The sequence below is a fragment of the Oreochromis aureus genome, linkage group 3 (assembly GCF_013358895.1).
Source record: "Oreochromis aureus strain Israel breed Guangdong linkage group 3, ZZ_aureus, whole genome shotgun sequence".
In the NCBI taxonomy this organism is placed as follows: domain Eukaryota; kingdom Metazoa; phylum Chordata; class Actinopteri; order Cichliformes; family Cichlidae; genus Oreochromis; species Oreochromis aureus.
The window spans coordinates 51757100-51827058 of NC_052944.1; the positions used below are offsets into that span (position 1 = coordinate 51757100).

The 69959-nt window shown below is 38.2% G+C and overlaps 7 protein-coding genes across 9 annotated transcripts in view; 1 reads left to right on the forward strand and 6 right to left on the reverse strand.

The window, feature by feature from the left end:
* LOC120438938 overlaps nt 1-3660 on the reverse strand; it is a 6170-nt gene extending 2510 nt beyond the window's left edge. The window contains exons 1-9 of the mRNA XM_039609540.1: nt 3642-3660; nt 3482-3541; nt 2917-3171; nt 2318-2560; nt 1947-2093; nt 1439-1516; nt 1168-1245; nt 598-663; nt 241-335 (exon numbers count right to left, since the gene is read on the reverse strand). Coding sequence (XP_039465474.1) covers nt 241-335; nt 598-663; nt 1168-1245; nt 1439-1516; nt 1947-2093; nt 2318-2560; nt 2917-3171; nt 3482-3541; nt 3642-3645 — 1026 coding nt within the window. The 5' untranslated portion in view covers nt 3646-3660. The remainder of the gene's footprint in view (nt 1-240; nt 336-597; nt 664-1167; nt 1246-1438; nt 1517-1946; nt 2094-2317; nt 2561-2916; nt 3172-3481; nt 3542-3641) is intronic.
* Nucleotides 3661-12088: 8428 nt separating this feature from the next.
* Nucleotides 12089-15579, forward strand: LOC120435217. Its single transcript, XM_039604324.1, has 6 exons — nt 12089-12949; nt 13447-13492; nt 13839-13930; nt 14012-14122; nt 14240-14513; nt 14790-15579. The coding sequence occupies exons 1-6, from the start codon at nt 12291-12293 to the stop codon at nt 14994-14996; spliced, it is 1389 nt and encodes a 462-aa protein (XP_039460258.1). The 5' UTR covers nt 12089-12290; the 3' UTR covers nt 14997-15579.
* Nucleotides 15580-15741: 162 nt separating this feature from the next.
* On the reverse strand, nt 15742-19528 carry LOC120435220. 2 transcript variants are annotated; one of them, XM_039604332.1, is made up of 13 exons: nt 19167-19528; nt 18425-18650; nt 18237-18312; nt 17834-18114; nt 17716-17751; nt 17535-17608; nt 17355-17432; nt 16883-17088; nt 16702-16801; nt 16442-16604; nt 16233-16339; nt 16006-16150; nt 15742-15868 (listed from the first exon to the last, which is right to left on the reverse strand). In XM_039604332.1, the coding sequence occupies exons 1-11, from the start codon at nt 19196-19198 to the stop codon at nt 16301-16303; spliced, it is 1311 nt and encodes a 436-aa protein (XP_039460266.1). In that variant the 5' UTR covers nt 19199-19528; the 3' UTR covers nt 15742-15868; nt 16006-16150; nt 16233-16300. The 2 variants fall into 2 exon arrangements, with proteins under 2 accessions (XP_039460266.1, XP_039460270.1); XM_039604336.1 differs by lacking the exon at nt 19167-19528 and adding an exon at nt 18864-18897.
* A 6831-nt stretch (nt 19529-26359) lies between these two features.
* LOC120435390 (low affinity immunoglobulin gamma Fc region receptor III-like) lies at nt 26360-29219 on the reverse strand. The gene is made up of 8 exons (XM_039604921.1): nt 29157-29219; nt 29036-29080; nt 28441-28692; nt 28031-28291; nt 27781-27936; nt 27102-27170; nt 26920-26988; nt 26360-26661 (listed from the first exon to the last, which is right to left on the reverse strand). Exons 1-8 carry the CDS (start codon nt 29185-29187, stop codon nt 26588-26590), a joined length of 957 nt encoding a protein of 318 aa, XP_039460855.1. The 5' UTR covers nt 29188-29219; the 3' UTR covers nt 26360-26587.
* Nucleotides 29220-35250: 6031 nt separating this feature from the next.
* On the reverse strand, nt 35251-40711 carry LOC120439310 (high affinity immunoglobulin gamma Fc receptor I-like). The gene is made up of 9 exons (XM_039610161.1): nt 40697-40711; nt 40576-40620; nt 40005-40256; nt 39567-39824; nt 38255-38515; nt 38007-38162; nt 37666-37719; nt 36250-36297; nt 35251-36017 (listed from the first exon to the last, which is right to left on the reverse strand). The coding sequence occupies exons 2-9, from the start codon at nt 40607-40609 to the stop codon at nt 35962-35964; spliced, it is 1119 nt and encodes a 372-aa protein (XP_039466095.1). The 5' UTR covers nt 40610-40620; nt 40697-40711; the 3' UTR covers nt 35251-35961.
* Nucleotides 40712-41572: 861 nt separating this feature from the next.
* On the reverse strand, nt 41573-44247 carry LOC120433912. Its single transcript, XM_039600962.1, has 3 exons — nt 44194-44247; nt 42865-42940; nt 41573-42228 (listed from the first exon to the last, which is right to left on the reverse strand). The coding sequence occupies exons 1-3, from the start codon at nt 44245-44247 to the stop codon at nt 41576-41578; spliced, it is 783 nt and encodes a 260-aa protein (XP_039456896.1). The 3' UTR covers nt 41573-41575.
* Nucleotides 44248-51541: 7294 nt separating this feature from the next.
* LOC120433272 (low affinity immunoglobulin gamma Fc region receptor II-like) lies at nt 51542-54696 on the reverse strand. Of its 2 annotated transcripts, XM_039599303.1 has the most exons (8): nt 54587-54610; nt 54425-54484; nt 54007-54261; nt 53438-53680; nt 52971-53117; nt 52122-52187; nt 51812-51862; nt 51542-51721 (listed from the first exon to the last, which is right to left on the reverse strand). In XM_039599303.1, the coding sequence occupies exons 1-8, from the start codon at nt 54588-54590 to the stop codon at nt 51648-51650; spliced, it is 900 nt and encodes a 299-aa protein (XP_039455237.1). In that variant the 5' UTR covers nt 54591-54610; the 3' UTR covers nt 51542-51647. The 2 variants fall into 2 exon arrangements, with proteins under 2 accessions (XP_039455237.1, XP_039455230.1); XM_039599296.1 differs by having other exon boundaries at nt 54425-54696.
* Between the last annotated feature and the right edge of the window lie 15263 nt (nt 54697-69959).

A 69959-nucleotide genomic window follows, 5' to 3' on the forward strand; every position in this document is an offset into this window, starting at 1 on the left:
AATTAATTTATTGTTAAATGAACCCTCAGGTATAGAACCTTAATGCTGTCTTTAAAAACTGTTCACATTGATCCACATGATAGAGTTAAAAGCAATGACAGCACATTTCCCTGCATTAATGTGTTACACTGTGTGATGACAGGTAACCTCTGACATTGATATATATAGGGACGTTATACTATAACAGTTGTTTACAGTAAGTAGGAATGGCTGGTGAATGCCAAAGACAAGTAGTCTTACAATCCGGATAGAGGAATAAATATCTTCCTTCACTGGGAGGCCTGGGCCTTCACCTTCTCTGGAATTCACTGTGGAGCTCAACAAGTCTGATTCTTCTAAAAACAAGAAGATCACATGTTTTACTTTAATGGAGAAATGATACAATAATCTGAAAAGATTCCCATAGATTTTTTTTTAATTAAAGAAATGAAGAATAGATTAACAATTTCTGATTGGACTGGCATTTCAGTTTAACATCTTCAGTAAGAGGATGAAGTTAAAGTTACTGTCTTACAGTGGCTTTAAAGAGTAATATGATTTAAATGTACTGGCATCATTTTGAAAAGATCTAAAATGTAATAAAATCAAGATACTAACCTGGCTGGCAACTTTGTTGTACCCCACGAATAGTTAAAGCTGAGTACACAAGTTCATCCGAATCATCTGAACAAAAAAAAAAAAAGCTCTATATAACACAACCAGTTATAAATACTGATATTAGAGACTGAACTTTTATGATTTTTTCTGTCTGTGGATTTATGCTGTGGTTTGACCCAAGGCAGGTTCACATTAGCACAAACACCAGATGGGTGGAAAACAAAACCCCGAATATAACACGTAGAGGGGAGGTAAAAACATTCTGCATGTATGCAGCGTATCACAAACGTCATATGATGACGCTACTGCTGCCAAATTTGACTCTCGTGATTCTCAGAGGTCAACCTGTTATAAAAATAAAAGTATTTCAGTATCTCAAAAGAAGCAGTGCATGTTAAAAAAAAAAAGTGTTATTAATTTAGACATACACATTTTGTGTTTGTCACACTGAGATAAAAAAAATTTATGCCAAAGGCATATACAACAAAATACAAAGAACCGCATCTTTCTAGCAATTTAAAAACAAAAATCAGTTGACACAATTACACTACTTTGCTCCAAACTACTGACCTGCTGCATTGGCTTCAGCAGAGTGTGATGTGCTTGTTAGCATCCTTTGTAAAAGCGATGAACAGAAAACAAGAAATCCTGACATGAACAAAGACACAGAGAAAGAAGATGGATTAAAGCTTATCATTCCAACATGACTATGTATATAAGCAAAACAGGTGATTTTAAAAGTTAGAGTTCTAGCAGTAAATATCAGATTAGCAAACCAAAACTCTATTTTGCTTTGAAATTAAAGAAAAGGAAAAAAAACAGTAGCAAACTTAATATTCACCTGCTGGATTGGCTTCCGTTGAGACGGACGCTGCTGTTGGTCTCCTTTGTAAAGGTGACGAACAGAAAAGCAGAAATCCTGAAATGAACAAAGATACAAGAAAAAATATGAATTAAAGTTTAGCTTTTTATCATGATAAAAAGTCCGATAAAAAAGAAGACTAAAAGTCATTCATACAACTATTTTCTGTTTAGTGGTTGGTCGCTCATTCCTCATCAATACTGTAGTATATAATTTCCTCAACCTCCTGTGTGGACATAACATTTTGGGTTGTCTAGACCACAAAAAAAAGGTAAAAACTAAAAGACACCAATTTACAGAAAAAAATTGAGTTACAAGACCCTTTGATTAAAGCTGTTAGCCAATATAGCAGTGAATTAATAATAAGTTGGATTGTAGAAATCTAGAGTCAAATCCAGATTGATACTAGATTACTACATGTTTCATACTTTGTGTTTCTTTGAGAGTCTTTTGCCTACAGTTTATTAGAGGTAGCAGTCATTTTTACCTCTGCCTTTCCCCGTATGAAGAAATCGAACCAGCAGAGTCACCAGTATCATGATCAAAATGATGATGGCAGTCCAAAGCAGGGCGATGACATATTTGTAGTCAGAACAATGAGGGCGAGTGTCTTCTTGAGGCAATGCAGGTAACGCTACACACAGAATGTTTTTGTATTTATAAATTATACATATTGTAATAAATTAACAGAAAGAAATAAGCATTTTTAGAGAACATTTGTTCTAATGAATATAAAGCATTTGCTCAATCTTCTTATAATTCCTTATTTATTTATTTATTTATTTTGTAGTGAAAAAACAAACAAACTGAACGAGGTGTATCTGTTCTAATTGGAGCTGATATGTTATTATGACTCACCTTTCACAGCCAGCCAGCTTTCTGGTGACTCTCCAACATCAGGGATGCTGCACTTGTAAAGGCCTTCATTTAGCTTGGAAAAATTGTAAATCTTTATCTTTTCTACAGCTCTTTTTTCCAAGATGACATCATCTTTGTAGAAAAATGCAAAGTTGGTGGAAGTTGTCTTTTTTCTGCAGAGAAGAGTGACACTGCTGCCTTCAAGCACAGCAAGAGCCGGACTGTCCAGGATCACAGAACCACCTAAATATTTATAAAACATGATAAAAAAAATTTTCTTATGTGCACTCCTTGTGATAATCTGAAAAGATTATTGAAAATTTAAGTGCGATAAAGAGATACAATAAACTACTACTACTATACACAACATTACAAGGTACAAGAACATACAGATAATAGTATTAAAACAGTATTAAATAGTATTAAAACCCTTAAGAAGGTATGAATAAGAATATGAATAAGAAGGTATTCATAAGTACCAATGAAAGCAAGTGCAAATCTATATTTTTTTCACAAATAAATAAGTTATAAATATACAAATCAATGAATGAATGAAAAGCAAATTGATTTGCAATATAAATCAGATATGATACACATACCTGTGACTGTGATGTTAACAGTATTACTTCGCTCTCCTCCTTTAGCCTCACACCAGTACTCTCCACTGTCTCCTTGATAGACTTGAGCAAACACACAGGAGGACCCTGATGATGTCTTCTTTGTTACACATGCTGGATTAAATGTTTCATTGTTCCTAAACCCTCTCAGCTGAGTGGAGCCATCACAATGCAAAGACACAGATTCATATTCGAAGTGCTGCAGTCTGTTTGGAGTAACACGAGGGACAGCGACATCTGAAATTAAGAATATTATTAGTTACACAGCCGACTGTTAAAACTGAAACTGTGTAAATACCTTTTCTTTTTCTTTCTTTTTTTTAAACTAAAATGCCGTTTGGTATTATTTAGTAATCCAAAATTAACAAATCACTTTACCTTAAAATAATAATGAGATGTTTTAATGAAAAAAGTAAAAATGGAGGCTCCTGAATGATATTGTAGGTACACACAGAACATGTTTTGGCTAGCTCTTTACATTGTTTATACAAAAAGAATGAATGAGTTTTAAATAAATTAATAAATAAAAAAAAATAAACAAACTCACCCTGATACCAAGTACAGCTTTTCTGAACTTGTGTTCCGAGCAGAATAAATTCAACCATCACTGGATAAACAAAGAAAAAAAAAAAACCCTTGATGTTTTTCCTCAAAAATTATTTACTGGTCATATAAACTCATACAGAAACCTGAGACTAGACACTTACTCATCCTGAAGCACAGAGTTGTGACTGCCATGTTGTTCAGTTGACTGAGCATCAGGCTGAAATACAGCTGAAGTATTTGAGAGCTTCCTCTTCCTGTGCAGAGTTAGAGTCACACTGACTGTAACCTCAGTCTATAAACAACCACAGCTGGAGTTTATATCATCCTTTACATGTCATCACTTACTGTATTTACTCATCTCAAGAACAGGCTTTAAGTGAAGGTCATATTTTCTAAGATGATGAACTTACAGTTTTACTCTAAAGAATACATGGCATGGAAAAAACTGATTTAAGCCACTATGACAACTAGTTCTTTAATTTTGAGAGCCCATTTTTAGGTTTTGAGCCATGGACATGAAGCATAAATGGAAAGTTCAAAATGATGACTTCTCTGACTTTCTAATGCCATGAATTTAAGCTAATACTAACAAGCTTGCTTAGAAAGTGTATCTGTGAATTTAACCATAGTAGGGCCATAAAACATACTAACACTGAACTATAAAACCAGTGCAGAGACTTTGTGATTGGGCTGATATAATTAACTCTGCTGCATTTTTAACCATATATTTTTATTGCAGATAATTAAATGAAAATGCCATAAAAGTTAACCAAGATCAGAAACACTGGAGACCTTAATAAGTTAGGGTGAAGGAAGCAGACAGCTTTTTGCTAAAAGTACCTGTGCTGGGACACCTGTCAATTAAAGGTCACATATCTTACTTTGGAAACAAAGAAATGATTCACCATTTTTTTTTGTTTGTTTTATATATGACTGTATATATGATTTAATTTTTCTGTGAGATTAATCTTGCCAGCCTTAATCAACTGCGGTACTTCAGTCTTGGCTTTATTTTTAAACACAGGGGGGTTTGCTTGGACCTCAATGATAAAAATAAGGAAATGTACCTTTATACTGGACAAGTGTCCTCTTTAAGTATTCCTTGTGCATCACTGGACAACTTTCAGTATATCTGCTACTTTTTGAATATCTTGGCAAATTTCTTTTAGGTTCCTGGCAAATGAACAAACCGTTATCTCAGTGTATTAGCCCAATGTGGGGTATATGTTATTGATTAGAATTATTAAGCATGTATTTAACATAACCAAACCAATGATAGAGATACCCATCAAGGGTTTCAAAGCCAGTTACCAACATGGCTGTATCTTAAATAATCTCAGTGAGTACATATTTGACGACTCCATGTCTTTAGTGTTCTTACAAAACCAAACATCACAATTTGATCTTTAATGAGTTACCAAGTTAAAAGAAAATGGTTTTAATGTAACATATACACAATGGAATTCAGTCATAAGGGAAAAAATACAAATATTTTGAAGCATACAGTTTTAACAAAAGCTACTTTAGAGTGAGATGCAGGGTACAGAGCACCAGTCTGTCGCAGGGCTAACACAGAGGGACAAACAACCCTTCACACCTATGGGCAATTTAGAATTACCGATTAACCAAACCCCACTAACTGCATGTCTGTGAACTGTGGGACGAAGCTGTAGTACTCGGATAGAACCCACACAAACATGGGGAAATATGTGAACTATTTAGGCAACTGGATAGTGTAGTGGTAAGACTGCACACCTTTAAAGAAGGAGTCGAAGGTTTAATGGCACCCGGTATCCAGTAAGGGTCCTGGCTACACCCCCCATGCTAAAACCAAGCCCTGGAATGGCACAGCTACCTCTGCAGCCTGTCCATAGCTCAGCATACCTTTGGCAGCTAGGCTCCAGTCCACCCCTCATGACCCTGAATTGGATAAGCGAAAGAGAATGGATGGATGTGTGTGTGTGTTTTGTTTGTTTGTTTGTTGTTTCACATGCACACGCTCACTCATTTCCAATATATTATATTCTGAGATTAACACTTGATTGTTTGATTTGTTACTTTAATTAAAATACTTTCTCTCAATGTAAGACTATGTTCTTTGTGAGTCACAGGATTTTGAACCAGGTTGTGAAAGAGGTTAAGATTAAGTCTAAAACGTAATGCAATACCACTGATTAAAAGACAAGTATAAACGCTGCAACCCAAAGGGATGATTTAAAAAGTGCAGTTTTGGTGGAGTTCAAGACAGGTTGACTCTCCAAGACTGTAGGTTGTCACTTTGTTTATCCAGTGCCTTTGAACATGTTTTTTTTTTCTGAATTTCTGTAGCTAAGAAACTATAACATTAAGTTTGAAAATAGTTTTGCTTGCAAATGGCGCTTGTGTGTTGCTAAGCTGTAGACTATAGTAAGTCTATTTAAAAAACTGTAACAGTTGCAGTTTACTCTTTTCTGACTTGTGGTTAATGTGGTTTCACTGTTATATTATCAAAATTTTTAAAAAAAAGACCCTCAATGATGACAGGAAACCTAAAGCATATTTTTAAAGTACTTTCTTCATAGTGCATTGTTATTTATATAGATGTTTTTCGTAATGACATTGCCAACACTATATACTAGAAAAATATATATACCAATATGTTGGGAGAAATATCAACATAATAATGTATAAAGGATTAGCAAAGCTGATAAACCGTTTTCTATGTAAAGTACAAGTATGTTAAAATACAAAAAAAGAGTGTCATGTCAAATATATGGAGATTTTATTCCTTAAGATGTGATACAACCAGCTATGTTTGAATCCCAGCTTTATTCTGTAGTTGGGTGTTTAAACACACAGGTTACTTGATTTTCAGTTGGCTTCACTTTGACCTTTGACATTCAGAGTCTCTCTCTGTGACAAAATTAATTCCATTTGGTTTCAAAGAACTGAAACACTGGAGGTCTGAAACTGCCTTTGATATGAGTCAGGTTCTGATCTGAGAAACAAATAAGAAAATTACACAAGTTATGAAGGCATAGCATTTTAAATACTGGCATGTTTAAAGGCTTACTGTCAAGTCTTACCATTGCTCATGGCTGAGTAAACAGCTACAGTCTTAAGATCATCTTTAGCTACTGAAAAAAAGACTCAAATGTTATCTAAAGACATGTTGGTATTAACAATTACAATATTACGTTTATGTAGTTATGAATGTGTCCAATTTTATCTAAAATTACAGCCTATCACCTACTATTAATCAACACAATTACACACCAATGCAAGTAAGTCATATTGCAGTATGTATATACATATTTATGTGAATTTGACTCAATACTGTTGTCAATTATTGTCGAATAGAGTCGCCTATATTTCACAAAGTATACAATAGCTCCACAACAAATTCTTACTTGCATTGGTTAAAGTCCTTTCGCCCTTGTTTTTTTAGTTGTATATATTTTACCTCTATCTCTTGTACAGTGATTTAGTCCCATCATTAATAGTGGTAGAGCAACCAGGTAAACACAGATGATAATCCACAGAAGTGACAGATATGACAGAATGACTTTGGGGTGGTTGATTTTCTTTTTCAGACACTGAAAAAAAAAAGCATAAAATAAATCAGGATTCCACATAATCAGTGCATTTTCCTGTATGCACATGTGTAAATCTGAACCCCGAATTATGAAGGTAGTTTCAGTATAAGATTGTTTATACAGGATTCAAATATCCTAGCAAGCCTTATGATTATTACGTTGTATTACTCTTTTGTTTTGCAATGTTTTTCCTCATTGTTAAACTTCAGATCTAAATGTTGTTTGTGCATGTTTCACAAATAACTTCTGACAATAGAGTAGTAATTCATACATTGGGATGACAAAATCGTACTTATTCTGGATGATATCTGGACTATACGGTGTAAGTCAGGCGCATGAAACATAAGGTCCGGGGGATTGAATCGGTCTAGTGAAGATTCAAATCTGGCCCCAGTTTTAGAAAATGTGAAGGAGTGCATAAATTTTGAATTGTAAACTGTATTTTCACAAGTTTTTCCCATTGATAAAGACTGCCCACCCTTATATCAAAGTAATTAACTAACAGATAAAGAATTAAATGACATGAAAGCTGCTGTTTTTCCACTGTCATTGAGTCACTTTATATTTATTATCACAGGACATTATGAACTATTATGAGTTTTTCTGTAATCTTGTAGTTTCACTGCTCTGGCACACTTAAGATTAAAGTGGGCTGTATGTGTCCCACAATCTAAAAAGACTTTCACATCCCTGTTGTTAACAAAAGCAACACAAAGGAAAAAATCTACTGTACATTCTAAACAGTACTTCAAATTATTGCATTATTAAGAGTTTATACCTTCAAACACATGTTTTTGGATAGTCAGCCAGCTCTGTGGTGATTCTCCCTCTCCAGAGAGATTACAGCTGTAAAGTCCTTCATCAGATTTTGAAACATTGCGGATGGTAATGTATCCTTTATAGCTGGTTTTTAATAAAAGTCTATACTTATAAAATTCAGCCACAAGTTCACCTGAACTTTTCTTCTTTGTACAGCGCAGAGTCACACTGTCTCCCTCCATCACAGGCAGAGCAGGACTCTCTAAGATCACAGAACCAACTGAGGAAATTACATTAAATGTGAGATTGAATCAAAAAAACATTACAAACAAAACAACCACTTACTGATATTGATATAGAGAGTCATTAGTGACACTAGTGACATTAGTGACAATAGTTATCAGCATTATTTTATCTATGAGTTGTTAAATATCCTCTTAAGCCCCAAGGGGGTTTCTGAGCTTCCTGCTCGAAAATGCAATGCCTAAATTAAATTGATTATTTCTCTGCAATTACAAACTCTGTCCTTACAATCTTGGTATCAAAATGAAGCTAACACTTGGGACATTTAATCAGAGGTGTAAATATTAAAGCAGATATTACTGTGTCAAAGTTACTGAGACTGGAACACAGAAAAAATAAGTAGATTTTATTCTCGCCTAATTTTTTTTTGTAATTTTTAGCATATAACCCTTTTAAAAATATGGCTCAGATCATATTTGGTTCCAGAAATCCAGTAACCAACATATAAGCATAATCTGTGCAAAGATTTGTGTTTCTAAAGTAAAACAGTGAAAAACTACAGCCCTGTCAATACATGAATATCCAGACGTTGTACAAAAATGTCCAATTTTGGCACACAATTGGACACCATGCCAGTTTATTTTTTAGGTATTAAAGAGCAGAAATTAATAAATTTTATTAACAGGCCTAAAAATGCTTTTTTTTTTTTAAATATATTTTTGAAGAATTAACCACACATTTACATGGTAATGGCCCTTTTCTGCCGTGCGCATGGAGCGCTTCATTGGCCTCTGGCCCTTTAAATTTTGAGGGGCTGTAACTTTGGGGTCTTTTGGTCAATTTGCATGATTGACACCTCTTTTTAATCGTTTTAGCCAATAGATTCAAAGTAACGATGCCACGTTCACGTCACTTCAACCAATCAGACGTTGTAATGCCAAAACCCACGTGTGTCCAAATTTATTGCATGTGGCGTCTGTCCAGTCACGTGTCTGTAGGTGGGTCTAAAATGGAGGTTGTTGACGGAAAACAGCTCTGATGCGGCTAGGTTGGCATGGTAATTACCGGCTATCACATGGCTACTGGCTACCGGCGAAAATAACGGAGGAAATCAGGACGGTAAGGCAATTTCTGTCTTAGCGCATTTGCGCAGCTGTGTGTTTTTGTGGTCTTCTTTTGCGGCTAATTCAGTGAATTTTCGTCTGATCGTGGTGAAACTTGCTGTGTGGAGTCAGTAATAGCCCTGGAAGCTAACCAGCCTATTTTTAACCGGTTACATGAAGTGTGAAGAATTTCTGGTTCGGCTTTGTGTGTTTAGCGGACTTCTGCACATTTACGTAACTGCTCGTTTAATCGTGGCTTGTTTTCGGTGTGTTTGTAGAAATGGTTTATATGACATTTTAGCTGAGATTCTGAGGTTTCTGTGGATACCACACATGTCTGGATTTATATTTCTCAACCGGCGTTATAACTGATTAAACGTGATCTCCTCCCTTTTGCCCCCAATGCCGGGGGCGTGGGGGAGAAGCTGTCAGCTTGAAAATGTTTTTGTAAATAAATGTTCTCTCCCTCTCTGAATGTGACTGAGTATTATAAGGCACTTGCAAAGATCATGAATTAGCCCTGAAAATAAATATCATTTCAAATGACTACAAAACTTTATTATTTTGATTATTTTTCAGTGTATAATGCGATTGCACATGACAATATTTTTTTTCTTCGTACCGGTCACACTAATGTTGATAATGCTGCTTTTTAGTCCTCCTTCATTTTCACACCAGTATCTCCCGCTGTCTGATGAAAATGCAGGGTTAATGATGCTTGACCCAGCTGATGTTACCCAGTTAGAAATGTTTGTTGGAACTGTTTCTTGGACGTCCCTCATCACTTTCCACATGAGCCACCAGACTCACAGTTTAAAGTGATGGATTCATATTCAAAAAACTGCAGTCGATTTGGAGAAATACGAGGAAAAGCTACACCTGAGGGACATGGACGAGGAAACACATTAGCCTTTTGTCATGATTTCCTGTTTTAAAATTTTTCTCATTTGCATCTTACCATACTCCTGAGCAAAGGAACTCTTCTGAGTGTGTGCAACCAGCAGAATCAATGCATTCATCACTGGTGAGACAACACAAGCCAACAGATAAACAATTAAGACTTATTTTATACAGCACAAACCCTGCTTATTGATAAAAAGTGATCTGTTAAATGCAACATATTCTTTGCAGTTAGGAATGATGGGTAGTTAGATAGCACTGTGTTTTGTAAATATAATTATGGCAAAGTACTCACCCAGTCTAATGCAGACGCCTGTAAGTTCCATGTTGTCTAGCTGGTGAGTCTGAAGATCCAAATGATAAACACAAAACTGTTGCTGAGAACTAATCTCTTCCTGTTTCTCTTATTTCTGTGTTTGACACATTAGCATGTATGAAGCTGTTCTAGAAATATCTCTCAAGTTAAGCTGCTCTAAAAGTAGAAATGAACTAAAGATGCACAGCCGCAGAGTTTCGAAACAAACAAATAAAAGGTTGAGTAAGGTTAAGTATATGTTTAACCATCAAGATTACTTTGAAACTACTCACTGAAAATACTCTATATTGTCTGGAACAATATATGTGATGACCTTCAGTGAAACACCTTGACTGCTATTATTTTTTTATACTAATAAGGATCAAGATATATACAATAGGGATCTAGTATGGTCTACAGTGTTTTCCATGATACAGCAAATACGGGTGTGAAAAAGTGTTTGTCTCCTTCCCGATTTCCTAGCATTTTACATATTTATCACACCAGCAATTTCAGGTCATCAAATAAATTTTAATATTACACAAAGATAACCTGAGTAAATACAAAATGCAGTTTTAAATAATGATTTCATTGATTAAGGGAAAAAATTATATAAACCTAGTGAAATCATGAATTAACTGTGATTAACCACATTGTGTGGAAACCTCAGTTTAGAGTTCAGTTTCACTAAACACACTCAGGGCTGATTACTGGCTGCCCTGTTGAATCAAGGAAACACTTAAATAGCACCTGTCTGACAAAGTGAAGCTAGATCACAGGCCAGAATTTAAAACGCAACACATCATGCCATGATCTAAAGAAACACCTGAGAAAAAAAGTCACTGATATCTATTAGTTTGGAAAGGTTTATAAAGGCCTTCCAGTGAACCACAGTGAGAACGACTGTATACAAACGGAGAAAACTTGGAACAATGGTGAAAATTACTCAGAACACATCAACGAATCATCCAGGAGGTCACAAAAGAACCCAGAACAACATTAAAGAATCGCAGGCTAAATATGTCTCAGTTAAGGTCAGAGGTCATGATTCAACAATATGAAAGACTCCATGCTCCAAGCATCCACGGGAGAGTTCAAGGAGAAAACTATGGCGTTATTTCAGTGCCACTATTCTGAGCGCACGTAAAAAAATATTGCAAGTGCAAGTGTTGCATTTTGAGGAGAAATTTATTTTGAGCGTACAAAAGCTGAATTTGAGTGAACAAAATTCATTGCTGCGTGCAAAAAATGTATTTCAGTGTTTGCGCTTATCCATATACACACACACAATAGCACCCCTCTCGCTCAGTTTTTTCATTTGCGCTGTGCTAGTAATGTGTTGCTTGCGCTCACAACATTCTCTGCTGCAAGCGCTCAACTCTCTGTACACCGTTATAAGTGTGCCACAAAACCAACCAATCACAGACTTGGTTTCAAAAATTCTGATTGGCTCTTACAGTCTCCAATCAGCTCGCTAGCTGCTGCATTCCGGAAACAGTCCGAAATGTAGCTAAATCCAGCTAAACTCAATTAAACCCCAATTTGCGGATAATATCTTTAATTATTTTATTTTAAAATATATTATTTGTTAAGACTATCGTTGGTGTAGTATAATGTAGTTGCATTATACAACCATGCCAACTGACTCTCCAAATTATATTTGAGTAGCTCTCTTTTATGTCGTCGAATACTGAACAGCAGCACGAAAACAACATGTCCGCCACATGTAAGTAATATAAAATCATTTTGTACATTATTATTCGCTTGATAACTGACGTTAGCTAATTTGCAAACTATGCAAACTTGAAAAATGATGTACCTCATGTAGTTCGTTTTATGGGTTGTTTATTTTTGTCTGAGATACGTCATTTCATTGTATTTTTCTAACTACTTGTCCATGTTTGCTGCTTTTAACAGGACATACTGAGACAGCAAATGATGCATAGACTCCTCTCTAAACTGGAAGCTGCTTTAAACCAACAACCACTAAATCTGGATTATTTGGAGTTCTTGACTCGTCATGAGCTTGTTCTGTTTGAATCTTTCTCTCAGCAAATAGGTGGTCTGTCAGAGATTACAGAGGCTCTACAAAATGTTCATCATCTGGTTCAGTGTGAAATTAACATCACCTCTGTGGGAATTATTGAACTGGAAACAGAAGTTGGTCTGGGACCTGGCCACCCCAAAATCGTACTAGAGAGAGAAAAACTGAAGAACTTGTTGGACACTCAGCTGCCAGTCAGCTGCATCGCTAAATGTCTTGGTGTTTCAAGAAGAACAATCTTCAGGAGGATGCAAGAATTTGACTTGTCTGTGAGAGGAACATACAGCACAATGAATGACCAAGAGCTGGACAACATCATATCGACTATCAAAAATCAGATGCCAAATGCTGGCTATCGAATGGTTCAAGGACATTTGGTTTCTATGGGTCTCCGTGTTCAGTGGTGGAGAATGATGGCCTCCATGCATCGAGTTGATGCTGTTGGGATCTTCACACGGATTACAGAACTAGGCTGTGTTGTGCGAAGAAGCTACTCGGTGCGAGGCCCTCTCTCCCTTGTCCACATAGACACAAATCACAAGCTAATAAGGTGAAATACCCACTTATATAGCTCTAATAAAAGTTGGGCAGAAAGATGCACGTTATACTTTAAATCTGTTTTAATCAGCCTTATCTGATAGGTCTTTCAGTGTGTTTATAATATTTTAAAAAGCACTTCATATTGTAATATTAAGTAAAAGGATTACAGGATGTGTAACAAAAGCAGTAATATTGTTAATTGTAAATTTTCTTGAGCAATTATTTACACTTTGTATATCGATATTTTCCATGATAACAAGCCTATCAACACACAATATGGTAAGTGCTCCTGAAAACTTAAAAAAAAATCATGACAAGGGAACTAAAATATTTAGTCTCATTGAACTTATCCACTTTCACATATAAAAATGTTGGTATTATTTTCAGCACACCTGACAAGTGTCCAGTTTAAATCAGTGGCAAGTTTGCATACTGAAAAATGTATTTTCAATGTCTTACATGTTCTGCAAATCAAGCCTTAGTGAGATTGTTTTCCCTCTGAAACAGGTACAATGTTGTGATCTTTGGTGGAGTGGATGGCTACTCAAGGAAGGTAAAATTTAAACTGTTATGTAGAATATTTGGTAGTTTTGAAATGAGAGCTGTATTAGGTTATTTTTTTATGAACATCAATTATTCAGCAAGCCAACATAGTGGACGATTTGCAATTTAAAAAAAAAAAAATTATAATCAGTTCTTTACAAAAAAAAAGGTTCAACTAAAAGGCCATTTTTATTTTTTGATAAGTACTACCAATATTGATGTATAGACTACTCAAGCTTTGAATTATGGTTTTGAACATAGAACCGTACAATGTTCCTTGAACACTTATTATGGAACTGGAAAACTATACATGATCTGAAACCAGATCTTTAATTTTCCATTTGTTTTTACTGCAGGTCCTGTACTTGGATGCAGCAACTAACAACAGGGCAAAAACTGCATTCTCATTTTTCCTGAGATCAGCCCAGCTTCACGGCTTGCCATCAAGGTTTAATGCCCTGATCAAATTTATATGCTAGCAACAAGTTTCATTAAAGACAACTTCCTTAAAAATGTATTTTTATCATAGGGTTAGGGCAGATCAAGGAGTAGAAAACCTGGACATTGCACATTTCATGTTTGCCACAAGAGGAACAGGGAGAGCGAGTTTCATATCTGGAAAGAGTGTCCACAATCAGAGGTTAGTTTTGATGTTTTTTTTATATTATTATTGACTGCATGGGTAGATTGTTGTAGCAGTTCTGATATTGATTTAAAGCATATAATACCATAAATCCAAATTCAAATGTATTTACAGAGTAGAACGACTTTGGCGTGATGTCTGGATTGCAGTCACTAGCAAGTACCATGATGTTCTTCACTCACTTGAGGAGGATGGCCTGCTTGACATTTCAGATGTCATTCATCTCTTTGGTGTCCACTACATCTTTGTCCCTCGACTCCGAGCAGATCTTGTCACCTTTGTTGGAGGATGGAATAATCATCCCCTCAGGACAGAAGGTGGTCTCACTCCTGAACAGCTCTGGTGTATGGGACATCTACAAGAGCTGGACGAGGGCGAGAGACTTGAGGTACCAGATCATAGTTTTTTGCTCTTCTGAAACTCTGCTCTTCTGAAATTAACATATTAAACACTTGTGGCACATCTGCGAGATGCTTCTGGTGATTTTATACATTCTTGCCTATCAATTACCACTAATGTAAATCACAGTAAGAAGAACATGAAAACAAAGGCATTCTTTTTAAATTGTTGTATTTATTGGAAAAAACGCGTACACAAAATAACATTACTCCCAAAAGTACCTATTCTGGAATAATGACTATTATATATGTTTGTGGATTTGAAGGAGCTTCAGGATCCAGGCATTGACTGGGAGAGTGCTGTACTGCAAGAAGAATCTAACAGCACAGTTGTGGTTCCTGAAATTGAATGCCCACTGGATGAGGAAACCCTGGAGGGACTTCAGAGAACAATTAATCCCTTGGAACATTCAGAATCTTACGGTCGTGACCTGTACATACAATTCTTGCTACTGGTGTCAAACCAACAGTGACACTTAAGATGGACGTGAAAGTCAACGCTCTTTTGTTCTCAAATACTGGATTTCTTTGCTGAAAGATTACAGATTACAATTCAGATTACAAGTAGACAATCAAACAAAGCACTTGCTTATTATCTATCAACGTAGGACCCTACACAAAGTTTTGAAGTCTTATCATTTTCATGAAACAGCTACGAACATCTTAACAGCTAATGTTTAGAAACATTTTTACTCATTTAGTTTCCAAATTACAAGACAACAATGTGTTAAACTCTGTGGAATCCACCACCATATCTAACTGCTGCACTCATTATGGTTTTAAACATTGTGTACGTGTCCAGATGCTGCACTGGAAAAGTCACAGTACAAGTGCATGCACTCACAACTGGGTAACAAATTGAGTGATCTCCCAGCTGCTCCTTACATTCGTGGTCAAACTTGCATGTTATTTTGAAATGTCTCTTTTCATCAGGAAGGATGGGAACATGGGACTGGCCGGTCATCCACTGGAGCACATGCTGGACAGCAAGAGACTCTGATTTTTCACCACCTGCACCGCCTGTGTTTCCATCTGTGATATTTGAAAATGTTTCTGAAGTCTTTTCTAAATAAAAAGCAATCTGGATTACAATGTTTTAAATTAACAACTAAGAATACTTCCTAGTGCCCTGCATGTTAAAGCAAAAATATTTAACAGATGCATACGGTATATATATACACAATACTATAGGTATATACAGCTAATACTATATAGTACCTGATGCTTCAATCTCCTGCAAGAAATCTTGCAAAAAATTTATGATCTTCCTCTCAGTTCTCTCCCTAGATGTCCCCTTTTCACTGAAATGTGGTTGGCAGCTCATCATAATGAAATCAGCGTCTGGCTGTAAATAAGGAAATAAAGTAGATTATATTATAGATATATTGTTCATTCAAAACTAATAAATAAATACAGGATAACTACAGTACAGATAAGTGGACTGTCTTCGGATCAGACTGAAGCTGCTATGTTAATACTTACTTTGAGGATTTTCCCAGGAACAAACAAACTGTGGCAAGCTTCAGGATTTACAGCCATCAGGTTCACAAGACCATACAGTTCCATGCCCTTTCTGAGCTGCTGTAGCATTGGAATCAGTCTTGTTGTAGAGTGTAAGACAATGGCACTTAAAGAAAACAAAACAAAATGAAAAACTAGTTGGGGATGGGGGGATGGGTTAATGATCTCTCTGACTTTTTCTCGCTTACCGTATCATGCTTTCCTTACTATCCATCTTTATCTGGTTTGTGTATCCACAGGTGACAATTTCATCAGCTCACAACATCAGAGACTGTATGTCTGCTGCATCTTCAACCTGGAAATGTATAATGTGAAAGAGGAAATACAGAAGGTTAAAAGTGTTTAAAAACACCATACTCATAATATATCATGTGCCAGAGCTAAACCAGGTGCTCACTTTGCTGATGAGCAGGGAAGATTCCACATCTGCAACATCCTCCTTAGACAGACAGCTGAAATCAACCTCTCCTGAGCAGAGGAAATTGTAGCACCATTCTTTGAAAAAGGCAGGAGATGGGCCTCCTTGGGCGAGGCTGACTGCAATTATTTCATCAACAGTTCTGTGAAGACAAATGATTATAATTCATTTTCAGGTAACATTTACAAAAATATCGGATGCGTATTAAATGTAATACACAAAGCTCGTATGTAACCAACCTGAAGTTTTCATTATCAAGATCAGTCAGAGAATACTTGGGGTTTTTGCCCTTGTTCTCAGGTCCTTCAAAGAATCTGCTTTCAATACCTGAAATCATGTCTTTCATACAAAAAATATCCACATTTTTAAGTTATCCATTATTTTTTGACACTAGGACAAAACAGGTAATAGGCAACTCACCACTCAAAAACTCTTTCCTAAGTGCTCCTGTATCCACGCCTGCCTCTCCAATGAAAACCACCCTAAGAACACTGGTGGGAGATGCAGATTTTTTTCTCTGCCACTGGAGAATGTCTCTGTCTGGAAGGTCTTCTCTGTCCACACACAACTTAAATTCTGTTGTGGTGTCGACTTGTTGTTCAAGGCAATGCAATACATCTTCCACGCTTAACAAAAACAGGGTAGAAAACATCCTAAGTTCTCAAAGAAAAATAATCATCTTTAGATTAAAAGAGGCTACCACATTAAACGTGATTAGAACTTATCGCAGCATGTTCTGTGCAACAATCTTTAACAATAATAAAGTACTGTGATCATAAAATGTTTTATATTAAATTAAAACCCAGCTATTGTTTAAAAGATCTTACACATAATTTTAACAAATGGTTCTGCATAATAGTGTGTATATGAACTATAATAGAGCAAAGATTACCTGTCTGTTGTGCATACTGAAGTTTGAGTTGGTGTGCATGTAGTTTGGTCATTTTCTTCAGGCACCATGCATTGAAAGCTGTTGACGAAACAAAGTAAAAAAATTTTTAAAAAAAATACATATGTTTGCGTGGACTGTTACTGATTAACATTTTTTCATAAACGGCTGAAAAAAGATTACCTATCCCCACACAGACTTGCGTGGACTGTGATCTCATCTTCAGGAAAGTCTTTAGTGCATATTGGACAAATAACCTACAATTTCAAAAAGGGGGTACATGTTATGCATAGTGGGAAAAAGATCATTACCGATACAAAATTCATTGTAGTTACTATGGTTTTTAGTAATTTGCTAGGTTTACCTTGCATTTGCTTTTCACAATGCATAACTCAGATTCCTGCAGAATTAAAAAACAGTAATTGTGATACTATATTATTTAATTAAAATTGCTCATTTTGACTTCATCAAAATTGTCTCACCTCATCATCAGTCTCATCAGGAGAGAATTTTCCTTTGCACGTATTGATGTGTACTGCAAGCATCTGCAGAGGCATAACTTCATTACACTGGTAACATATCTTCTTTGGCATCTTTGAAAAGTGCTGTGAGTCGGGAGGTAGAGGAGATGTGTCTAATGTTTCCTGAAGAGGTACAATGTAAAAAGTGGATTTGCCACCTCCTGACACAGCTTTCAGTGTTTTGACAGAATATCCTTCTGTTTCAGGTGGAATTACAGTGAGCTTTCGTCGACCACTCCCACCTTTATTGACAGAAAGATAGCACAAACAATCAAGTAGCAAAAGTATCAACTACATAATCCTAATGCAGTATGAGCACGCAAGAATGCCAAAAACACACATAAAAACTGAATTAACAACAAACCTGTTGCCTTATGCAAGAGCCATCCTCCACAAAGATGTTCCATTTTTGGAAAGGTTTCTTCCAGAAGTCTTGAAATCTTAGTTAAAAACACAGTTAAGCAGAATGGAACACTAAATGGACTGTGGCATATGATTCAGGCTAAATGCGTCTGCCAATGACTTATTTTAATACTGACTATACAACCTTACCTCTGCATGGTCACCATCTTCTGGAAGAGACACGGTTTGTCTCCCCATGCCAGCTTGTAGGAGTTCAAGCTCCTCAGCTGGCAAAGGAGTGTAGGATGTGTTTTTTGACAGCAAATAAAAACTGAGGCCTGTGGTCTTACTGCCTGCCTTGACAAGCTGTTTAGTAGATGTAAAACATCTCTTTTTACCACGGCTCAAGTCTGATTTGAAATGTCCTGGAAATGATCTGTGTGATGAAAATGCATGAGTTTAAAAAAAATGCAGTGTTGCATAACATAAGGGTTATTGTTTAATAAAGTTATTAAATATGACACCAGTCCTTAATAGCACATTTTAATTTAGAAATCAATGTTGATAAATCGATAAACCAAATAACTGTAACAGAAAAGATTGCAAAACGTTTAGAAAAAAAAACACACACACAAAAAAAAGCTAACACCTTGTCATCTCTTGCTGGATAGTCAGAGTTCTAGGCTCCGCTGCCCACTCTCTGTTGGCCTCCCTGAAGGATTTGTGGATATGTTGTTAAGCAGCAAAGACACCAGATTTCTTACTGCTGACTCAACTGCACCATTACCCTAAAAAGCATGATTGGGATACACTGCCTCAGTAAGACAACTACGCTGGTAATTACCCATAAGGCTAGCTTAAACTCTACAGCTGCATCTGTAACTACAATTTCACGGCATATTAAACAGAAAGGACAGCAAATTACTAAATTCACACAAAAAATTAAACTCACCTGATACTGTGGTGTAGTATTATTGGAGCCATTATTTGATTCTGCCATCTCTTCTTTGGCTGCAGAGTAAATCAAAACTCCCTCTATCTGCAAGAAGCGAGGCTGAGTGGACAGTGTTTCCGGTGTCCGGAATGCAGCAGCTAGCGAGCTGATTGGAGACCGTAAGAGCCAATCAGAATTTTTGAAACCAAGTCTGTGATTGGTTGGTTTTGTGGCACACTTATAACGGTGTACAGAGAGTTGAGCGCTCGCAGCAGAGAATGTTGTGAGCGCAAGCAACACATTGCGAGCAAGCGCAAATGAAAAAACTGAGCGAGAGGGGGTGCTATTGTGTGTGTGTATATGGATAAGCGCAAACACTGAAATACATTTTTTGCACGCAGCAATGAATTTTGTTCACTCAAATTCAGCTTTTGTACGCTCAAAATAAATTTCTCTTCAAAATGCAACACTTGCACTTGCAATCTTTTTTTACGTGCGCTCAATATTTTTTTTACGTGCGCTCAGAATAGTGGCACTGAAATAACGCCATAGAAAACCACTGCTGAGCAAAACAAAGACCACAAAGGTGTGAAAGTAAAGAAAACAATATACAAGAAAGAAGATGAAAAGCATTATAAGCACACTATGTACACTATTTACATAATGATAGGGTTACAGGAAGCATTGTGGCAGTGTATACAAGGCATTGTAATAAAATATAATAAATAACAAGGGTGGAAGGGCTATGGTCGTTAAGGGATGGAAATTGCACATCTGCTGAAATATTGCACAGAAAGAACGGAATATTGCACGGAAGCAAAACACAAAAAAGCAACATAATAAATAGCAAGTAGCAGCAACACAACGATAGGGCTTTGGAACTGACGTAACGACGCAATGTATTGTGGGAGCGCTGCACCATATTTCTGAGCCACGGATCAAAACAAACACACTGTTTTGGAAGGAAGGTTGCTAGAAAAATGCTTAAAAGCAGCTCAAAAGAAAAGGGGTGATATAGACACAGACTGCATCCGGATGCAAAGAGACGGTACTTGCAAAAAATAGCGTGCATTGGAAATGTACGCTATTATAAATCAGTTTGGCAATTATAAATCTCTGGAGGCGCACAGCCAAATCTTGTACCCAATCCTTGGTGAATGGGATATTTTTAAGCCTCCATGTTGTGAGTATGTTGTCATTCAAACAAAGGTAAGTCAGCTTGAGTACATAAGTAAAATGCGTTTGATTTCCCCCAAAACATTCAGAATAGTCCAAGCATAAATTCATTCATGAGGGGAAATTACAATGAGAACATGTTGAGGCTCTGTTAGATGCATACCATAGTGAATTCAGTGCATTGATGTGACATTGTCTTGAAGGATTTAGTTATTCTCTATGGTTAAAGAAATTGCAATGATTTATTCATATTTATTATAAATAATCCTAATCATATATCTTGCTTCCGTGTTTGTGTCCTGTGTCACTAAGATTGTTTTTGCAGGCCGGTTTCTGAAAGAGAACAGGCAGATTTAGAATATAACATGCAGCGTTCTATAGATGGATACGTAAAAAATGCAAAAATTACATGTCTGTGCTAACTTTCTAAACACTTTATTTGTTACATTTGTGATAAATGTAATGGAAAGTAGATAAAACACATTTGTGTCGGCCTTGGCTCATTTAAGTTCTTGAATTTAAATTAACGTTGTCTGTGTATGTTTCAGGTGCACTCCCAAAGACTGAATGAACCAGCATTGCAGCCATGGGTCATTGTGAGCATCGTGCTCTGTTTTCCCAACCCATTCTCACTCCTAACTCGTCAAATGTGTGACGCACGGTCAGGCTCCCTCTGCTTCACTTATTGACGCGCAGGGTACCCCCCTCGCGTCGAGAATTGACATGGTGGGTCCTCTTATTGAATGCTATAGAGCTCCCTAAAAGTTGTTTATTGACGACAAGAGAGCTGAACATCTAGAATCAGGATTGAGTCAGGCTGCATCAGACACCCCCCAATATGGCTAAACTACAGCAATTCTGCAAAGATGAGTGCATCAAAATGCCCCCACAGCGCTGTAAAAGACTCACTGACAGTTATTGCAAACTTGGTTGCAGCTGTTGCTGTGTAACCCAACCAATTATTAGGTTCAGGGGGCAATCACTGTTTCAAAAATGACCATGTAGGTTTTCCCCTTGATAATAAGCACCTGTTTATAGAACCTATATTTTGTGTTTACTTATTGTTACGACCCGGCTCATAGCCGCAACATAAAAGAAGATGAATACCAGATTGTGGGATGAGAAGAGGCTTTATCTTAAAAATGGACAACCAGGTTGGCTAAAAATGGCTGGTGCCACTAAGGCAAACACAACAAAAGAGATGGACAAAATGGTAAACGGAGAACTAAACTATACTGGGAAAACTAAACTACTGACCCTGAACAGAAACAAACCTGAACACGAATAACAGCCAGCAGAAAACAGATGACGGTTGGGCAGCAGGGAAACACACGGATGAGACATGGTGGATACACAGACGGACCAGCCAAACTACAAAGACAGAGGACGCGACTTAAATACAGGGAAACACAGGGAGATTGCACACAGGTGGGGAACACAGCTGGGAATAATCAACAAGACAAGACAGAGGTAAAACTGAACACACTCACATGAGACGCAGACCTTCACAATAAAACAGGAAACGAGAACAAATCCTTAAACATAACATAAAACAAAACACTGACAACATTAAATCATAACATTGTCATTATCATTTACCTTTTACTGTTATTGTTGTCTAATATGAATTAGTGTGATGAGCTGAAACATTGAAGTGTGAAAAACATACAAAAAATAGGAAATCAGGAAGGGGGAAAACACTTTCACACGACTCAAAAGTGGATCACTTTTATGCACAACAAAAAGCATTTAGGTTTCAGGAAATCTTTGGAAAATACACTTAAAATATGTGTTAATGGCACTGCTCTTGACAATACTTCGTCCCAATGCTATGTATGCAGGTTTGTTAACTCAGCTCATCATGACAATGTGGATGAAACTGGATAAAATGTGTAAAATCAGACCAAACACTTTTAAATTAAGTGCTACACTGCCCTCTACTGTAAGTCAGCTATCATTAGTCTATGACCATATTTTTTATTTTTTATTTAGATTTTATTGAGAAATGTGGGCCTCAGGCCCAGCCTCCTGTACCTCTTTCTTACTTTTCCTTTTTTGTCACATATTCAAGTGCTGGGTTGTAATAAAACACAAAGCTGATCTAAAATCTAAGAGAGTCTAAGAGAGAATCTAAAAATATAATCTAAAAAGCAATCTGGTAAAATCAGGTCCAGTCAAGGTTGTTTGTGTTTGTTTTTTGTAGACAACAGACAATAGATTTGTCAAATCTATTGTTGGGGCTAGGTGTAAGGTATATTATATGCATTTATCATCATGCTGGTCTGTTAAACTTTATATATTAAAGTTAACTGCATGTAGGTGTTGAGGAAGTGGATAGATATGGGCCCATTAAGTGGACACACCTTATCTCACTACAGCTGGGCAGAGTTGAAGTATTCGATACAGCAACTAAACCATGTGGCTAGGTCTTCACATATACTCTGCCAGAACAGTTGGTCAAGCGTGTGACCATATAGCATGCATATGGCTCTCAACAGAGTTGTCTTTGCAGCAGATGCATATGTCCGTGTAAGGCCTATTTGGAACAACCTTTGTCCTGTGAAGTGTGTTCTGTATAGAATCTTATGTCGCATAAGTTATACGTTTGGGCTTTTAATCATTTTGAAGGTGTTTACACATATTTGTGTCCAGAAGTTTTAATCTGGATTGATAGAAAGAAAGGGAAATTGATTCATCAATTTTAAACAACAGCTTATACATTTTTAATGACCATTTGGGAGTACAGATATTTTAAAATTTTGTTACCCAAGTAGGTATGTCTAGATTCAGTTAACCGAGATACAATTTTTGCTGTATGATGGATTTCAGTTGCTGATATTCAAGAAATATACCTTTGCTGATTCTATATTTTGATACAAGTTCTTCAAATGAAATAAATTTTCCATCTTGTACAATATGTTTTAGATCAGTCATACTCAAACTGTGGTATGTATACCACTGGTGGTATGAGCGCTCGCTCTAGTGAAGTCTCCAAGATTTTTTTAAGATCAAATAATTATTTAAAATACACATTAAAAATATTTACCATAAAAACACAGAAATTGAGTTTAAATAAGGTTTTGGGGGTTTTTTTAGAAAAAGCTATATTGTTAAGAAACTCTGCAATGTGAGCATCAGAGGGATTAATCTGTGACGAGTATAAAGCTTCATAAACGTCTTGAAATTATTTATTTATTTATTGTGGATTATAAGTAATGTTCCCAGGAGAATCCTTTAGAGAATAAATATTTTTTCTATGCTTAGTTTAACTGGTTAGCAAGGAATTTCTAAGATTTATTTCTTATTAAAAGTTCTCCAGATGCCACCTTTGCATCAGAAATCTTGTTTATTTAATTTAATTCTAGTTTTAGTTTCTCAGGTTGTTAATTATATGTGTTGTGGCAAGGCAGAATCAGCAGATTCTAATCATTTGATTTTTTATTCTAATTCTGAGAGTAGCGTTTTCTTTCTTTCTTGTTCTATTATATATAGTAGGATGACATTTTGGCATGCATTACTACTGCTCCTGCTTCCCATACAACACATGGTGATATTCCTGACAGGTCATGTTATCTGAATACATTGTCCATTCTTTTTTGAAATAATTAATGAAATCTTGTTCTTTCAGTAATGACGTATTAAATGTCCAGCTGGTGGTGTGACTTTTTTCTGTGTCAAAGAGATAGATACTGGTGCATGATCGCTGACAATGAGAGGATCAATCCGTCTGTGAGATCCCTCATAATGGAGCTGCTAACTAAAAGTAGTCGAAGTGAGATTCTGAGTGGTGTGCTGAAGAAAAAAAGGTGTAATCCTTAAGAGTGGGGTGATGTGAATGCCATGCATTGTAAAATACAAAATGTATTGTTCAACAATGTCTGTAGACTGCCAATTCCTTTGACTCACTGTTGTACTGAGCCTGTCAATTTCTGGATTAAATACTAGTTTGAGGTCTCTTCCTATCATAAGCGTAGTACAGATTGATCTGAGGGGGAAGAAATGAAGGAATTTTTTAAAAAAGGAGCAAAAAATAAAAATTTGGATAGTGTATATATATTAGCACTACACAGATCCATATTTTGAATACTTTAATTAAATATCATAAATCTGCCTTCTGAATCTCTAATAGTGTTGTTAACAGTGAAGTTTATTTTTCTGTAATTAATAAGGCTACACCTCTGTTTTAAATTCTAACATGCTGAGAATGTGTGAGAGAAGTGTGGAAATGTATATGTACAGATGTGTATGATATATAAGTCTTGTGTACAAAAACAAAGTCTGCCTGTAAGTAATTTAAGTTATTAGTAAAATTAAGCCTCTTTTACCTGGAACCAATTCCATGTATGGTCCATGTGACATTTTCTTTTTACCCTTTTCAGCTTTATTTGATAGATACAATAGAGAGAGGACAGGAAAGCAGGGGCAGCGAGAAAAGGCGGAAGACATGTGGCAAAGAGCGACGGATGAGACTCAAACCTTGGCCGTCTGCTCTCAGCCGTATTGTATGTGGTCACCCACTCAACGCACTGAGCTGAACCGGCGCCCATTCCATGTGACATTTTTAAACAGAAACAAAAAACATAATTTATCCTGCTCACTTGGCATATACTTTTTGAAAGGACAGATACTCATCCACAGTGATGTTTGTACTTGGGATATAGATGAGTGGCTGGGACTCCACACACTTCCCAAAATTCTCTGATCACTGCTAATTTGTCTTGATGAATGTTGACTACAGCCTGGTCTTATATCACATTTCTCAAAGATAATCACCTGTAACACCATTCAAAATTTCTGGAGTAACATGATGGCTGTTAGATTTGTTTCTGCATCTGTAAAATCAGACTTGTTAAAATCAGACTTATGCTTTTATGTCTTTCTGGGCTACCTCACCTACCTAATTGTTTAAGTGTTTTGTCAGGCCCATGCATAGTGGACTGCACAAAGCATATATATAACTTCCCACAGTGGCTCATTAGAGGGAAGCACTGAGTCATCGATGACCCTTAAAGTTCATAAAATTAAGTATTAAATCAAAGGTTGTGGTAGTTCATAAACAAAGGGTGCACTTTGTAATTCCCCCACCCTGTACTGTGTGAGAAAAAAAACTGACATGTTTAGTGCTTTGTTGTGCTATAGTTAATAAATGCTTAAGAGAACTATAATAAGATAATTTTACAGTCTAGTGTCAGTTCATGTGTCAGTTACTGTGGGTTGAACTATATTTGAGTTTGTGTTTCAGACAAACACCCTGCCGAATAAGTATGGTGTCTAAAGAGATGTCAGTGGTTTAATATGTCAATGGAAACATATAAAAGCAATGCGCTGTTATATTCGTAGCTAACCACAGTAAATGTATTCAAAAAAGCCAGAACCTGTGGTCATATGCAAAGCATCTTCAGCTGTGTTAACAAACTGAGCAGGTAAGACAAAGTGGTTTAACTGACACTAATATGACTGAGACCAATATAGAGGAGGTGTGTGTGGGTGGGAAGGTCTTCAATCTAGGACAGATGCCCCACTTGCTCACACACTTTGCAACTGTGCTTGGGGGAAAAAAAGGCATTTTCAAAGGTATAAAGTTTGTATGCATGTGGAACAATAGACAGAAGTTACTCTGTAACACTGAAACATACATTGATAAGAGATCTTTTTTGAAAGAAGACATTGTTTGAACTTGAGGAAATGATAGTAAAACACTATTTACTGGAACTAAAATATCTTTGGTTCTCCAAGTGGTTTCTGTACTTTTTGTACTTACTGACATTTTGGTCTTTGAGGGTTCAATAGGAATAAATTGTCAGTTCATTTCAGTCAACTCCAAGCACCACCCTGTGACTTCAGTATTAGTATTATTTAAAAGAAAACAGAAATTTATTTATTTATTATCAATTTTTTCCTTATTATTGTTGCTTTTTAACATTACAATGACTGAAGAAAGAGATACAGAAAAGTTGTATTCTTAAAAAATACATAGGAACAAAATATCAATTTCATAAATACATAAAAAAAACGTAATGTGCCGTTTAGGGAAGTGTTATCTTTATGAGAAAGTGTTGAGGCTTTTTTTATTTTTCAGTTTTTCTTTAAAGCTTAAAACAACAATAACAATCATCATTTTGTCTTTTATTTTTCTGTTTTTCATTTTCTCATTTCCTGTTAGTAAATTACTCCAATCACCCTCCTGAAATTTCAGGACATCATGTTAGCAAACCTCATGCCATGGTTTAATAGAAGCCCAACAAATACACTATGTATGAGGCTCACTTGACTGAAGAATAGATGACAGTCCCCTCTTGACAGCATGGATTCATGTCTGCTCTGGACAATTTTGTCTCTGTGTTGGAAACAAAAGTATCTGTTAATATATCAAAAAACACTTTTTTTTCTTGATCCATGTTAGATCATCCAAAAAAAAAAAAAATCCCAGAAACTTGATTAGGTCATCTGGATGTAGCGTTATCATTGAAAACACTACATCCACACTATATATGTGTGTGTATGTGTGTGTGTGTGTGTGTGTGTGTGTGTGTGTGTGTGTGTGTGTGTGTGTGTGTGTGTGTGTGTGTGTGTGTGTGTGTGTGCGTGTGTGTACCTTTTTTCTTCCAGTGAATTTTAATAGTGGTATACAGGACATCATCTGGATGATCTGAATTGTCTCCATCTAACAAAAAAGTTTAAGATAAAACCTGATGCCACATATTCACACATTATTTATATACTGTTTTAATCATTTAAAGCCCTTGTAAAATATAAATGACTAAATAAAATATTTACTTTTCTGCTTCCTTTCTTTTCTGCCCACAGCATGTTTCACTTGATGTAGGTCAGTGGTGTCTTGTCGCACTGAAATGTAAAAAAAACACAAAAACAAATGTGCGGATGATTCATATTTGGCAAAAAAACAATACCTTAACATTCATGCTATGCACACAATGCAAATCATTGTTACAATAGTATAGTTAGTATAGTAAATGATTGTTATATTGAAATCTCATCATTTCTAAATGCATGTCTGAAATACATTACTTTAGTGTCAAGTGTAGTAAAGAGGATGAGTGAATATTTATGTAATGATATATAATAAGAAAAATCAACAGCTAATACATTTAAAGAAAACAATCTGATCTAGTAGAGTGAGTCAAAAGATTTGCTTCTCTGCTACTGCAGGGGTTTGGAGCTCCAGTCTCGAGAGCCGGTGTCCTGCAGGTTTTAGATGTGTGCTTGATCCAACACAGCAGATTCAAATGGCTAAATTACCTCCTCAACATGTCTTGAGGTTCTCCAGAGGCCTGCTAATGAACTAATCGTTTGATTCAGGTGTGTTGACCCAGGGTGAGATCTAAACCCTGCAGGACACCGGCCCTCGAGGCCTGGAGATTCCCACCCCTGTGCTACTGTAACAGCAAAATGAAATGAATTTAAAATCTGTTTCTGGGAGACAACTTTTCTGTACCTTTGTGCTTCCTATGTAGAACCAGGACTATTACCACCAACAACAGAGCCACCAATAAAGCACAGATGACAATCCACAGCTGAAGGTGTGTTTCAGGGAATTCATCATGTGATATTTTAGGGACTTCATGTGAAAGATCAGTCTTATTGTAAGGTGCTGGAAAGAACATGAAAATATTAAAATAAAGTGGAAAAGAAAAAAGACAAATGACACAAAATGGGGATTTATTAAAAAAAAAAATCTAAATCACCTTGATGATGTTGTTTTATAACAGCTAACCAGCTCTCATGTGATTCTCCAGCTCCATCAATGCTGCACTTGTAGAGTCCTTCATCAGACTTGGAGACATTTTTGATGGTCATGCTGCTTTGATACCAGGTACCGATAGAGACGCCATCTTTGTAGAAGTCAGTTATGTGTTCTGACTGAGTTTTCTTGTTTTTGCAATTAAGGATCACCTCATTTCCCTCCTTCACAGGGTGGGTCGGGGTTTCCAAGATTACAGAACCAGCTGGGAAGTGTGATAAAAATATATTTTATGAATTACTTTATAGTTATTATTTTTAATTATTACATCTGACTATGATAATAAAAAATCTGACTTTCTCTCTCTCCATATATATATATATATATATATATATATATATATATACGACATACCAGTAATAGTGATGTTCAGGGCCTCACTTTTTATTCCATCTTCAGTTTCACACCAGTATTCTCCACTGTGACTTTCAAAGATGGGATAAATTATGCAGGGTGATGTTGATGTCTTGGAAGCGTTCTTTATTTTATGGGATTTCCACTTCACTCTCCATTCAGTGATGTTGTTATCTACCTCACAATGTACAGAGACGTACTCATGTTCAAAGAACTGAAGTCTGTTTGGAACAATGCGAGGAAAAACTGCACCTGAGACAAATATGTGAAGAAAGAAGGCAATCAAATAAATTATCTCGTCTTAATAGAAGAAAAGAAAATTCAAAATTAATAACTATTACAAAACGAAAAAGTGCTAAATTTGCTAGATTGTCAACCAGTGAAGTTTTATACTGGCAGGATCTGGATCTGTTGAATTAAATGCAAATCATTAACCGTTTCAGAGCTTCAAACACATTTGAAGGAAGCTTGTTTTAAATTCACTTTACAACATTTTGTCATTTAAAATTATTCTCAGTATTACAGGATTGTTAGCAATCTAAACATTCCTGTTCATATTGGTAATGATATACTGTAAATATTTCTTCTAACTCACCAGCAAAGTTACTGCAGTCAGCTTGTATGACCATGAAGACCAAAACTGAAGAGACAAATGAAATTCTGTGCATCAAACATATGTGACAACTGTATGCTTGATTGGTGGAATCAATACTTACAAAGTCGAATGCTGAGAGTTGTAATCTCCATGATGTCTTGCTGCTGACTGCGAGAGCATCAGACTGAAATACGACAGAAAAAAAATGTAGGTTGGGTCTTCCTGTTCCTGTTTATTTTTTTCTGATGTTGATGATTCAAATTGTACCAAGAAGTATCTCTAAGACACATAACTGCTATGACAATAATAATTTAATAGATGTGATCCTGACTCAAGCTATTCACAGCAGCGACTGTTTGGGGGAAGAAAAAAGTATTAATTTATTGCAGCTACAGCACTTCAAAGCAAAGATACTTGGGCTGTTGGGGAACAACAGCTTCCATAGTCGATTTAACCTGAGATAAAACTTGTCCAGAAATTCACCCTACTTTCTATGTGAACATTTAAACGCAGTTCCAGTCTGCCATCTATTTTAACTCACTTCAGCGAGGTCACTTGCTGAAGATCAAACAGAAGGTGATCTTAAATTTTGCACAGATGTTCTGAATTCAGAAACTACTGATTACAGTTTGCACAGGTTCACCAAAATGACTGGAAGAATATAAATCTGGAAAAATGTCTGAGTCTTGATATGATTTGATTTGATTCAAAATTTGGCATAAACTTGGAAGGACAGATCCATCCTGCCTTAGTGTTGGCAGTGGTGCTGCAATGGTGTGGGGGATATTTCTTAGCACACTTTTGCCTCTCTAGTTTCAGTTTAGCGTCATTTAAATGTATCAGCCTACATGATTGTTGTTGCTGTTTGAAAATCCCCTTTTGACCAAAACGTACCATCCTCTTGATGGCTGCTTTGTAAGATTCACATCATGAATGTGCAGAATACTTCTCCAATAAACTCAGCACATTTTTGAGATCACTGCACATATATGGCAGCGTGGATTTGTCAGTCTGGTGTGACTTTAAAAATAGCGTGATTTGCCTGGCTGCCATTACAAAAAAGTTGACTGAAGGAGTTCATCTTCCAGAATCATCTGAGCCATTTTGAAAGACGTTGTAATTGGCTCTCTTACAGTTTTAGTTTTTGCAGCTCTCATGCAAATATCAGATTGGGTAAACTCTGAATGGCGTGCTCAGCCACCTCCGCATTTTCCAGCAATTGATGATTACAAAAACCACGAAGAAAAGATGTGGAACCAGTGACTTCTGTGTAGTATTCCCTACAGCTGGAACATCCTTGAATAGACATAAAGGCTTGACTGAGCATTTTAAAGTTCCCAGTCTGTGGATGCACACCCTGCGCTGAAGGCATCGTGCATTATATGCAAATGACAACTTCCAACATTTTACCTTTTTTTGTTTGTTCATTAATTTTATGCTGGGCTTATGAGAATGTCTTCCAATTCCCATTTGGACCATCCATAGACAGCTGAATCAGATTCTGGAAGCCTATATCTGAATACTCCCTTTCAGTCTTTCTCATACATTGCAGTGTGATGAAAAATGACATCAGGTACCGCAGGTTTACTTTGTTATCATTCCAGAATGTGAATGTCAGTCTGACATTAGTTCATATTCCTTTGGAGGCTTTCATCAAATAGACGTGCATATACAGACTCTTTCTAGGCTTTAGCTTTCACTGAGGATGAGGAATGAGGAGCAATCCCAAACTTAGTGAGGTATTCCACTTTTCTCTCCCCACCAGTAAATTGCTTTGCTATGTCACTGTCAGGGAACATGCTTCTGAAAATGTCTCCTATATTCTCACATAATTTGTAGGAATAGTGTCTGGTTACAACGTTTGTGGTTTAGCATATTTCTGCTTTTAGAGTTGAATTTGATGTAGCAAATGATGTTATAGTGCTTGTGGTCTTGGTGGTAAGCAGATGTGGATTACATGTGACTGTGAAGAGTAGATGGCCACCCCATGCTGTTACCACACTGGCTCCCTCCACTGCACTGTCACTCTCTCCACTGCTGCATCTTCATGTGGATGTAGCTTTACTGTTTGAGGTGCTGCTTGTCAGCTAGATAAGACGGGCAGGCTGCAGGCGTAGCCGTGCCAGAAAGAAAAACATTGAAAAATACACACATCAGGGACAAGAGGAGAAAAAAAAGAACTCTACTCAAACTGGGCTCCTAAATGGGAGAGCATTTAAACTGTGCAAGTACTCAAACAATGTTATCACACTGAGTAACACACTGCTAAACATACTAATACTAAAATAGACCTAAAATATGTTTGTTTATTTTTTCAAAGTCAAACTCAAATTTTATTTGTAAACACATAATCATACACAGTACAAATGTAGTGAAATGCTTATTGTTGTAAGAATAATAATAATAGTAATAATTGCAGTTAAAACCAGGTCTAACATATGTAAAGAATAAATTAAGAATTTTACCTAGGAAGTAAAGACTAAACTAAGAGTTAAAGGTAGATTATAAATATAAAAAATAGAATGTGCAAATAAACAATTTAAGAAAGAAATTTTAAGAAATGTGCAAATAAACAGAGTGTGTGCTGTGCTGTGATGTATGAGAGTCCAGTCCTACACCTGCTTCAGGGCCCAAATAGCCTGGGGAAGAAGCTCCTCCTCATTCTCTCTGTACTGGTCTTAAGGGAGCGGAAGCGCTTCCCAGACATCAACAGTGAGGTCTAGGAAGAGTCCATCAATGGCATGGGAGAGGTCCATCATAATCTTACTGGCTTTGGTCTTTCGCCGCTTGGTGTAGACAGACAGCAGGTCAGGAAGATCAGAGCGAATGATGCTCTGTCTACATCCTGCTTGCTGCTGTTCCCAAAACAGGTGCAGATGCTTCCTGCCAGGACGCTCTTGATGGTGCAGGAGTAGAAGTTCTTAAGCACTCTCAGTGGCAGATGGAAGCCTCTAAGTCTTCTGAGGAAGAAGAGACGCTGGCGGGCTTTCTTGACCATGGTGTTGATCACGTGACCATGACGGGTCCTAAGTGTTGTCAGCAAACTTGACAATGGAGGTGGTATCAGATGTGGCTATACAGTTGTAAGTGTACAGTGAGTACAGCAAGGGGCTTAAAACACAGCCCTGAGGCACTCCAGTCCTGAGTGAGATGGAGAGGGAGACATGTTTTCCCACCCTCACTGATTGGGGTCTGTCTGTGAGAAAGATGAGGATCCACTGACACAGAGATGAGCTGAGTCCTAGATCCTTCAACTTGGTGAAAAGCTTAGAGAAAATTATTGTGTTGAATGCTGAACTGTAGTCCATGAACAGCATCCTAAGATAATTCCCTCTGCCAGTGTCCAGGTGAGATATTTGTCTATGGAACGATTAATCCAGTATGCAAACTGAAGTGGGTCAATGGTGGCAGGAAGTAAGGAAGTGTTTTTTTTTTCCGACATACGTTTATTTATCCCATGGGGGCAACTGAATGTGTATATGTATCAAAGTCAGAACACTGGGGGGCAACACAGAGTCATAAATAGTCATTGGTCCCGGGTCATTTGATCCAGTGTTTCTATGTTTCTGAACTTACTAGTGTTTATTTGAATATTTCATGTTGATTCATGGTTTGATATGTACTTCATGTATTCTGATGTGTATTTAGTTTAGCCTTCAGTTCTTAGTTATCTTAGAGTTTTTCCTCCCTCAGTGTTCCCCATCCTCTACTGTCAAGTCTCCTGCGTTTAGGTTTTCCTGTGTCGCCTGTGTTTAGTCAGTCTTGTCTTTGTGTTTGTTTACTCTTTTCTCTGTGTCATGGTAATGTGTTTCAGACCTGCTTTTCTGTGATAGTCACTTGTCTTCTGTGTAAAATGTTCAATTTCTCATTATTCACAACTTCTTTCTGCTCTTCTCCCCAGCTGACTCCTCTTCACTAATCACCATATTGTTTGTATATACAGGTATACAGATTTCTTAGTCTCCATTTGTCCATTGACAGTCTGTCTGTTTCCTTTTGTATTCTTTTCTTTTTGTTATGGTGTACTTTTCATCACCTATGATAAACATTTAGCTTTTTGTTCTCTGCAGTCTGCCTGTGCCTGTCTGCATTCAGGTCCAGTTTACAATGTATGATCTGCATTTTCTGCAGATCCCAACCACTTGGGGCTTGAAAATTTGAAAAAAAAAATGGGGGGTGGCTTATTATCCAATGATCAAACTCAAATCTAGATGCAGATGTTTGTAACTTGTGGTCACCATACTTCAAAATCAAGCTACTGCTACAGCAGAGGGTTTGAGCATAAGGGGAGTAATGATTTTTCAACTGGCAGGTACAAATATTGTCGAATACATAAGAACACAAAACCAGTGATACAGTGGAAAACAAGGAAACTAAAACTCAAAAGCAGTCTAAGGGAGTCATTTTTGTACTGTACCTGCAGCAATGGGTTTTATACCTAAAAAAAAACAACCAAACAAAAAACAAAACGGCCATACTGTGTTCTGTGACTTTATCAGTAAGTATTTTGTCATTACTGGCTATCTGCAGTGATATGGGAAAATCTTTGTAGAGCATTTCATAAATGACTGTGTGAGTCAGGTGCACCAGTGGTTCATCTGACTGAAAAGGTGGAGTTAGACACTGCTGATATTTCCTCCTAGTTGGATGTACTGAACAGTGCAATCAGCTGAGAGACCACAGGTGTTACATCCTGTGAGGCTGTGGGAGTGTGTGGGCGTGGTGTTGTCCTCTTCCTCTCCTCCTCCTTCTTTCTTGCCCCTCCCCTTGTCTCTCTCTGCCCCTGCCTTCTCTTTTAGGACCCACCTGCTGCTCATCTGCCCTCGTTTACCACCAATTACCCTCCAGAGGTGATATAAGCTGGGATGTGTGGGTGTGGGAGAGGCTTCTGGTGGATTTCTTCTGTGAGCTGGTCAAGGTGCGTGTGTGAGTCCGTGAGTGACCAGCCCCACCATGTGTGGCTCTTTGAACTCTCAACTGAGCAGTGGTTTTTCTTAAGTGATGCTGCCTCCGTTTCTTGGTTTGGCCTGTCTGGTTTATTGCTAATAGCAGCGTTGCTGTCTTTTTCTGTTGATATTATTTATATGGTTATTGGTTTGTTGGTTATAATAAAGACTTATTTTGTGTAAAACACTTCTTCCTGGCGTCCTTTTCATTTCAACCCGGATCCAACTGTTACTCTCCCTCACCCTGTTGGCCTAGCTTTCATGTGGGGACGCAACAACAGGTTTGCAAGGACCAGTCAGTACTATATTATGTATTTATCACAAGCACATCTTAACAGTTTACAACACAAAAGGTTACTAACTTAGTAGCACATGGCAAGCATAACAATGTTTCTTACTGAAGCACAGTTGAATCACACCCACTAGATTAATCACACTGAGTAAATCTGAAATTCTTGTTACTTGGGTCATGTTCAGTTAGGAAAGAAACTCACACAAGCTCATGTGCTGCATCTCTGGAGGGGGAAGGAGGGGAAGAACACTGAGTGTTTCATTTTCATTCTAAATGGTAAAATTATAAATGCTTAATAAATACTTAAATGAACTATCACAAGCAAGATGGAAAGTTTTAGTGTCAGTTCATGTTTCAGTTAACTTGAGTTGAGCGTGTGGTTTTCAGAAATACACAGAGCTGCATTAGTGAGGCCGTGTTTTTAATAGATGTCAGTGGTTTAATATGTTAATGGGAACATAAAACAGCAGTGTGCTGTCATGTTGGTTGCTAACCACAGTGAATGCATTTAAAAAGAAGCAGCATCTGTGTTTATTTGAACACCATCTTCAGACGTGGTGACAGACCGAGCAGGTAACATAAGGTGGTTTAACTGACACCAACAATGTGACTAAGACAGAGACCAATATAGAGACAGTGGGTGGCAGATGTGATGAATCTATGTTTGTATGTGTAATAATAGGCACAATCTGCTCTTTGCCACTGAAGCATACATTCATTATGGCTGTTTTAGATAGAAGAACTCATTTTTTGAGCCTGAGGAAATGAGAGTACAACTTTATTTGTGTAAGAACTTGAACATCCTTGGCTCTGTACTTTCTGTATTTCCTGAAATTATGGTCCACAGGAATTAATCTTCAGCAAATTTCATTTCAGTCAACTCCAAACACCTTCCTGTAACTTCAGTGTTGTCCAACAACACGAGACACTGATGGCTAAAAAAAAAAGAGTTCTTTATTTACTTATTGTTCCTTTATTATTGTTGTGTTATAAATTACAGTGATTTCAGAAAAAAAACAGAAAAGCTGACAGTTTAAAAATTACAAAAGTAGACAATATGAATTTTAAAATACGTACAGAAGAATGTAAATGTGCCATTTTAAAGAAAAAAAAATTAAAAGAAAAAAACTTTCATGGTCCTGGGTTGGTGACTCAGTGTTTTCATGTTTTTTCTTGTGTGCGTTGCTGGTTCGTCTCTGTTATTTCCCTCTGTCATCCTGTGTATTTCCCTGCATCTCTGTTTCAGGTCTGTTTCTGTTAGTTTTCCCAGTTTAGTTCATCCTATCTTCTGCACATGCCTTCACCACTGCTATTTGTACCGTCACTGTCAAAAGTCAATTAAGTCGTGTCAAAGAAAAGAAAAGAAAAAAAAAACACACACACAAGAAAAGAAGAAAGCTATATTTACAGGAGAATAACTGTCAATGTTTAGTAGTCCAGCAAAGGAAAGTTCAGCAAATAAAAAAAATGTAACGGCCTCAGTCAGTCAGTAGGTTAATTGATGTTTCTAAATTCCCCACAGGTGTCAATGTGAGTGTGAATGGTTTTCTGACTCTGTGTTAACTCTGCAACAGACTGGTGACCTGTCCAGGTGTTCCCCACCTCCCGGCCGATGACACAAGAATAGGCTCCAGCCTCCGTGACCCTAAATTGATGAGCATGCGATGTGATGGATGGATGCATGAGCCTCAATTCACTGAAGAATATATCACAGTCTCGATGTGTTCTCTGGACACTTTCAGTTCTGTGTTGGAAACAAATGTATCAAATTAAAAATCTATTTTTTCTCCATAAATGTATATATTTATGGAATATGTATGCACACACAAAGCAGTAGTTGTTGTTGCTCACAATAACAATTCAATTGTCTTCATCTAACAACATAATACAAAACGTTCAAAGAGTTTTCTCACATGCTTTCATTTATATACTTTAATTCTTAAAACCCTCACAAAATATTCACTCATAGAGTTTACCTTTCTGTACACTGGTATATGACACTTGAGTGTACTCCTCCTGCAAGACTGAAATGTTTAAAAATAAAAAAGGGGGCATTATGAAAATGTAACATGCATTTCATGGACACAGTATGTATGATGGTTAAAATATGACAAAGTTAATCTGGTTAACCTGTATCAGAATCAGAATCAGAATCGTGTTTATTGGCCAAGTATATGTGCAGACACATACAAGGAATTTGGTTCTGGTAGATGGTGGCTCTCAAGCACAGCAATGTAAATCACACACACACACACACACACACACACACACACACACACACGTCTATGAATACACATTACACATGCATACACATACATACACAAAGCTGTGTAAACCAACTATAAATATCTAATCTAAACGTATATACATAAAATACAGAAATGAAATGAGGTGGAATGAATACTACAGAATGTACATAAGGTGCAGTTGCAGTCTGGCAGTGGGAGCAGTGTGACAGGTCAACTGTTTAAAAGGGAGATGGCGAGGGGAAAGAAACTGTTCCTGTGTCGGGTGGTCCTGGTCTGCAGGCTTCTGTACCGTCTGCCAGAGGACAGCAGGTCAAAAAGTCTGTGTCCAGGGTGTGAGGGGTCTGTGATGATTTTCCCTGCCCGTTTCCTGGTTCTTGAGAGGTACAGATTGCTTCCAGTGCACCTAATCATTAAACTACTTAGCTCCGTCAGGTTGGATGTGGAGCATCTGTGCACAGCCATTTTTAGATCTCTCCAGAAATGTTAAATCATGTTCAAGTCTGGGCCTCTGGCCAGGCCACAAAATGACATTCACAGAGTGGTCCTAAAGCCACTGCTATATTGTCTTGGCTCTGTACTTAGAGTCATTGTCCTGTTGGAAGATAAACCTTTTCCTTTTTAGTCTTTGGTCTAGAGCAAGCTGGTGCAGGTTATCAACAAGGATGTTTCTGTAGATTGCTGGAGATTTTTTTTTTCTGTACCCTTCTGTAGATCTGTGCTTGGATACAACCCTGTCTTTGAGGTCTACAAACAAGACCTGTCTACAGACATAACCTGTTATATTTTTGTTTTTTTATTAAACTTTGTCTCTTTGTCACTATGAGATGTTGGGTGTAGAATTTTGAGGTGAAAATTAATTTAATCAATTTTGAAATAAGGGTGTAACACGACAAAATGTGGAACAAGTGAAGCATTATGAAAACTTTCAGGATGCACTGTTAAAGTTACTGTGGAAGGAAATCACTCACTGTGACGGAGTCATGTGGGAACTTTGCAATTGTTCTGATGTTACAGAGAATGACTCTGTGGGTAATCTTAGTTTTTATATGACTGTAACCCCAGACTGAGCATCCACACTCTAATTTATTTTTATTTTGTTATTTTATTTTGTTTTGCTTATTGGACAAGGATGCAGTTTCTCACCTGTGTTGTCTTCACATGAGTGTGAACCTTGTGCTGATGAAAAACAGGCTGATACTGAAAAACCCAAGAAAAAAATCCATCAATAAGAAAGAAAGCAGGGAAATGTAGCGGGGTTAGGGAATGTTAATGTCATGGTGTCTAATACTCAACATGTCAGCAGCTAAAACATTAAAAAAAAAACCCAACAAAAACAAAACATAACATTGTCTTGCATTTTTTTAACAGTACAATATCCTTATCTGGTAAATACCATGATAATAATTCCTGACATATTAGCAAGATTAAATGAATGAACAGTCTATGTATATCTGTCTGATTTCTGGTAGAAAGTGTTTCTGTACCTTTATATTTGTTTTGAAGAAGCAGGCCCACCAACAACAACAACAGATCCACCAGTAAAACACAGATAACGGTCCACAGCAGAATGAGTGTTTTAGGGAATTCATCATGTGATATTTTAGGGACTTCATGTGAAAGATCAGTCTTATTGTAAGGTGCTGGAAAGAACATGAAAATATTAAAATAAAGTGGAAAAGAAAAAAGACAAATGACACAAAATGGGGATTTATTAAAAAAAAATCTAAATCACCTGGATGATGTTGTTTTATAACAGCTAACCAGCTCTCATGTGATTCTCCAGCTCCATCAATGCTGCACTTGTAGAGTCCTTCATCAGACTTGGAGACATTTTTGATGGTCATGCTGCTTTGATTCCAGGTCCCGATAGAGACGCCATCTTTGTAGAATTCAGTTATGTGTTCTGACTGAGTTTCCTTGTTTTTACAATTAAGGTTCACTTCATTTCCCTCCTTCACAGGGTGGGTCGGGATTTCCAAGATTACAAAACCAGCTGGGAAGTGTGATGAAAATATATTTTATGAATTACTTCATTAAATTATTTAATAAGCATCTGACTATGATAATAAAAAATAAGTGTTGAAACAACCAAAATGGTCCATTCCCTGTAATATAAACTATGCTTATTATGAGTCCAGTCATACAAGGTAACACTTAAAAAAAATAAATAAAAATAATAATAATACATATATATATATATATATATATATATATATATATATATATATATATATATATATATATACACACACACATACATGTGTGTGTACTTTGACCCCACTGAGTCTAGCTTTTCAGTTCAATCAGCTGCGTTTTGATATCCTCTGTGTCCAGGCAGTTAAAGCGAGACAATAATACCAATAATAATGTATACTTAATTGATCCCCTTAGGGAAATTAGTCTCTCTGCATTTGACCCATTCACTCTTGAAGCAGTGGGCAGCCACACCGGGAAAACAGTGTGTAGGGACAGTACCTTGCTCAGGGGTACCTCAGGGTAGCCGTTCAGTGGATTCGAACCCCCCGACCTTCCGATCATGGGGCGACTGCTCTACCTATCCCTACCTAGCTATCCCTGCCCCAAATCCAGCTACTCATTATAACTTGATCAGAAAAGAAAACACTGGTCCATACACATGAACGTCCCGAAAGTGCATTGTGAATTCTGTCTTGAGTCTACGGATGTATCTGTGTATTTCCATGGTGCTGATGCTGCGCTGACCAGCTCCCTGAAGCATTTAAAGTGTCGGAATGTTGAAATTTCAGCATCACCTGAAAAAACTGCCAGCTAGCAACGTCCCTCTCACCGGTAGGCTAAGTTATTTTTGGCCAATTACAAGTTGAATCTGGTAGTTGAGGTTGTTAGCTAAGATACTGCCATTAAGAAGCGGCACAACTAATGTGTCTATGTGAGCTAATTTGCGATGTGCACCCTGGCGCGGCTATTTATTTTTTCAGTTAACCCTTTGCGTGCCAGCTATGGCACGAGTGTCCAGGGTTGTTGACCCCTGATATAGATAGATAAATATATAATATCTAAATCACCTTTACTTTGTTTTATAACAGCTAACCAGCTCTCAGGTGATTCTCCTGCTCCATCAATGCTGCACTTGTAGAGTCCTTCATCAGACTTGGAGACATTTTTGATGGTCATGCTGCTTTGATTCCAGGTCCCGAGAGAAACACCATCTTTGTAGAAGTCAGTTATGTGTTCTGACTGAGTTTTCTTGTTTTTACAGTTAAGGATCACCTCATTTCCCTCCATCACAGGGTGGGTCGGGGTTTCCAAGATTACAAAACCAGCTGGGTGTAGTAAGCATGGTAATAAAAAAGAAGTGTTGAAACAACCAAAATGGTCCATTCCCTGTAATATGTACTATGCTTACTATGAGTCCAGCCATACAAGGTAATACTTTAAAATGTACGTATGGACAAATGTACGTATATACATATATACTCAACATATACATATAGTCAACATACCAGTAATAGTGATGTTCAGGGCCTCACTTTTTATTCCATCTTCATTTTCACACCAGTATTCTCCACTGTGACTTTCAAAGATGGGATAAATTTTGCAGGGTGATGTTGATGTGTGGGAAGCGTTCTTTATTTTATGGGATTTCCACTTCACCCTCCATTCAGTGATGTTGTTATCTACCTCACAATGTACAGAGACAGACTCATATTCAAAGAACTGAAGTCTGTTTGGAACAATGTGAGGAAAAATTGCACCTGAGACAAATATGTGAAGAAAAACGGCAATTAAATAAATTGTTTCGTCTTAATGGAAGAGAAGAAAAACTTTCAAAATTCATAACTATTACAAAACAAAAAAGTGCTAAATTTGCTAGATTGTCAAACATAAAAAATAAAAAAATAAACGCAAATCATTAACCGTTTCAGAGCTTCAAACACTTAGGTATCTTGTTTTAAATTCACTTTATAACATTTTGTCATTTAAAAGGATTCTTGGTATTACAGGATTGTTAGCAATCTAAACATTCCTGTTCATATTACTAAAGATATACTGTAAATATTTCTTCTAACTCACCAGTAAAGTTACTGCAGCCAGCTTGTATGACCATGAAGACCAAAACTGAAGAGACAAATGAAATTCTGTGCATCAAACGTATGTGACAACTGTATGCTTGATTGGTGGAATCAATACTTACAAAGTCGAATGCTGAGAGTTGTAACCTTCATCATGTCTTGCTGCTGACTGCGAGAGCATCAGACTGAAATACGACAGAAAAAATGTAGGTTGGTACTTCCTGTTCCTGTTTTTTTTTTCTTTTTCTGAGTTTGATGATTCAAATTGTACCAAGAAGTATCTCTAGGAAACACATAACTGCTATGACAATAATAATGTAATAGATATGATCCTGGCTCAAGCTATTTGGGGAAAGAAAGAGTATTAATTTATTGATCAAATTGCAACTACAGCTCTTCAAAACAAAGATACTTGGTCTGGTGGGGAACAACAACTTCCATAGTGGATTTAACCTGATATACAATGATTAAACCTGAGATAGAATTGTCCAGAAATTCTCTCTTTTTTATGTGAACATTTAAACGCAGAAACAAAACGAAAGACAAGGAGCAGGAGTTCAGTCCAGGGAAACAGTCCAAAAAAATAAAATACAAAAAAAAATCAAAATCCCAGCAGTAGATGACTGAACCAAAACTGGGTCAAACACAAGTCCATCAAAAAAAGTTCAGTGGGTCGACCTGGAGGCTGACAGCACAGGAGTCAGAGCAGTTCAGGTGGCCGACCCGGAGGCCAGTGACAGAGAAGAAATGGGTCTGGAGGGCAACCTCGCGGAAGGCAGTGGCAGCGACGAGGCAGGTCCGGAGGCCGACCACGTGGAAGGCAACGGCGGTGTCAGAGCAGGTCCGGAGGCCAGCCACGTGGAGGGCAACGGCGACAGAGCAGGTCCGGAGGCCGGCCGCGCGGAAGGCAGTGGCGGCGACCACCTTGTTCAGGGGGCCACCCTCAACGGCGATGGTGTCCAGCTAAAGGGCTGGAAAGTGGCCAGCAAAGGGGAGGTGGTTCAGGTTGAGCTGTTTCGGACAGCGGTGTAGAGGCGGCAGAGGCTGGACCAGGCGAAGCTGAAGCTGATGCAGACGCTGGACCAGGCAAGGCAGCTGTGGAGCCAGACTGCAGCGTGGCAGCTGTGGAGGGTGACGCTGCAGGTGGTGGTGTGAAAGGTGAAGGCGATGGAGCTGGTGGTGGCATTACTGGCAACGTTGTGGAAGCCGCTGGCGATGGAGCAGGTGGTGATACTGCTGGCCGCGGAGTTGTAGCAGTTGCCGGAAGCACTGCAGGTGACGACGAGGAAACCGTAGGTGATGGAGCAGTTAGTGGCACTGCAGGCCACGGTAATAGCTGGACGGGTTCCTCGGGCCCTCCAACGGAAGCAGCCGAGGGTGGTGATGCTGCAGGCGAGGGTGAGTGTGGCGCTCCAGGCGAGGGTGAGGGTGGCGCTGCAGGCGAGGGTGAAGGTGGCGCTGCAGGTAACTGCGTGGGAGCCGCAGGTGGTGGCGCTGCAGACGACGGTGACGGCCGGACGGGCTCCTCGGACCCCCCCAGCAAAAACAGTAACAGAATCAGCAGGCACGGGGACCTCTGGTGGAGACAGAACTGAACCAGTAGGTACGCGGACTTCTGGCAGGGACAAAACAGAACAAGCAGGTTTGGAGACCCCTGGCAGACACAGAACGGAACCAGCAAGTGCGCGGGTTAGTGGGGATACTGGAAACTGGGCTACAGGTAGCGGGGCTGAAGATTGAGCTAAATGTAGTGGGGCTGATTGTGGTGGAGACGGCAACTGAACAGGGGACTGGAGTTGAGGTGAAAATGGTGGTGGAGTTGGCGACGGAGTTACAGGCCGGGCGGCTAACGGAGCTGGTGGCTGCTGGGCAGCTAACTGGACTGCTGACTGGGCTGGACTGATTGAGAAAGAGCCAGAGTGGCTGGCTGCAGTGACGGTTGTGGTGGAGTTGGAAGCTGTGGTTGAGTTAATGGTATCTCAGTCTCAACAACATTGCCACTAAATGTCTTAGAATGAGTGTTAATAGTCTGAGAAACAAAATGTTCTGACATATACTGATCAGTCTCTTGAGTGGGCAGCTCAGAAACTAAAATATTCGTTCTATTCTTATGGCTGAGGTTAATTTGCTCTGGTTTGACAGTCACAGCTTTGGCAGACTCAGGGTAAACTGACACAGGGTTAACAGATTTAGAGAGGGCAAATGCAGGCTCAGGTGGAGCAGGAAAAACACAGTCTCTCTCATGATTTTGTCTTGAAGGTGTGGGAGAAGAACAGTCGGGGTTACTCACAGTGGCAGACTGCTCTGGAGAGAGGCTGGAATGCAGCTGTGGCGAAGAATGACGATGGCGTCGGCGCCGCCTCCTCCTGGAAGTGGGATTGGATATGGATAACAGAATAAACAAGAACATAGGATGATATAAAGAAACACAAAACACTGAGTCGTCAGACTCAGGACCATGACAGTTCCACTCTGCCTTCTGCTGTCACTCACGATCAAAGAGAAGGTGACCTTAAATTTGCACGGATGGTCTGAATTCAAAAACTGCTGATTAAAGTTTGCACAGGTTCACCAAAACTACTGGAAGAAAAATAAATCTCTGCCCTCTGCTGTCACTCAGCCGGTTTAAACTTCTCAGTAGATAACAATATATTATTGGTTATTTTTTCTGACCAAATGAACGTTGAACCTAATAAAGTACAGCACAAGAGGATCATGATACTGGCTTAAAAATAGAGTGAGACTGATATGCCATTGACCACCAAGGTCAAGTTAAAATTTGCAGAACTGAGGTATCTAACACTGAACATCACAAAAGTAGACGTAAAAAAGATTTTACTGGGACACTTTGTCTTAAATTTAACTGATTTTGAATTATGAAGAGGTCACCTGACTTCGTTTTTCTGTGGCATTCATTTTTATTATATTTTATTACCGTTATTATTGCTTAAAACTGCCATACAGTCACTGGCCATTTTATTAGGCGCACCTGTTGAACAAATATCTAGACATCTAATCACATGGAAGCAACTTAGTGTATTTAGCCATGCAGATATGGTCAAGGTGACTTCCTGAAGATCAAACAGAAGGTGTGCTCACATATGGCTGCAACAAAACAAGAAACACATATTAATAAGTTGATTAAAAGGACAACAGCAAACACTTATTACACCATCATTATCTGCAATTGCTCACTGGAGCTGAAGCCTCTAGATAGATATATAGATTCCAATGTTATTGCATCCTTCATTCCAAAATGTGTGTAAACAATATGTAACCTGTTTGTGTTTCTAGTAATGACATGTGCTCCTTCCTAAACATAGTGTCCTGCATAGACACACCAAACATGATAAGCAGAGGTTTCACTGTTAGATTTAAATAAGCTGCTTACTCTTAAATCGACAATCATTACATGACTGTCACTCATCCAAGATGGCGCCTGTGTGTGCGGCTTGCCATCAGCTGTTACCTGTTTTGTTTTTGCTAACTTTCTTAACATCTGTTTTCTTCAAAAAATGTCTCTGCTCTTCTGGTTTATGACTTCCAATCGCTACTAAATATCAGAGCCACTGCTGAAGAGCAATTCCGATTAACACAGGTTGAATGCGAAAATCCTCACATCCTGGGGCCAGAGACTGTACCACTGTTCCTCCGCCGCGATTCGCCCTGCCATCCCTACAGGAAGAAATGCCGCAGAAGGCGAGGGAAACGGAGCGGTATATTGGTGAAATTCAAAACCTGCATGGCTGCATCATAGATGACTAATCCTCGCGCTCTTCTGGACAAACTTGCCCCGAACACCAAGTTGTTCATCTCCTGGCGATCCCTGGAATCGGTTCACCGATGGATTGTACCTGTGGCCCCGCATCTCAGCGTCCAGCTTTCGCAGCATCTGTCCCCTCGTCTTCGCAGAGGTGGAGTGGATCACCAGAATCTTCGTCCTCTGGGTCGATCACCCCAGCCGGCCAGCAACCGTGTGTTAGCTAGATTGGCTCTGGTTAATGCTAGGTCACTAGCAAATAAGGCCTTTATGTTGAATGACTTCTTCACCACTCGTCGCTTGGATTTTCTTCTGGTGACAGAAACTTGGCTAAACTTGGGTGAGTTGAGCCCGCTTTCTAAACTTGTCCCTCCAGACTGTAACTATCTCAAGTTGCCTCGGACTATCGGCCGGGGTGGAGGGTTAGCCGCAGTTTATAAAAAGTGTTGTGTGCGCTGGTGTACTGACCACCGAAATACAATAAGAATTTTATCCATGACTTCTCTGAATTCTTGGCAGAAATTATGCCAAGGTATGTCAGTGTTTTAATTGTAGGGGATTTTAACATTCACATTTGCTGCTTAAATGCACCGCTGACTAATGACTTCTTAAATCTTATAGACTCTTTTAATCTTGTTCAGTCAGTTAAAGGCCCAACACACGAACGTGGCCATACCTTGGACCTCGTACTGTCTAGTGGACTGACTCTCTGTGACACTGAGACCTGCAACATTAATTTCTCTGACCACATGCCGGTAATATTTGAGTTCCCTCTTTCATGTCAGCCTGTCAGACCTGATTTACCCAAAGTCTGATCTCGCATGATTATCTCAGATACAGCTGATCATTTTGTTTGTTCTTATAAAAACTATAATCATGCCTTACTTTCTAATGGGTCCTCTCACTTGACCACTGATAGCCTACTTTCTCTGTTTAATTAAACCTGCTTGGAAATACACGATTCCATTGCTCCACTCACAACCAGGTGTCGAAAACCTATAACACAGCCTTGGTTGAATAATACTATCAGAGAACTCAGACAGATGTGTAGAAAAGCTGAGCGAAAATGGGAAAAAGACAGACTTCAGGGATCGTTTGATGTACTTAGAGAATCTCTGTTAAATTATCAGAAGGCCGTAAGAGCAGCAAAAACAAACTATTTCTCTAAGATTGTGTCTAATATTATATAATATATATAATATATAATATTCAGCATTCTTAACTCTGTTCTTAATCCACCTACTGCTGCTCACCATGTAGCGTTGAAAGCAACATGTGAAAACTTAATGAAATTCTTCATTAATAGAATATCAGGTCTCATATTATCCCTCCTACTACCGACCCGTCTGTTCATATACCTGTTTCAGTTACATTTGACCATTTTGAGCCTGTGTCCTTTTCATTATTGAGTGAGGTAGTCAGCAACTTGAAACCCACAAGATGTACGCTGGATATTGTCCGATCTCGATTATTGAAAGATGTTTTTGACTCTGTGGGTATGAGTTTGCTGTCTATTGTCAATAGCAGTCTTCTGTCTGGGTGTGTCCCTGTCGACTTCAAACATGCTGTGGTGGAACCTATTCTTAAAAATCATAACCTGGATCCAGCAGTTTTATCCAACTACAGATCAATTTCTAAATTGCCTTTTCTTTCTAAAGTCCTAGAGAAAGTTGTCCTTCTCCAGCTCCAGACCTTTCTAGATAAAAATGGCATTAGTGAAGTATTTCAGTCTGGTTTTAAAACGCACCACAGCACTGAAACTGCTCTTTTAAAAGTTTTTAATGACCTTTTAACTTGTACTGACTTGGGAGATTCTGCCATTTTAATACTATTAGACCTCAGTGCTGCCTTTGATAGCGGAGATCATAGGATTCTTATCTCTCGGCTTGAGCACTGTGACAGAATCAAAGGGACTGCATTGGAGTGGTTTAAATCTTACCTGTCCAACCAAAGTTTAGTTCAGTTAGATTGGGGGATACATCATTCTCAAAAGCCTCACTTTCTTGTGGGGTCCCACAGGGGTCCATTCTTGGTCCAGTTCTCTTTTCTATTTATATGGTCCCTATAGGTTCAACTTTTAAAAAACATGGCATCTCATTCCATTGTTATGCAGACCACTCACAGATTTACCTGCCACTGAAACATAAGTCTGTGCGTCCTCTGAAGATTTTGCTAGATTTTTTGGAGGATGTTAAGGCATGAATGGCTTTAAACCTCCTTAACGTAAATTAACAGAAAACAGAGCTGATTGTGTTTGGTCCCTGTGACCACTGCAACTTTGGCGCTTTAGAAATGTATAAAAAACCCTTTGCAAGGAACCTAGGAGTGATTCCTGACTCTAATCTAACGTTTGATAAACAGATTAATGCTGTAATCAAGTCCAGTTTCTTTCATCTTCAACTACTTGCTAAAGTAAAGCAATTTCTCAGTTTTAGAGACTTTGAGAGAGCCTTGATTTCATCTCGCCTCGACTACTGTAATAGTCTTTACTCTGGTGTTAGTCTGTCATCGGTTAGCCGTCTACAGCTGGTCCAAAATGCTGCAGCACGGTTACTAACTGGCACATGCAAACGAGACCACGTATCCACAATACTGGCATCATTACACTGGCTGCCAGTTAGTTTTAGAATTAATTTAAATTTTTTATTACGGCACCCTCATACCTTTCTGATCTTTTAAATTGGTACATTCCTGCAAGATCACTGAGGTCTGCGGATCAGTTGCTCCTGGCTGTCCCGAGGTCCAGATTAAAGCACAGAGCAGATCGGGCCTTTGCTGTGACTGCTCCTAAACTGTGGAATAAACTGCCCCTTCACATCAGGACCTCCCCAACATTTGTCACTTAAAACCCATCTGAAAACCCACTTTTATTCCTTGGCTTTTAAATCAGAATGAGTTTGTATTTTATTTATCTTATTTCTCACTCAAATCTTCTAATTTTATGATTCTTTTTCTTAACTCTTATCATATCTCCCTATGTTTTTATTTCTTTTAATTATCTTAATTGTACAGCACCTTGGTCAGTGGTTGTTGTTTTAAATGTGCTATATAAATAAATTTGACTTTGACTTACCAGACAGACCACATCTACTTTTCTTAAGCTACACACACACACACACACACACCTCCTGTACGTCTGTTTTGTTCCACTCAGTTGTTAGAAAATTGTAAAGGTGTCATGATGTCTTCTCACTAATAATTTACATAGTCCAAAAGGTGCATAATCAGAACTTTAGAGATGCCAATTGGTGATTGGCAAAAAATACCTATCTGGTAGCAAGTTTTGTTATGTTAAAAAAAGACACTCTTTGTAAAAAAAAGTGTATCTTCCCTACCAATAATAAGAACAAGATCCTACAATATTTAAACAGACATCTACTGGATTGGAAGGAAGATCCCCTTCATATTTTTTGTGGAGAACTAAAACAATCAGTCATCTTTTCTTCAGTAATCAATAAACATTTTTCACAGGTGAAATGTAACAAGCACCTGAAAAAACATCCTCACTGACCACTGCAATTAAATTGTCCAATTCACTGCAGCTTTTCTTTGAATGTTGTTTTCACAAACTGTTTATATTTTCAATTCATTCTGGGAGGCCGAGCCTTCAGCTTTCAGGCCCCTCTTATAGGGAACCAGTTTCTAGTTTGGATTTTGGTGACAGACACCCTGTCTACATTTAAGATTAGGCTAAAAACGTTTTGATAAAGCTATTTTGATAAACTGGATCAGCAGAGCGTTCTCACTCCCGGGGCGTAGCATGGCGACGTTTTGTCACGTCCCGCGGCGTTCGTGAGGAACGCGAAAGGTGACCTTCTGCGTTCTGATGGTACGCCCCGGGTTATGGCTGAATTCCAGTGGTATGACGGTTCCGTGGTAATATACGTTCCAGCCATGTATTCCAGCCCTAAACCTAACCTTATCCCTAACCCTAACCCCAAACCTATTCCTAACCTTAACCAGCACAGAAATGGCATGAAATAGTGTTTTGTAAAGCGATTTGAAGAAAATGAACGAACATGTGTAGATAGAGTCCCAACGGTTCCCATGTTTTCTCATTTTTCCGATCTCGTCATGTAGGAACGTGTTGGGTACCCGAAAGCGTAAAATGTTGACGATTTGTCACATAGCGTAAAATATTACGCTTAGGGAGTGAGAACGCGTTGGGATCAGATGACCCTGGATTCTCTCTCAGTTATGCTGCCATGGTGCATCATGGGAAGTCCCCAGCACCATAGAAATAGGAGTATTTCTTCTACACGCTGCTCTTTTCATTGTTTATACACAATTCTGCATTTAATCAGTATTTTTTTAATTGTAGTGTCTTTATCTTGCAATATAAACCACTTTGAAGTCACTTTTGTTGTGATTTGGTGCTCTATAAATACAATTCAAATGAATCTTCCACTGTGATCTAACAAATATAGTAGGCTGTGATGCTATATAGGGCTGCATATATAGTTGCACACTAACTTACATGCTTGTAGGTTTGATGTCTTGTGTCTTCAGAGCTGCTCTTTTGCATACTTTTGTTGCCACAAGTTGTTGAGTTACTTTTGAGTTCCTATTATTTTGAAGCAATCTGGCTTTTCTCTTTTGACCTCTGACATAAATAAACCATTTTCACCCACAGAACTGCCTCTTTCTGGAATTTCCTCTTTTGGAATATTCTCTGTAATCTATATAGATGATTGTGTGGTAAAATCCCAGTAGATCTCAGTTTTTGACCGAGATTCATAATTATATTATTCACAAGAAATTAACGCATAATGTCATTAATTTGACCAAAAGATGGATTCGGACAAGCACATACAGGCACTAATAGTCTGTATTTGTGCACTAGTCAGATGATATCTATAAACCCACTGATAAAACATGCAGCATGTGAGGAATTTATATTGATTTGTTCAAATGTGAAAGTGAAGATAAGCTGGTCTTAACCCACATTAAATGTGGAGACTTTGTTTAAAAAAAAAAAAATATCACCATCAGTCCTTTTAGCCAGTTTCTCTTATCAGCATAAGACACACAATAAGTCCCTCTAGTGGCTGTAGTTCTGACAAGTTTTTTCAGAACAATGGAAGAAGTCAGCTGATCGAGTGATAGTTTACGTGTGTGCATTTGTGGAATAAAATGATAGTTTGCAGAAAGAGGAGTGGGAGTGTAGGTTGAATTAATTTATAAATTAAGTGTAATCGATGAAAATTCACAACATAATTTATGGCACATGTTGGCAGGGACTTAGATTAATGGTCTTATCCTGTGATACTGATTTATGTGAAACTCCTCTTTTTTATTCACTGGGATACCTGTGACATGATTTTATCAAATGTATCCTATTCTGCCCTTTGTTTTCATAAGTTACACACGTCATCTGCACTATAGGAGAGAAGGAAACCAACTGATGCCACTGAGAAGGTTTTTGAAATTCTTCTGTATAGCAGAGAGTAACTGATATTGTGAAAGGTCACAAAATCAGTTACTCTCTGCTATTAAGAAGTTCAAAGTCAAATTTTATGTTCATCATCATACCAACACTTTAAAAAACTTTGTGTAAATGTGTGTGTGTGTGCCAGACAAGAGACAGTAAAACTAGGTGAACACACTGAAATTAATGTTATTTGCATAAATTTACTGTGTTGAACATTGGAACTAAAGCAAGCTGAAGCTTTCACACATTACAGATATGTGGACATTTACATAAATAATTTTTTATTTGTAATGGGTGGTAATGAATAAAAAAAATAATACCAGAACTGTTTGTGAACATAACCAAAACAAAAATGGGTAATTTTACAAAAGTTTGAAAAACCTGGCTGCAGTTTGCAATTTAAAAAAAAAAGAAAAAAAAAAAAGTTAAACTTGGATACAAGGCGATTTTAATAAATGTGCCACTGATGGTGTGGAAAATATACCCTTAACCCTTGTATGGTGTTCATATTTTTGTTACTCAGCCAGTGTTCATGGGTCTGGTTTTTGGCTTTCCAATTAACACTATCAAACAATTTTATGTTAAATTACTCAACAGATGTTTACTTCATCCCAATTACGAGCCATGTGAACAGCAAACATGGTTAATTTTTTCCTTTTACATTTGTTCGATCACATTTATGAATTAATGTGCTTCTCGTTTTTTTTAAAATAAAATGTTATAAAAAAAATCAAATCAGTTATAATCAAGTGTACATATCTTTATACCATATTTTGCAGGCTTTGATGGTATATACTGCCTAAAGGGGCAACGGCCTCTAAATGGCATGGGTCTCACAGACCCGAACACCATACAAGGGTTAACTGCATGTTTGTAAAAATCTCTTAGTGAATGTCATTGATGTGTTTTGTCCTTTGATACAATTAATCACAGAAGATGAATTCGATTGTTATTTGATAGTTACCCTTAAAAGACTATTCTTATCTTAAAATGACAGACTGGAAGTCTGTCCAGAGTGTACTGTACTTCTCACCTTTAGCAGCTGGGATAGGCTCCAGTCCACCCCCCCGGGACCCTGAAATGGCCTCCTTTCTGCACCACAACAGTTTGAGCCAGGTTGTGAAAAAGAGAAAGATTAAGTCTAAAACGTAATGCAACACCACTAATTAAAAGACTAATTAAAAGTATCAACACTGCAACCCAAGGGGATGATTTAAAAAGTGCAGTTTTGATGGAGTTCACGATAGGTTGACCACTACAAGACTGTAGGTTGTCACTTTATTTATCCTTATTTTAGGTGCTTTTAGACATTTTTTGTTCTGAATTTCTGTAATTGAGAAACTATAACATTATGTTCTTGTTTTTCTTGCAAATGCCGTTTGTGTGTTGCTAAGCTATAAACAAGTTAGCAAGTCTATTTAAAAACTGTAACAGTCTTCTCTTTTCTGACTTGTGATGAATGTGGCTTCTCTCTTATATTATCAAAATAAAAAACCAAAAACAACAACAACAAGAAAAACCTTAACGATGACAGGAATCATAAGGCATATTCTCTTCATAGTGCATTGTTATTTATATAGATTTTTTTGTAATAGCACTTCCAAGACTATATATCGGAAATATATATATATATATATATATATATATATATATATATATATATATATATATATATATACATATAGGGAAAAATATCACCATAATAATGTATGAAGGATTAGCAAAGATTTGATTCCTTAAGATATGATACAACCAGTTGTGTTTGACAGCTTTATTCTGTAGTTGGGTGTTTATTCACTCTAATAAACAAAACACAGGTTACTTGATTTTCAGTTGGCTTCACTCAGTTCTTTGACATTCAGAGTCTCTCTCTGTGACAAAATTAATTCCGCTTGGTTTTAAAGGACTGAAAAACTGGAGGTCTGAAACTGCCTTTGACGTGAGTCAGGTTCTGATCTGAAAAAAAAAAGTCAGAAAATTACACAAGTTATGAAGGCATAGCATTTTAAATACTGGCATGTTTAAAAGCTTACTGTCAAGTCTTACCAGTGCTCATGGCTGAGTAAACCACTATAGTCTTAAAGTCATCCTCGGCTGCTGCAAAAAAGACTCAAATGTTATCTAAAGACATGTTGGCATCATCAATTACAATATTAATTTTATGTAGCTATGAATGTGTCCAATTGTGTCTAAAATTACAGCCTAAAATCTACTATTAACATCTTCAGTAAGAGAATGAAGTTGAAGTTGTATTCTTACAGTACCTTTATAGAGGACAGTGATTTAAATGTCCTGATTTGATTTTAGAAAATATCTGAAATGTAATAAAATTTCTATATGTATTCAAGATACTAACCCAGATGGCAACTTTGCTGTGCCCCACAAATGGTTAAACTGGAGTACACAAGTTCATTCGAATCATCTGAAGAAAAAAAAAAGCTCTATGCAACATAACCAGTTATAAATACTGATATTACAGACTGAACTTTTACGCTTTTTCTGTCTGTGGATTTATTCAGTGGTTTGACCCAAGGCACGTTCACATTAGCACAAACACCAGATGGGTGGAAAACAATATAACATAAAGAGGGGAGGTAAAAAAAAAATCCTGCATGTATGAAGCATTTCTCAAACGTCACATGGTGACACTTCGGCAGCCAAATTTGACTCGTGTTTCTCAAATGTCAAATGTATCACAAAAGAAGCAGTGCATAAAAAACGTGTGATTAATTTAGACATACACATTTTGTGTTTGTCATACTGAGATAAAAAAAATTAAAAAGAAATATGGCAACAACATATACAACAAAATACAAAGAACCACGTCTTTCCAGCAATTTAAAAACAAAAATCAGTTGACACAATTGCACTATTTTGCCTGCTGGATTGGCCAGAACCATTTTTTGTTTAGTGGTTGGTCGATCATTCCTCATCAACACTGTAGTATATAATTTCCTTAAACATATGGGCATGTAAGATTTCATTAAAAAGTTAAAAACTAAAAAAACACTAATTTACAAAAAAAAATTGAGTTACAACACCCTTGTTGTTTGAAGCCAATATAGCAATGAATTAAAAATAAGTAATCTATTGTAGAAATCCAGAGTCAAATCCAGATTGATACTAGATTACTACATGTTTCATACTTTGTGTTTCTTTGAGAGTCTTTTGCCTACAGTTTATTAGAGGTAGCAGTCATTTTTACCTCTGCCTTTCCCCGTATGAAGAAATCGAACCTGCAGGATCACCACTGTCATGATCAAAAGGAAGATGGCAGTCCAAAGCAGGCCGATGACATATCTGTAGTCAGAACCATGAGGGCGAGTGTCTTCTTGAGGCGATACGGGTAACTCTACATACAGAATGTTTTTGTACTTATAAATGATACATATTGTAATAAATTAATAGAAACAAATACGCAACAGTTAGCAGTGAATAAGCATTTTTAGGGAACATTTGTTCCAATGAATATAAAGCAGTCTGTCAATTTTCTCACACTTCATTTTTTATTTCAGTTTTTTTGTGTAGTGAAAAAACAAAGAAAGAAAGAAACAAAACACCCAGAAAACTACTGGATCTGATTATGTGTCCTTACATTTACATCACTTTTCTTAAAGCTTAATAATGAGGTTTATCTGTTCTAATTGAAGCTGATATGTTATTATGACTCACCTTTCATAGCCAGCCAGCTTTCTGGTGACTGTCCGACATCGGGGATGCTGCATTTGTAGAGGCCTTCATTCAGCTTGGAAAAATTGTAAATGTTTATCTTTTTTACAGCTCTTTTTTCCAAGATGACATCATCTTTGTAGAAAAATGCAAAGTTGATGGAAGCTGTCTTATTTCTGCAGAGAAGAGTGACACTGCTGCCTTCAAGTACAACAAGAGCCGGACTGTCCAGGATCACAGAACCACCTAAATATTTATAAAAAATAATTACAAAAAATATTACAGAAACATGTTTTATGTGCATTCCAGGTGATAATCTGGAAATATTATGGAAAATTTTAGTGTGAGAAAGAGATACAATAAACTGCTACTACTATACACAACAATACAAGGTACAAAAACATACAGATAATACTATAAAACACTTAACTGGTAGAAGGTATTCATAACTAAAAATGGGATGAAAGCGAATGCAAATGCTACATTTCTGTTCACAAATAAATAAGTTATAAATATATGAATTAATGAAGAGCAAATTGATTTGCAGTATAAATCAGATATGATACACATACCTGTGACTGTGATGTTGATAGTATTACTTGACTCTCCTCCTTTAGCCTGACACCAGTACTCTCCACTGTCTACTTGATAGACTCTATCAAACACACAGGAGGAACCTGATGATGTCTTCTTTGTTACACATGCTGGATTAAATGTTTCATTATTCCTAAACCCTTTCAGCTGAGTGGAGCCATCACAATGCAAAGACACAGATTCATATTCAAAGTGCTGCAGTCTGTTTGGAGTAACACGAGGAACAGCGACATCTGAAATTAAGAATATATTAGTTACACAGCCGAATGTTAAAACTGAAACTGTGTAAAAAAATTTTTTTTAAATAAAATGCCTAAAATGCTCTTTACATTGTTTATACAACAAGAATTAATGAGTTCTAAATAAATAAATACATAAAATAATAAACAAACTCACCCTGATCCCAAGTACAGCTTTGCTGAACTTGTGTTCCAAGCAGAATAAATTCAACCATCACTTGATAAAGAAAGAAAAAATATATAAATCCTTGATGTGTTTCCTTAAAAATAATCAACCGGTAATATAAACTCATACAGAAACCTGACACTTGTTACTTACTCATCCTGAAGCACAGAGTTGTAACTGCCATGTTGTTCAGTTGACTGAGCATCAGGCTGAAATACAGCTGAAGTATTTGAGAGCTTCCTCTTCCTGTGCAGAGTTAGAGTCACGCTCACTGTAACCTCAGTCTATAAACAACCACTGCTGGAGATTATATCATCCTTTCCATTTCATTACTTACTGTATTTACTTGTCTCAAGAACAGACTTTAAATGAAGGTTCACATTTTTTTTTAGCTTTGACCCGTGGACATGAAGCATTGTTAGGTTTATCTAAACACAAACCTATTGCTGGAACAATCAGAGACAACCCACTACAATTTAGCAAAGCATAAAACACCAGGCAGAACTCTTTGTGTGATCTCGTGCACAAGAAGGATGACAAGATCAAGTGCTGTTCCTGCCACTTGAACCCCAGTCACTCTCAGTCAGCCTCCCCATAGCACTGCTCTTTATTGTGGTTACATAAATATAGGTGTGTGTGTGTGTGTGTGTGTGTGTGTGTGTGTGTGTGTGTGGGTCAAGATATGACCCTGTGAATGCCTCCTTAAAAAGCTGGCGGCACAAGTCCTCTAGGAGTCCAGCAGTTCACCTACACAAAATGCTCTTATACTCAAACAGATATAGATGTGTTTGCCATACCTTATATCAGAAAGAGAAGATACAACCTCTCTCATGACCCTAGGTGTGTGTGTGAGGTATGCCAGAAAGAGGAGCGAACGTACTCCTCTTTTCACCGTACACAGGGTTGTTGCAGACCTCCTAGGCTGAGACATTCTTTCAATCTACAAACGATTATACACTTCTAAGCATATATGATTATATGTTTCTAAGCTTGCTTAGAAAGTGTATTTGTGAATTGTAATCATAATAGGGCAATAAAACATACTAACATTGAACTATAATAATAATTTACACTTTTTATTGATCCCCGTGGGGAAATTCTTCTCTGCATTTAACCCATTCACTCAGTGAAGCAGTGGGCAGCCACCAGTGCAGCGCCCAGGGAGCAGTGTGTGGGGGATTCAAACCCCTGACCTTCCGATCATGGGGCAACCGCTTTTACCTACTGAGCTATCCCTGTAATACGGGTGCAGAGACTTTGTGATTGGGCTGGTATAATTAACTAATCTGCGTTTTTAACTATACATTATTATTGCAGACAATTAAATGAAAATGCCATAAAAGTTAACCAAGATCAAAAACACTGTAGACCTTAATAAGTTAAGTTGAAGGAAGCAGACCAATTTTTGCTTAAAGTACCTGTGCTGGGAAACCTGTCAATTAAAGGTCACATATCTTACTTTGGAAACAAGGAAATTCTGGACCTTTTTTTTTTTTTTGGGGTGTTAATATATGACTGTATATATGATTAAATTTTTTTAAATTCTGAGAGTCTGTGAGGTTTATCTTGCTTTTGGACCCAGCCTTAATCAACTGCAGTTTTTGGTACTTCAGTCTTATCTTTATTTTCAAACACAGGTGTTTTTTGCTTGGACTTCAGTGATAAAAATAAGGAAATGTACGTTTATACTGGACAAGTATCCTCTTCAAGTATTCATTGTGCATCACTGGACAGCTTTCAGTATAGCTGCTATTTTTAGAACATCTAGGCTACTTCTTTTAGGTTCCTGGCAAATGAACAAGCCGTTATCCCAGGGTATTAGCCCAATGTGGGATATATGTTATTGATGAGAATTATTAAGCATGTATTTACCATAACTGTATCTTAAATAATCGCAGTGAGTACATATCTGGCCACTTCATGTCTTTAGTGTTCTTACAAAACCAAACATCACAATTTTTCTTTATTGGGTTATCAAGTTAAAACAAAATGGTTTAAATGTAATATATACACAATGGAATTCAGTTATGAGGGGAAAAAATACTAATATTTTATAGCAACTAGTTTTAACAGAAGCTACCATAGAGAGAGATGCGTGGCACAGGTCACTAGTCTATCGCAGGCTAACACAGAGAGACAGACAACCCTTCATACCTTTAGAATGACCAATTAACCTAACCCCACTAATTGCATGTCTGTTGGCTGTGGGAGGAAGCTTGAATACCTGGATACAACCCACACAAACATGGGGAAATATGTGAACTATGTACTCAACTGGATAGTGTAGTGGTAGGACTACACACCTTGGGAGAGGGAGTCGAAAGTTTGATGCCATCCGGCATCCAGTAAGGGTTCTGGCTACACGCCCCATGCTAAAATCAAGCCCTGGAATGGCACGGCTACCTCTGCAGCCTGTCCACAGCTCGGACACAAGTATTTCCCTACGTGTTGTACTGTGTATGTGACAAATAAAATTTGAATTTAATTTTAAAAGAAGGGAACCCCACCAAGAGGTGGAATGAAACTCGGGACCTTCTTGCTGTGAGGTAACAGTTCTAATCACCAAGGTGACACTGTGATTAGCACTGTAAGCTTTCCAGGTTTCTTGAAGGACATCCAAGGCTCTTATATTATATTTTAGTAAGTTGATAACTGTGTGGCTGGGAATCACGTTTAGTGGCAGTTGATGGTTAAATGTTATTTTACAGTGACAGGTTGGCTATCTGTGCATGCTGTTGTTATTTCTTTAAGATACATGTTTGGTTGTGCTGCAGGAAAAAGGGAGTTAATGTGTGCAGGAAGGGGAGGGGGGTCCTTGTTGTTATGTGACTGTACGGGCTGAAGTGAGGGGTTGTACGAGGGCACTTTCCCCTGAGTTAACGGCCCGTTTGACTGTGTTACGGAATAAACGGACAAACAGAGATCAAAACGTCTGGTTCTTGAGAATGTTACAATATTATCATGTGTATGCTAACTTGTTTTGAGAAATAATACAAGTTCACTGAATGTTACATTTCATGTAGGCTGCTTTGAGTCTCAGCTAATATGTTTATGTATGTTCATGGTCTGTGTTGCTTTAGTTGATTTCATTTTACTAAAAACAAACAAAAAAACCCCAAAAACTCAAAGTAACATGACCGGTATGTGAGACTGTACCCAAATGCCGATTAAAACGGTACAGCGATAAGGTTTCTCACAATATTTAATTTTTCTAAACACAAAGAAAAGCAATGATATGGTATGGGTGCTTGGTGGGGAGATGTGGCGATGCTGTAACAGAGGGAGATTAAGGTTAGGAACTGGGCATGGAGAACAGTAACTGGTGAGAAAGTGATTATTGAATTGTGTTTTATATACATATAAAGCCATTCTAAATGACCTTTCTGTGTTAGCACTATGACAGATTGGTGATCTGTCCAGTGTACCCTAGGGAGAGAAGGGTTAAAGTGGAGTACACAAGTTCATCATCAAGAGAATGGATGGATGTGTGTGTGTTTTTTGTTTGTTTGTTTTTTTGTTTCACGTGCATACGCTCACTCATTTACAATATATTTAATGTCGTTCTAAGAGTAAAACTTGATTCTTTGATTTGTTACTTTAATTAAAATACTTACTCTCAATTTAAGACTATGTTCCTTCTGCATCTCAAAAGTTTGAGCCAGGTTGTGAAAGAGAGTACGATTAAGTCTAAAATGTAATGGAACACCACTGATTAAAAGACAAATATCAACACTGCAACCCAAGGGGGTGATTTAAAAAGTGCAGTTTTGGTGGAGTTCATGACAGGTTGACCACTCCAAGACTGTAGGTTGTCACTTTATTTATCCTTATTTTAGGCACCTTTGAACATGTTTTGTTCTGAATTTCTCTAAGAAACTATAATATGAAGTTCTTAAATAGTTTTGCTTGCAAATGGCGTTTGTGTGTTGCTAAGCTATAAACCACAGCAAGTCTATTTAAAAACTGTAACAGTGCAGTTTACTCTGTTCTGACTTGGTGTTAATGTGGTTTCACTGTAATATTATCAAAAAACCCTCATTGATGACAGGAATCCCAAAGCATATTTGTAAAGTACTCTCTTCATAGTGCACTGTTATTTATATAGATATTTTTTGTAATGACACTGCCAACACTATGGCATGCCATATCTGGCCCGATTGTGGTTTGGTTTATGTGGCCCAGGCTCATAGAAAAAAGGTCTTCCCTGGACGACCTGTCCAGGGAAGGCATCAAGCTGGCACTTCTGACTGACTGGTGTCATGGCAGGGTGTATGTCAACCAGATGTGGGCCAGGTCTGGCAATGATGGCACTATTTATGTTCCTATTTTCCTATTTTAGTTAGAAGACCCAAATGCCATGTTGCAATACTATACTGCTATGGTAGCCAACGTTTCAAATGCAGGTTTGACAGGTTTGTGAGTGTACAGTTTATCCAAAACCTAGTGAGGGTTTACTCATGTTTACCAACGGGTGACTGTAGCTCAGGCGTTAGAGCAAGTCACCTACTGACCGGAAGGTTAGTGGTTCGTTCCCTGGCTTCTCCAGTCTGCATGTCAAGAGTATAAATTTGTATGAATGTTGCTAGGAAGCGCTTAGTTTACAGAAAGTATGTCAATGTTGTATGGTGTACTTTGAGTAATCTGGGAGAGTAGAAAAGCGCTACATAAGAATCAGTCCATTCACTGTGCGAACAGTTTCGTCATGTTACTTTTGCACTATTAAGTTCCGGCACATGTTGTTATTATATGGCTTGATTAAGGTACACATTAGGCTGACATCTGGGGCCAGAGCTGAAACTGTTCTTGGCCAGCACAGGACCAGCAGTGTGTCTGCAACTGGCCCGTGGCTGCACACAACTTACACATGGCCCACATACCGCAAAGAATGACGGCCCTTTGGTGGCCCAGATCAGGTTTGCCGGAGGTAATCCACACATGGGCCAGCACAGGACCACCAGTGTGTCTGCAACTGGCCTTGTGCTGGCCCATGCGTGGGCCACATCTGGCAAACCAGATCTGGGCCACCAAAGGGCTATCATTCTTTGCGGTATGTGGGCCATGTGTAAGCACAGATGGCCAGATCCAGGCCATACCAATTTTGCTATGTGGGAATGCCACAGTCATATTGCAGTATGTATATACATATTTATGTGAATTTGACTGGATACTGTTGTCCATTATTGTTGAATAGAGTCACCTATTTCACAGAAAGTTTTACAATAGCTGCACAACAAATGCTTATTGGCATGATAAAAGTCCTTTCACCCCTGCTTGTAGTTGTATATATTTTACCTATATTTCTTGTACAGTGATTTAGTCTCATCATTAATAGTGGTAGAGGAACCAGGTAAACACAGATGATAATACACAGTGGGGATGGATAATTGGAATGACTTTGGGGTGGTTGATTTTCTTCTTTAGACACTGAAAAAAAGCATAAAATAAATCAGGATTCCACTTAATCAGTGCATTTTCCTGTATGAGCATGTGTAAAACTGAACCCTGAATTATGAACGTCTTGATGCATGCTCAATCATCCAGGTAAGTAAATGTCCAAAAGTTGATTCTGTTCATCTAGACGTAGCGTTTTCAGCGGGAGAAATGTTTCGTCACTCATCCAAATGACTTCTTCAGTCTCAGCTGACTGCAAGTTTCCCCAATCTTATAAACAGTACCTTTGCATAATGACTGAAACTAGCACCACTGAGGGAACAATGGGCTGGGAGGCCAGTTCCTATGATGAAGGTACTGACCTCCAAGCACTTGGATGAGTAACGAAATGTTTCTCCCACTGAAAACCCTGGCGGCTGGATAGTGTAGTGGTAAGACTACACACCTTTGGAGTGGGAGTCACAAGTTCGATTCCCACCCGGTATCCAGTAAGGGTCCTGGCTAGACCCCCCATGCTAAAACCAAGCCCTGTGGCGCGGCTATGTCTGCAGCCTGTCCGCAGCTCGGACAGAAGAATTTCACTGCATGTTGTACTCTGTATAATTGTGTATGTGACAAATAAAGGTTGTTTGTTGAATTATGAAGGTAGTTTCAGTAAAAGATTGTTTATATAGGATTCAAATATCCTAGCAAGCCTTATGATTATTACGTTGTATGTTAATACTGTTTTGTTTTGTATTGTTTTTCCTCATCGTTAAACTTCAGATCTAAATCTTGTTTGTGCATGTTTCACAAATAACGTCTGAAACTAGAGTAGCAATTAATACATTGGGATGACAAACTCTTACTTATTCTGGATAATATCTGGACTATACAGTGTAAGTCAGGGGCATGAAACATAAGGTCCAAGGGGTTGAATCAGCCCAGTGAAGACTCAAATCTGGCCCCATGTTACACCCCTCTGCAGCCCCTAATCTCCTTAGTGTGTTCAGCTGTTGCTAATTGGCCACACCTAGTCAGGTGTGGATAAAAGCATACCTGAGGCAGGCTTCCCGGGAAGCTCACTGTTCTTTGTCTTGGTGGCACCAGCCATTTTAAGATAAAACCTCTTCTCACTAACACTCTGGGATTCGTCTCCTTTTTTTTTTTTTTAATGTTAAGGCTTTTGAGCCGGGTCGTAACACAAGTGGGGGCTCGTCCGGGATAATTTGGACATTTTTGTGGAGACTGAATATTAGTTTGTATTACGTTTAAGTGGGCGAGTGATGGTGTTCACTGTAATTGAGCAAACTCTCTTTAGTAAGTGTGTTTCAGCTGGGTGGCTGTTCTGCCCTTCCATCAAAGTACTTGTTTGTTGTTTTGCTTTGTTGTTTTAATTTGTTGTTTGGTGGTTATTCTGGGTGGGCGTACGCTTCAGAGTGTGGTAGGAGACTGTATCTTTGGTCTACGGCCTGCTCTTGAGTTTGCGTTTAAAGTTGCCTCGAGCTTGGTACACCACTGAAGACTAGTTAGGTAAAGTTTTATTGCATATTAGGTTGGGAGTTGCTCAAGGTAAATCAGTGGCACCAAACTTGGCAGGAGGTTTGAGACCATTCATTAATTATGGTCTTGTGGCTGAGGCAGGTAGACCATTTTTAAGTTGGCATAGTGTGTACACCGTGTGTGCATTTAATGTCAGTGTTGGTGGATGCCAAATGAGATCCTCATGAGGTAAATGTTTTATGCTGTGACCTTTAGTGTTGTGGAGGATTTGGCTACTTTGTTTAGGTCACTTGTGAGTGTTGTTGGCCAGGTGATGGCAATAACACTGTGGGGTGCTGAATCACCCTTGATGTGATCATTGTGTGGCCATAGCTCTCCATTTGTGGGTGGTCACTAGTACGCTTGCTTTACCCAACTTCTGAGTTTAAAGTACCTTGTTGTTGTTTAGGGCCACTTGTATGTGACCATTTGTGTGGTGGAGATAACAGATCACTTGGTTGTGATTAGTTCTTGCTACTTTTGGTTTTGTGTTGTAGCAAGTCGAGTAATCATTTTGGGTTTGACTGTTGTGCTCCATTGTGTTGGTCACATGGTACTTTTTGTGCGTTCAGAGTGGCAACTTCAAAATTCTCATGTAGGTGCATCCATGTTTAAAAATGCCAATTAAAGAAATGTGAGTATTTAGTTTTGTATTAGGAGAGCTTGTAATAAAGTGCTCAAGTTTGTGCTTTGGCTCAAGCTTATGTTTGAGGGATCAAGGTCCAGAGGGGCTTTAAATATATTTAGGGGTCCTAGAGGAACCCTTCTGAGGGAGGAGGTGTTACGCCTCTCTGCAGCCCCTAATCTCCTTAGTGTGTTCAGCTGTTGCTAATTGGCCACACCTAGTCAGGTGTGGATAAAAGCATACCCGAGGCAGGCTTCCCGGGAAGCTCATTAGTCTTTGTCTTGGTGGCACCAGCCATTTTAGCCAACCTGCTATGTCTTTTTAAGATAAAACTTCTCTGGTATTCGTCTTTTTTTTTTTTAATAAATGTTGCGGCTTTTGAGCCGGGTCGTAACACCCCAGTTTTAGAAAATATGAAGGAGGGCATAGATTTTGAATTGTAAACTGTATTTTTTACAAGTTTTGTCTATTGATAAAGTCTGCCCACCCTTATAATATACCAAAGTAATTAAATGACACGGAAGATCCTGTTTTTCTGCTGTCATTGAGTCTATTTACATTTATTATCACAGGACATTATGAACTATTATGACTTTCTGTAATTTTGTAGTTTCACTGCTCTGACACTCTTAAGATTAAAGTGGGCTGTATGTGGCCCACGATTTAAACAGTTTCACTTCCCTGTTGTTAGCAAAAGCAACAAAAGAAAAAATCTACATTCTGAGCAGTACGTAAAAAGTTATTGCATTATTATGCGCTGGAATTTTCTTCTTTGTACAGCGCAGAGTACTTGTGCGTACTTGCGTTCTCGTGTACTCGTGATACGTCATCAGTCGGAGACCAAGTACTGTTCCAATTCGAAGTACGCATCAAGCCGAGAACGCGAAAAAGTCCTGGATGTGTTCTCGATCCGCCCGTTTTATCGAGCATGCATCGGTGTGGACATGGGACAACTATATATCCCAGAATGCATTTCGTCCAAAACTCAACAGCGGACTCCCGGCACATCGTTTTCACACCCCCACCCCCACCCCCCCGCTCGCGGACTTCTCACTACTCAGGTTAAAGAAACCCCAGCAGTTGTCTCTAGTATTGAGTGTCCACTAGGATAGAAATAAAAGCATTCTAACATCTCACCTGCTTGTTTTTATTAAGGTATGTACATGTACACTATTTTTATTAATAGAGGTTTCACTACTGAGGTTAAAAATGATATATAAGTCACTTAGATCACTTCTAAATGTTAATGTTTGGTTTATTTCAGTGTTTTATTTGTTCCTGAGTAAACCGGTTTGGCTGTGATTTCAGTTAAGCTTCATAACATGTTACTCACAGTTAAATTAGGAGGGGACGGCAGTAAAAACTCCGGACCTGTGACATCATCACGTACGCTGGTGTTCCAATTGTACAAATCGCGAGTCCGTGCTCGCGTTCTCGGTGGGTACGTACTCCCGTGCGTTCTCGGCGAGTACGTACTCGCGTACTTGGGCATTGATAAACGGCCACTGTCTCCCTCCATCACAGGCAGAACAGGACTCTCTAAGATCACAGAACCAGCTGAGGAAATTACATCAAACGTGAGATTGAATCAAAAAACATTACAAATTAAACAACCAGTTACTGATATTAATTGAGAATCATTAGTGACACTAGTTGACACTAGTGAAATTAGTTATCAGTATCATTTTATCTATGAGTTGCTAATGTTGTATAGCTGTCAGCTTGAAAATGTTTTTGTAAATAAATGTTCTCTCCCTCTTTGAATGTGACTGAGTATTATAAGGCACTTGCAAAGATCATGAATTAGCCCTGAAAGTAAATATCATTTCAAATGACTACAAAACTTTATTATTTTGATTGTTTTGATTATTTTTCAGTGTATAATGGGATTGTGCATGACAATATTTTTTCTCCTTACCGGTCACACTAATGTTGATAATGCTGCTTTTTAGTCCTCCTTCATTTTCACACCAGTATCTCCCGCTGTCTGATGAAAATGCAGGGTTAATGGTGCTTGACACAGCTGATGTTACCCCGTTGGAAATGTTTGTTGGAACTGCTTCTTGGACGTCCCTCATCACTTTCCACACAGATGAACCATCAGACTCACAGTTTAAAGTGATGGATTCATATTAAAAAAAACTGCAGTCTGTTTGGAGAAATATGAGGAAAAGCTACACCTGAGGGATATGGAGGAGGAAACACATTAGTCTTTTGTCATGATTTCCTGTTTTAAAATTTTTCTCTATTGCATCTTACTATACTCCAAATGACCAAAGGAACTCTGCTGAGTGTGTGCAACCAGCAGAATCATTGCATTCATCACTGGTGAGATAACACAAGCCAACAGATAATCAATTTAGACTCTTTTTTTTACAGCACATACCCTGCTTATTAATAAAGTGTGATCCGTATAATCCAACCTATTCTTTGCAGTTAGGAATGATGGGTGGTTAGATAGCACTGATTTTGTTTTGTAAATATAATTATGGCAAAGTACTCACCCAGTCTAACGCAGACGCCTGTAGGTTCCATGTCGTCTTGCTGGTGACTCTGAAGATCCGAATGATAAACACAACACTGTTGCTGAAACTTCTCTTTCCTGTTCCTCTTATTTCTGTGTTTGACACATCAGCATGCATGAAGCTGTTCTAGAAATATCTCTCAAAGTTGAGCTGCTCTAAAAGTAGTAATAAATTGAAGATGCGAAGCCTCAGAGTTTTGAAACAAAAAAAAGTTGAGTAAGGTTCAGTATATGTTTAAAGATCACGATTACTTTAAAACTAATCACTGAAAATACTCTATATTGTCTGGAATAATATATGTGATGACCTTCAGTAAAAGACCTTGACTGCTATAATTTTTTTTATACTGTGAAAAGATTTTGTTTATTATTCAAATATGCTTTGCTTGTAATTGTGTAAACTCTGAATGACGATTCACCCTGATAAACATGAAGCCTTGCCTATGCTTATCAAATGCCTGTGAAGACAAGTTCCTGTGCAAAGAACAACGGAAAGTTCCACTTAAGCAGATGTTTAGTATAGTACGGACAGAACGTTTTAGCAAGATATGCATTTGTCAGTTAAGCAATCTATATTCTGAGAACAGGCGGAGACTGCCTCCGTCTGCTGTGTAACCTACATGCCTATATAACCTGCAATAAAGAAGTGTACTGTGTGACTCTCTCTCGAGACGATCACCCATGTACATGTGATTGATTGATTATATTGTCTCACTGTGTCTCTGTTTTACTTGGCAGCCTTCTATTTGGGAATTTTCCCTTAACATTTCTTGGTCCTTCGAAGCCGGATGGGACGGCCTATTTAAAGCAGCTCTCACAGAAAGCGCCTCACCAGGTCCCGTCGGTGCGAGAAGCCCACGTTGAAGTCTGCCGGCAGCTCACGCACTAGGTGTGTGATAAAACCCAAGAGCGTGAATTTGGGTCTTGGTCAACGTTTTACAAGCGGTCCGCACCGTCGGGGGCTGATCAGGTGCATCTGAAGAAACCAGCGCCAAGGTAAGACAGACTACTTTGAGATAATAAAGGTTTGCGCAAAAACAAAAACGAAACTTAAAAGAAAATAGACTCATCCAAGAGAGACTGGAAGCATTAAAGCTCGTCTTGAGGACTGGTAGTCAGCTCGCCCTAAGAGGGTTGGAAGCAGTAAAATAAATATTGAGCTCGTCTTAAGAATGATTGGTAGCTCCCCGAAAGGGTAAAAATAGGCCTATAAGCTCGCCTAAGAAAGGTTGGAAGCACTACGCTCGCTTTAAGGAAGCTGGTAGCGTGAACGCGCGTTGAAACTGTCTGTCTTTTATTGTCTATTTTTGTGGTGGAATAAGTTGATTTCTACAGCACAATAAGGAGGCTGAACTATTCCACTGATTTGTTTACTGTCGGTTGCTGAAGTACTGGTGAATCGAGAGGAAGGTCGTGTTTTATCACATAAAGTCGACACCGCTTTTGAGAATAGCTCAAAAGTAGAAGGGCGTGTCAGCCACCTCTCTCTGTTCTCGTGCCAGTGAAAGCGCCGCAGGTGTGTGTGTGTATTACTAAGCACTAAAAGAAGCATAAACTAATAATGGGTAATAAAACAACAAAACTCACTGCTGACGAGCAGTGGCTAGAAAAGAAATGTCCAGGCGCCGGACAAATTAGTGCATATAGATGGAGAAATCCAAAGAAAACTAAATGTCCCACGTGGGAGGGAAAATGCATTAACTAAATTATAAGAAACCCTCCAAGCAGAAATAAATACTGAAAAGGAAGCTAAAAAGAAATCAAAGCATACACAAGAGTTGTAATATTTTAAAGCATGGAAAGAGGAATGAAGTGGAATAAACAAAAGGTTAAATTAAGGTTAACTTAAATTAAAGCAATGAAACAAAATTGGGAAGACAACCAAGCTGAATGAATAGAATGCGTGAAACCAGATAATTCACACAAAATATATCAAATAAAAAAGAGAGATGCATGAGATATATTAAGGCTGTGTCATTGTTCAGCCAAGGAAAATGTCTCCAGCTTGGGAAGGTGTGAAGCTGCAGGTTCACACAGACCCGTGATGGATACATAATAAAATATAAAATAATATACTATTGTATATTAGTAGTAAAGTAGTGTATTGTAATATACTATTGCTGTTATAAAAAAGGAAAAACAATACAATGATAACATTAATAATGACATACTATTAATAGGAAGAGGCACCTCAGTCAGTTATGATGCGAGGTGGAAGATTGTTAAAAGTAGTCTGATTCAAGCTTAAGGTTTGCTCAAACTCAGTACAATGATATATGAGATGAAGAAAATAAGGAAATAACTACACTAATCAGGTGCATAGAGACACTTGACCTGCTTGTAAACCTGTCATCTTAGATGAGACTTTGTTAAGATGAAGAGCAAACCTATACTAACAACTAATGAGTCAAACCCTGTATACAACAGCTAAAGCTACAGGTTTGAGAAGCTGAATAAAATGAATTAAATATGTGGACACTACCAAGCTGATGAGCAAGTTACACATTTTTATTTGTTTTTTAGAGCAGAAGCTGCATATTAAAGGTCACACATGCAGCTGTTTGTGAGCTCAGTTTTTTTTTTCCTCACACTTCTGCTCTGTTTCTGGCAGCAGCTTTTTCTCTTTTCTTTTTGTGTCCTGACTCATGTGTATAAAGCCTTGATGCCATCGGCAATTTGTTTTTTGTTTTTGTTTGTTTGTTTTATTGGTTTGAAAAACAAATTTGTGATCATACTTGTGGATCACAGTGACATATAATTATTAGGCATATGATTTATTAATGCCTAGTTTTAGAGCTGTGAGCTATGAGCTGTAAGCAATGCAAAGTTTTTTCCTAACTTAAAAGTTTGAAATATGTAAGATGTGTGAGTTCTTTGAAAAAAGGAATTGCCTAAAATGCCCTAAGTCAAAATGTAGTGCTGGATCTACAAAGGAGAAAGCAGAAGAAGCATTCAGTAACTTGAAACTGGCATTACAGACAAATACAGTTTTGGCTTTGCCTGATTATGATGAGCCTTTCTACTCGCATGTAGATGGAGGTGCAGGTTATATGAAGGCTGTTCTAACACAGGCCTTTGGGGAAAAACAACGCCCACTTGCATTTTATTCGTGTAAATTAGACTCCGTTGCATCGGGTCTGCCTACGTGCGTGCAGGCTTGTGCAGCCGCAGCAGAGGCAGTTAAAAAGTCCGCTGATATTGTTTTAGGACACACATTGATTATTAAAGTCCCACATGCTGTGACCTCCATCTTACTGCAAGCAAATCTATCATACCTCACACATGCACGACAACTTTCCTATGTAGGCATTTTACTCTCACAGTCACACATCAGAATTCCGAAGTGTGGACAGCTAAACCCTAGCACACTTCTTCCCACTCTGGAAGATGGCGACGCACATTGCTGCATAAGAAAGCTAGATGAAGAAACCAAACCACGAGTTGACATTTACAGTACACCACTTTGCAAAAATCTGGCAAAATAGAGGCATGGTTACCTCCACAGGACATCCAGTACAACACAGAAATCTTCTAAAAACACTTTTAGAAGTAATAACTCTGCCAAGACAGCTAGCAATATGTAAATGTGCAGCACACCAAAGAGACAACCCAAGCATAACAAAAGGCAATAACTTCGCAGATCAAGCTGCAAAATCAGCGGCACAACAAACTGTAGACACACTAATGTCAACATCACCCTCACAAATACCAATAGATGTTTTAAAGGATGAACAAAAAGCAGCTCCCACAGCTGAGCAAAGGAAATGGCTGAAATGCGGAGCGCAACTAAGAGATGACTTGATGATTTGTGAAGGAAAACCAATACTTCCAAAATCTCTACACAAAACAGCAGCCTTAGTGACACATGGAGTTACTCTCCATGCGTCAACAGGAGGGATAGGAGATATAATCTCCAAAACACTTTTACACTCTAAATTTCGAAACTTCAGCAAAAGAATTTGTAAGAACATGCATGATTTGCCAAAAAAACACAATGCACAAAGGAATCTCAGACCAAAAAGAGGTCATTTTCCCACACCACCTCATCCTTTCCACACAATCCACATGGATTTTATTGAGCTAAATGAATGCCAAGGCTCAAAATACGCTCTAGTGATCATAGACGTGATCTCAAAATGGCCAGAAATCTATCCAGTAAAAAAAGCAGATGCCAGTAGCAAAATGTTTGTGCAACCATTTTATTTCAATATATGGCATCCCCACTCTGATAAGATCAGACAATGGGACACATTTTGTTAATGAAGTAATCAGTAAGGTCTCTGAAGCACTAGGAAATAAAACAGAGACTGAGAAAATGCATGGAAGAAACAGGGAGACCATGGCCTGAGTGTATAGGCCTGGTAAAAATGTGGATGAGACTGACACACAAAGTTCTCAGAAACTCACAACTTGAAATTGCTTGAAAATAAAGAGATTGTTCTAAACAACTCTCCAGTATCTTGCAGGTTGAAACCAGGTGATTGGATCCTGATCAAAGTACTCCAAAGGAAAAATTGGAGCTCACCAAGGTGGGAAGGTCCTTATCAAGTGCTACTCACCACACCTACTGCCTGTAAGATAGCAGAAAGACCATCTTGGATTCACCAAAGCCACTGCAAAAAAGTGAGTGACAGCCCAGACTCCTAGACTCCAGCACCCCTACCCTCAGGTGATCTGACTGGTGAAGGGAGGGCTGATTGGGTATATCCCGCCCTCTTCTTCTTGCCAGTAGTCTACTCACCTGAGGACCTAGGTGTGTTTGGTCGTCATGAAGACACTCGCCGTCCTAGCAGCTGTCCTCCTGCTCCTAGCAGGACTCCTCGCACTTTTCGAGGACAATAAAGAACAAAACACAAGCCAAACGTGCCGCCAGCTTTTCGGGCGTTGGCTATCAGCATAATAAAATCATCATCAACGAGACAAGCTCATCTACCATCTACTCGCTTAACTTCTTTAGTATCTTCCAGGGACCACCCCAATACGAGATAATCACCGTCGAAAACGCTGGACTTGACAACGGAACGTGTGACCAACTCTTCTGGATAAACTTCAACGTGACGAATCGGAACACGTCCATTCACTTCCCAGTGTTCTTGGACCAAACCCCAGAGAAGAACCACTCCATGTGTTACCGACAAAACAACGGTAACAGACCCCTAGGCAACACCACCAACTTTAACCAAACCGCTGCCAACGGAGAGGGCGCACCTGTAAACACGTCCGCGCCCAGCAACGGCACCTATTGGGTGGAAGGAATGGCCTGGCTGTGTGGACAACGTGCCTACTTCATACTGCCACCCGGATGGACGGGCACCTGTGCCCCAATCTTCATTTCAGACCACACCTTCAGGATGTCAGCTGTAAATGACTCTCAGACTACAAGACGACGACGAGACGTCTCTGCAGTGCAACCACATGACCCCATCTATGGCAGTGATGTGCCAGAGGAATTTAAGCTTTGGACC

What these genes read in the sequence shown, in the direction of transcription:
- LOC120435217 (XM_039604324.1), top strand. Translation starts at nt 12,291, where the DNA reads ATGATGCATAGACTCCTCTCTAAACTGGAAGCTGCTTTAAACCAACAA. An exon ending in TGGATGGCTACTCAAGGAAG is followed by an intron (nt 13,493 to 13,838) that starts GTAAAATTTAAA and finishes TTTTTACTGCAG; the next exon opens with GTCCTGTACTTGGATGCAGC. An exon ending in ACGAGGGCGAGAGACTTGAG is followed by an intron (nt 14,514 to 14,789) that starts GTACCAGATCAT and finishes GTGGATTTGAAG; the next exon opens with GAGCTTCAGGATCCAGGCAT.
- LOC120435220 (XM_039604332.1), bottom strand. Translation starts at nt 19,198, where the DNA reads ATGGCTCCAATAATACTACACCACAGTATCAG. An exon ending in TTGTGAAAAGCAAATGCAAG is followed by an intron (nt 17,609 to 17,715) that starts GTAAACCTAGCA and finishes TTGAAATTGTAG; the next exon opens with GTTATTTGTCCAATATGCAC. An exon ending in CTTCCCTGCTCATCAGCAAA is followed by an intron (nt 16,340 to 16,441) that starts GTGAGCACCTGG and finishes ATACATTTCCAG; the next exon opens with GTTGAAGATGCAGCAGACAT.
- LOC120435390 (XM_039604921.1), bottom strand. Translation starts at nt 29,187, where the DNA reads ATGGAGATTACAACTCTCAGCATTCGACTTT. An exon ending in CCTGAACATCACTATTACTG is followed by an intron (nt 28,292 to 28,440) that starts GTATGTCGTATA and finishes CACACTTCCCAG; the next exon opens with CTGGTTCTGTAATCTTGGAA. An exon ending in AATTCACTGGAAGAAAAAAG is followed by an intron (nt 26,662 to 26,919) that starts GTACACACACGC and finishes TTTCCAACACAG; the next exon opens with AGACAAAATTGTCCAGAGCA.
- LOC120439310 (XM_039610161.1), bottom strand. Translation starts at nt 40,609, where the DNA reads ATGGTCATACAAGCTGGCTGCAGTAACTTTACTG. An exon ending in TGGCTGCAGTAACTTTACTG is followed by an intron (nt 40,257 to 40,575) that starts GTGAGTTAGAAG and finishes TATTTGTCTCAG; the next exon opens with GTGCAATTTTTCCTCACATT. An exon ending in CCTGAACATCACTATTACTG is followed by an intron (nt 39,825 to 40,004) that starts GTATGTTGACTA and finishes TACTACACCCAG; the next exon opens with CTGGTTTTGTAATCTTGGAA.
- LOC120433912 (XM_039600962.1), bottom strand. Translation starts at nt 44,247, where the DNA reads ATGGCAGGGCGAATCGCGGCGGAGGAACAGTGGTACAGTCTCTGGCCC. An exon ending in ACAGTCTCTGGCCCCAGGAT is followed by an intron (nt 42,941 to 44,193) that starts GTGAGGATTTTC and finishes TCCCACTTCCAG; the next exon opens with GAGGAGGCGGCGCCGACGCC. An exon ending in CTCCAGAGCAGTCTGCCACT is followed by an intron (nt 42,229 to 42,864) that starts GTGAGTAACCCC and finishes TGTGTCTGCCAG; the next exon opens with GGGTCTCCAAACCTGCTTGT.
- LOC120433272 (XM_039599296.1), bottom strand. Translation starts at nt 54,560, where the DNA reads ATGAGTTTATATTACCGGTTGATTATTTTTAAGGAAACACATCAAGGA. An exon ending in AAGCTGTACTTGGGATCAGG is followed by an intron (nt 54,262 to 54,424) that starts GTGAGTTTGTTT and finishes TCTTAATTTCAG; the next exon opens with ATGTCGCTGTTCCTCGTGTT. An exon ending in TCATACGGGGAAAGGCAGAG is followed by an intron (nt 52,188 to 52,970) that starts GTAAAAATGACT and finishes TTTTTTCTTCAG; the next exon opens with ATGATTCGAATGAACTTGTG.